Here is a 72,089-nt window from a genome sequence, read left to right on the forward strand (position 1 = left end):
CTATCTACAGGATAAACAGGAAATACTCAGCAGGAAAGCATTAGAATTAAGAGGAGTTGGTAAAGGCTTTCTGTAGAAGACTGGATTTTGTCTGGGACTTGAAGGAAGCCAAGGAAGCCAAGAAGTGGAGATAAGGAAGGACAACATTCTAGGCATGGTGGACAGCCAGAGAAAATGCTCAGAGCAAAGAGATGAGTGTTGTGTTCATGTAACCACAAGGAAGCAAGTGTTACTGGATCAAAAAGTGGGAATACTACATTCCATTGACTCCTCTCTTGTTTGTTATTCCTATAACCACAGTATTCTATTTAACCAATCCAATTCATGACATGGGTTCTCCATCTGAATATAGTTTCTGCTTGTTTGACTTAATCTAATGTTTTCATAGGGCAAATCTTTTGCAGCAATACCTTTCAGGAAATAATTATTTTTCAAATATGAAATAAATCAGATCCAAGAAAGGTGGAAACAAAACTTATTACCCAATAATCAGCCTTATTATCTCCATTCTAGAAGAGTAAATTATATAAAATAGTCATTTTGTTAGGGTGCCTTCGTGTGTGCATGTATATATGCATGTGTGTATGTATATATGTATATGTATATATATAAATGTATCTATATTTTTCACTCGTAGTGAATACTATTAAGACATTTATACACAATATATGTAAAACATATATATAGTATGTATATATATGTACACATGTGTATACAGTCACACATACTTATAAATGTTTTCATAGCATTCACTGTGAGGAAAAGAATGGATTGAAGGGAGAGTGATTGAAAAGTTTAATGAGTGATTAACAGTCTTTTTCTTTTTAAGTATGTTTTATTGGTACCTTTTGTAATGACATCAGTTACTTCAACTCTTCCTCCCAGCTGCTGATTTATCCAGTCCTAGTCATTTCCCATCTCTCTACTATAGGGAAGAAGGCATAATATGTCATTTACAGTAAGACATGTTATGGCTACTCATTATAAAACTCCAAATAAGCCTCAAGTGTAGAGTTAGCCTATTTGACTAAAATGTGAAGTAATACATGAGAAAATTATTTCCAACAGAGGTTCTTGTTCATCCAAAGGTACCAGTCTTATTCTTTCCCCAAGTGTGTTGTGATCCATTAGAATGACAAGACTCAGAGGCCCGTGCTGATCTGGAACACTGAGAATTGGGTGATGCCCTGAGCATCAGGTTCCAGGAGATGGATCTTTGAAGATTCTTCATGGAAGATGTTATGGCCATGGTCATTACCCAAGGGTGATTCAGAGCCTGCCCAGCTGTCATGCGATGATTAGAATCCAATGTCAGTAGTCTATCTATAAAGTCCTTTGCCAAGTTGGAAACATTTGGCCAAGGCTGAAATGGAAAAAGAAAAAGAAAATTGGAATTTGAATATTAGGAACATTTAGAATATTGGACTTGGAGTTAGAAAAGCCTGGTTTTAAAACCCACCTCTTATACTTAAAATAGCTATTTGACTGCGGGCAAGTCCCTTATGACTTACAAAATTGGAATAGTGATACCATGGAGTACCTCTACCTCACAGAGCTCCTTTGAGTCTCAGAAGAGATAATCTATGTTTAAAAAGTGCTAATAAACATATCCTTATATCAAAGTCAGGTATCATTATTATTAAGATCAGAGAATATCCAATTCAAAAGCTTTTTTTTTTTGCCATAAGAATACATGACTATTAACATGGAATGAACCCAAGGCCCCCCTCCACTTTTAAGAGAGCCAAGCAGTACATCCTATTTACTAACTCTCCATTTAACAAGAGAGAATTCATAGGTTTATAGATCTAAAGCTGGAAGGAATTTTAGAAGTCATATAGTCCAACTTCCTCATTTTACAGGTGAGGAAACTGAGGCCCAAAGAGGGTAAGTGGTGTGATTCTAAAGTCAGTGTTCTTTCCATAATACTACACTGTCTCAGGGCAGGTAGGTGGTGCAGTGGATAGAGCACTGGCCCTGAAGTCAGGAGGACCTGAGTTCAAATCCGGCCTCAGACCAAACACTTGACACGTACTAGCTGTGTGACCCTGGGCAAGTCACTTAACCCCAGTTGCCTAAAAAATAAAAATTAAAAAAATAGAAAAAAAATACTATACTGTCTCTTTATGGGGAAGTTAGCAGATTTAAAAGTTACTATATTAAAGGTTTAGAAGGGGCAAAAGCATTAGTTATATGGAACCCAGGTTTCTAGTAAACCGTGGGACGTCTGTTGCATTATACAGGAAACTTCTTAATTGATGGCGAGAATGATAGTGTGATGTTTTATGGCTATGTAGGGAGCAGAGTTAATGTAAGAGCTTTGGAGGAAAAAAATATTCATTGAAAGAATATTTCTTCATCACACATGGAACCAGACTCTTTGGGACTAACTTTAGACATGTAAAAAAAGAAGAAAGACTTGGGAAGCTGTAGACATGTAAAGGAAGTTGGCTTCCCAATATGTCTCTGGTTTCAAGCTTTCTTCCCTGGGAATCCTTGGCTGAGATTGGGGTCACTCTCTCGGTATGAGCTAAGAGATCATCTCACTTCCAGAAAATAAATCATTTTTTTCTGTTATATTTTCTGTTTTTGTATTTTTGTATACTTTTTTATATTTTCTGTTATATTCTAATTTGTATAAATTCTTCCATTTTTGATTCCCATTTGCTTAGGTTAATGGGTTTACTTGCTATTCACTATTAGTGAAGGTCTTTTGCGTAATCAGTGTTTGGTAGGAAGGTGTTGAAGTTTCAAATAATGTGCTGAGGAGGTATAAGCCTCCCCCAACCCCTTAAGATCAACCAGGAAAGATCCTTTTTTGTTTTAAAGCAAACTTATGGCTTTAAACCAGCAATACTTAGGGGAGCAAGTAGATATAATTCTACTCCTATACACTTCTCAGAAACTGGAAGAAGGAGCACCTAGCCTTGTGGCCTTTCTCCTAAAAGGCAGGAATGGCAGTGTCCCTTAGACTGGGTAAGCAAGTTCCCAGAGATATTTATCCATGCCTTTCATGAGCTACATTTAGTTAACTCATGTGGATATATACACATATAGGAATACACAGTTACATCTTGGGTTGTTGTGAAGATCAAATGAGATAATATTTATAAAATACTTACCACTGTGCTTAGCATATAGTAGTTGCTTAATTAATATTTGTTCCTTTCCCTTATATATCTAATTGGGAAAATACCTGATTCTGTGATTACTATGCCTAATTACTTTTGGATTCACTGAGGACACTGCTCCATGGATTTATTACAGTTCCATCTCCACAACTATGCAGGAGAAATGGGAGGGAAAGGGGAATAATTGTTGCATTTCAATGAAGGGATTCTCCAGAATACAGAGTTCTCATTGTCTTCAATCAGTAGACCGGCACAGGAATTCAGTGTGCAGAGGAGATAGGACATGGCTCAGTAACAGCTACTAGCTCTATCTCACATTTGAATAGTTTAATCTGGCTATGTTTACAGTGTTTAAAATACATTATAAATACAACAGTAGCAATTCACATGGGAGATGGAAGGAAGCAGTGTTCCCTATAGTCAAACAGTCCATATTATCCAAATGAGCATCTAAGAAAAATGGATAGCCTGCCTCCTTCTCCCTCTTCACATGAGAAATCCTATGAAAGACTCAATGATTCCTTTGGTTTGTCTCAGACTCTGTCTGTTTCTGTTTTTTGAAATTTTGCTCAATTCTAAATGTAGGGTAGGAATACCCTGGAGGAAACAATGAAGGACCTCCCTCTAAAGTTAATCACTAATGTTCCATCAGGATGAGGGAAGTGGGAATGGGATCTGGCTCCATACATAGATATTCTACAGTGTTTAAAAATGTAACCCTTTATAATAACATTCAGAATGTAAATTGAGAAAAAAAAAACCAATTTCTCTGTTGGGCATATAAATGGGACCTTTCTTTCAGTCTATTTACCTCCTTGGCCTACAACAAAAGATTAATAGCAGCTCTTTATGTGGTGGCCTAAACAAATAAATAAATAACCCCCACCCCTCAAAAAACCTGGAATCCAAGTAGATACTCATTCATCAATTAGTGAATGACTGAACAAATTGAGGACTATAAGGAGTGAAATATTATTGCCTCATAAGAAATAACCAATATGAGGAACTCCAGAGAACCATTTGAATGCTTGAAGTGTGAAGCGAGGCAGGGGGAAGTAAATAGAACCAGGAAATAAAGATACACGATGGTCTATGATAATGTAAATGAAAAGAACACTAAAATGAAGCCAAATACTGCGTGCATGATTGTGAGGACCAATCTTGGCACCAGAGAAGAAGTGAGGAAATGCATCTCTCTTCTTTGGAAAGGTAAAGAGCTATACAGAATGCTGCATAAGCCATCCTATGTAGAAGCTGTGTCTGTTGGTTTTAACTATTTTTTTTTACCAGGGTAAGTTCAACATATGTATAGACAGTAATGTTGGGGATATCTGGAAATGACCCTGATATAAAAACAAGTTATCAAAAATTAATTTTTAAAAAGCTATTAAAACTCTATGTGTCTTTTTAAAAGAGAATATGAACAAATCAGGAAGCCACTCCTCTATTTCTGTAGAGATGAGATAATTAGCAATATCTATCTTAAAGCGACATACAGAAGGTTCCAACTGCTGTCTATTATGAAATAACTACCCTGAAGTCTAGACAAAGCATTTCAATGGATATCAAATATAGTGGCATGCACTTTAATTTTGCCCAGACTTGGCTCTGAATTCATATAGTTTTATCTGGACTCCATTCTATTTAAATGAAGGTTAAATGGCATATATCCTAAGCTTGAGAGGCAGTGTGAGGTAGCTGATGATAAAAGGAGAAACTTGGAATAGCAGATATGGATTCAATGTGCCTGATACCAAGGTGCGGGTGGGGGGTCCTCGAGTCTTTTAACCATTTGATGCCCCAGACAACTCTCTCAGATTATAAATTGTATAATAGTTTTGAATCTTCACTGATGTAAGGAATTTCCATTCCAGGCATTCCTCACGTATGAAATCATAGATCTGATCCAAAATAGCAACAACAGTAACACAAATGCTAGGATTGGTAATGAGAAAATAAGCCAAGCCTTTCTCTCAAGAGTATAAAATATGTGCAATGCAGCTTCTAAGATGCTCATTAAGTTCCAGTAGTACATAATAAACTATTTCTTTTTTTTTTTTTTTTGCTATCTTTGTATCCCTAGTGCTAAATATAGTATCTGGCATTTAATTGGCACTTAATCAAAGCTTATACCAAATGCAAATATATTTAACATTCAACTAAAGAAAACGAGAAGTTGTGTCCTGAAAAAAAAAACAAAACAACTTTTCCTTATGGTGGGGGGACGGTTCTGAGCATGGTGACATCCAGGTTATATGCCCAACAAGATGGAGGAGTAGACATTTTCTCCAGTCCCCATGAATCCTCAAAACGAAACAAAACAAAAAACCTCCAAAAGAGGGATCTCTTGAAATTTTGAGACTCAAAGAGGTTAAATATCTTGCCCATGGTCACATAACTAATTAAGTGTGAGAGCCTTATTGTGCTGCCTCTCCTGTTGTTTATTTAATGCTTATTGTTTGTGGATTATTCAGTTCTTTTGTTTTTCCTTCTATTTTTTTTCCTCCAAGCCTCTGTCTAGTTTTTTCTTTCTCTTAGATCATTAGCAGAATTTCTAAAATTTAATTTTTTTAAATGGAAGCCAAAACTCAAGCCAATTAATTCTATTACTCTTAAGTACCTCTGCAAAAAATAATTCGGTTCTATCATAAAGGCAGTCCTTTATAAGATTAAAGACCATTCCAAAGCATAATGATTTTTAAATCCAACTTAACAGAAAACAAGACTAAATGTAGGAGATACCCAGAAAGAAAATCCCTCATGGTTCTTGTTTTCAGAAGCTCAAAAGATTGGTTCCATTGAATATTTTGTGTAATCTATGGACATCCCACCTTGTTCTCATCCACACTGTTTCCACTCCATTTCCTTAGATAATTCAGAGTGTTCTGCCTCCTAATTTCATGGCTACCTGTTAGTAGTTGTATCATTTTTCATTTTCTAAGCCACATAAATGCATTGATTCAGTGATTTGTTTGTAAAGTTTTCTATGACCACACTTTTCTTTCTGGATATTTGTAGGTGGTTGTATCTTTATTGTAATGTTAGTAGCTTTAAGTGAACTCATAGAGATAATTCTTGGTTTAAGTTATTCAAATTTTAAATTCCACATTCATTCTAGAGCTTAAAAATAGATGGATTGTATCTGTTATGTGCTCATCCTCTTCAGATTTCTAAGTACCAGGGGTAATCATGATCAAAAGGCACTTTTTTTTTCTTTTTTTTGATGTAAGGCAGTTTCATTGTTATCATTGTTGTTGTTGTTTTACTTTTTTTGTGGTTGTTGTTTGTTTTTTTGACTAGGCAATGGGATTAAGTGACTTGCCCAGAGTCATACAGCTAGTAAGTACTGCGTCAAAAGGCACTTCTTACAAAGTGGTTAGTATAGTTGTTATATATTCTGCTAAATAATCAGCCAAGAGATTGTGCAGTCTTTCAGCTTGATCTTAAATTTTTTAAACTGTGATCAACTTGCGGAATATGCTACTTGCTGAAGTCTAAGTAATTAACGGTAGATTTAATTACAGAGTTTTCAAAGTGTTGGAAAAACTAAGAACATCCTAAAATTTAAGTAGATGACTAGGCTGTAATTCAATGCATTAGGCTTAGAGCCAAATAAAAAATTAACATTTTCCTTGAAAAATAGTGGCAACTTTAAACAAAACTGCTACTGGTGATGTCCTCTTAAATTAACACTATCTTAATGCATCTCACAATGCCTGGTTATTGCTGAATTTAGCTTCAAGTTGTACAACTAAATTATACCTCTGTGTATCACAACTCTGGGACTTATTTTCTCTGGTTGTATTGGAAGTAAATTAATAGCACACTTGAGCTTATAAAGAGTATGTTATCCCTGGTCTTCTAAAAGTGGGCTGGATAAAACCCATTTACCTTTGTTGGGTGATAAGTAACTCTAGAAATGTTTATGTAGCAAATTTGTGGTCATAGATTTTTTTCCCCATTCTTTTACTACAAGCTCCTTGCTTTGGTTAACTTTGAATTAAAACTTTAACAAAGAATAGCTATAAATTTTATTGTGATAGTTCATCCAGTTGGGCATATAGCAAATTTCCTGAAGGTAATATTATAAAGATATTTATGATATTTAAAGATATTATAAAGATATTTATACCTATGATATTTCATAGGTGATGTGTATTGTCTGAATGAACACTGAAATAACCAAAATTCATATATGTAATATATCTAAATATGCATATACACATATACAATATATGTAAGTATAGTATGTGCATCTGTATCAATAGAGAGAAGTCCTAGTGAGGAAACTTCCTTGGTTAAATGGATATCAAGAACTGTTTTTCAGCTCTAGATCTTAAAAAATTTCCTGAGGCACCAAGAAGTGAAGTGATTTACCCGGGGCCACAAAGTCAGTATATATCGGATGCACAAGAGTTGAGCCCAGTTTGTCCAGAATCTATGCATATACAGGAAACACAGAGAAAACCAATAATAAACAGGTATGAGGAGAACTAGGAGAGGGCAGTGTTACAGAAGTCAGAGAAGAAAGTGTGCAGGAGAAGAGGATGGTCATTAGTACACTGTCATGACTTCCACATCTCGGTGGTTAGGGGTATGGTTCTGCTGAGAGCTGGAAAATCCACATAAAATTTTTTGGCCTCCCTTTTGTACCAGAGAAGAAGTCTGAATTTTTTCTTTTTCTTTTATGAGGTGTTTACAGTACCTTATTGCAAAATTTGGATTAAGTATTTGGTCGTAGGCTGTCTGTCATCTGCTGAACTTCATGTCTCATCTGCTGCTTCCACAAGACTCCAAAAAAATTCCCATTTAATTTCTTAAGCCAACCCGCAATATATCAAAACCTCAATGGGGAAAGTTGCAATGTGGAAGGGATAATTGTAAAAAGCTGCACAAAGGTCAATGAGAAGAGACACCAAGACAGAGAGATCTTGTCCCTCTATTTATCAACTAGCGAGCATTCATGAAGCATCCATCAAGTATGAGGCACTGTGCTAAGTGGTGGAGATATGAAGACAGAGTTCCTCCTGTCCTCAAGGAACTTATATTCTAATGAGAGATATAACATGTACACATATGAGTAATACAGAATAGATACAAAATGAATTCTAGGTAGTTTGGGGGAGAGGTTCTCTAGCAGCTGGAGGCATGGGGAAAGGGGGAGCAGATCCAGGAAGGCTTAATGATGAGGGTAGCACTTGAGCTGAATTTTGAAGGAAACCAGGGACTCTAAGAGACAGAGGTAAGAAGGGAGTGCATCCCAAGCATGGAGGACACGGTCCAAAGGCATGGAGGTAGAAGATGACGATCCCATTTGTAAGACAGTGAATAGGTAGCAGTGTGGCTGTAACACAACATGCAAAGAGAGGATTAGTAAATTGTAAAATAGCAAACTGAAAGGGGAAAAAATGGGAAAGGGAGGAAGGGGCCAAGTTGTAAAGAATTTACAATGTTTCACAGATAGATAGATAGATATGTATATACAAATAGATACATAGATATGTCAAGAGGTCTACATTTGATCCTTGAGGCAATAGGGAACCACTGGACTTTGTTGAACAGTAGAGTTTACAGAATCAGACCTGGGCTTTAGGAATTATCCCTTTGGCAGCAACACGCAGGATGAAAAGGATTGGAACCTGAATAAAGGGAGACCTAATAAAAGGCTGCTGCACCAGGAGGCTAGAGGTGATGAGGTCCTGTACCAGGGCAGTAGCTATGTGAGTGGTGAGTAGTGAGAGAAATGATTATTTTACTATTATATTAATAATCAATTGTTGGGGCAGCTAGGTGATGCAGTGGGTAGAGCAACAGCCCTGGAGTCAGGAGGACCTGAGTTCAAATACGGCCATACTAGCTATGTGACCCTGGGCAAGTCACTTAACACTTTTTTGGGGGGAAGTAATCAGGGTTAACTAGGATTAAGGCTTTTCTTCTCTGCTTTTTCATTGACACCCAGCTCCTGTAGAAGGTCAGCCTCTGAACGACATGACCAATTGAGATTACCCCTTATCCTGGAAGAACATAGGATCAGACCCCACCCAACTAGGAGACCTTACTTAAAATGTTTAGAGAGTACACAGAATATGATCTAGGCGAGTTCTTGCCCCCCACCCCCACTCTGGAAAAAAGCCCCTGTTCTTGTATTCCTCCATTAGAGTTTACAGTGACCAGGTCATGAAGGAGCAAACCAACCACAGTAGTCTTGATGGAGATGGATTCCCCTGTCCAGATTGCTGGAGGCAGCTGAGTCTCATGATCAAGAAACCTTAGTTGGAGTTGCTAAAGACTTCTAGCCCACCTCCTCATTAAATGTCCACTCATCAGAGTTGATTTTCACTTGTCAGGGGTATTCCCTTGTTTAAAAAATAAGGCTTTCAGGTTCTCCATGTTTTCGTCTTTGGTAAGAGAAACCATTGCCCATCAATGTATTGATTGCCAGCTAGCCTAATTAATAAATTGATTATTAATTATCCAGAAACTCTGTCTCTTAAAGTTTTGTCACAGAGGATACATATGAGAGAGGTAGAGTAGAAGCAAGAAATTTGGCAACTGCTTGGATACACACACATATATTTATACACACACACATATGTATGTATATATGTATATTATATATGTATATGTATGTATATGTGTATATATATGTGTGTGTATATGTATATATATATATAATAAGAATGAGGAATCAAGAATGACACTGAGATTGTAAATCTGCGTGGCTATAAAGATGATGGTACCCTGGACAACAATAAGGGCATGTGGAAGAGGAAGGTTTGGAGAAGAAAGATAATGAGTTTTGTTTTGCAATTTGATATGCCTCTAGGATATTTAGTTAGAGATGTTCATAAGGTAATGTGAGACGAGCTCAGGAGAGATACTAAGACTGCTTATAGAGATCTGAGAGCTATTTATGCAGAGATGAAAATTGAGGGAATTTCACCAAAAGAGAGGTTAAATGGCTTGTCCAAGGTCACATAGGGAGCAAGCAAATAGTCAACTAACATTTAATAGGTGCCTACCATATGCCAGGCATTGTGCTAAGTGTCAGGAATACCAAGAAAGACAAAAACAAACAAGCAAAAAAAAATCCTATTCTCAAGGAGCTCATAGTCAAATGGAAGAGACAAGATGGAAATGACTGTAGACAAGATATACATGATAAATTGGAGATAATGAACAGGGGAAAGAAACTTTCATTAAGAAAGGTTGAAAAAGGTCTCTTGCAGTGAGACTTTAACTGAAACTTGAAGGAAACTTGAAAGAGGTAGAATATTTACTACAAAGAAGTATTTACTTCAAAGATAGAGCAAAATAATAAACTGTGTATACCTTTTGGCCCAGTGATAACACTACTAGGTTTATCTCCAAAGGGATCAAAGAGGAAAAGGACTGACTTATGCAGAAATATTTATAACAGCTCTTTCTGTAGTGTGGGAAAAATTGGAAACTGAGGGGATACCCCTCATTCAGAGAATGGCTGTATATGACACAGCATATAAATGTGATGGAATACTGTTGTGCTGTAAGAAATGATGGAGATGGTTTCAGAAAAACTCAGGAAGATTTGTATGAACTAATGCAAAGTAAAGTGAGCAGAGGGGTAGCTAGATGGCACAGTGGATAAAGCACCTGGCCTGGAATCAGAACAATTTGAGTTCAAATCTGGCCTAAAACACTAGCTGTGTGATCCTGGGCAAGTCACTTAACCCTGTTAAGTAAAAGGAAAAGACAGACCACTCCAGTATCTTAACTAAGAAAATCACAAATAGAGTCACAAAGAGTCAGACTCAACTGAACAACAACAAAGTGAGCAGAAACAGGAGAACAATTTATATGACGACATTTTGTAAAGAAAAGCAATTTTGAAAGATTTAGGAACTCTGATCAACACAATAACTAACCACAATTCCAGAAGACTCACAATGAAATGTGTTACCCCCTTCCAGATAGACAGGTGATAGACTCAGAATGCAACTTGAGACATTTTTTTAAATGACCAATGTAGGAATTTGTTTTGGTTGAGTATATATGTTTATAATAGAGTTTTCTTTTCTTCTCAATGGAGGTGGAAGACTGGAAGGTAGAGAATACAGACCTGGAAGTAAGATAAAATTGAATTTTTTTTTTTAAAGAGGCTTTTGCAATCATGCATATAAGAGATAATGGTGTGTGCTAAGGTGGTAGCTATGTGAAAGGAGAAGGCATTTGATATGCAAGATGCAATCAATAAGACTTTGACAACTGATTGGACCTTGGGGGTGGAGGTGAAAGGATTTGAAGATGTGTCAAATATGGGAATTGTAGTGGCAAGAGGAGTGGATTTAGAACCTGAGGCCCTGGATTCAAATTCTGGCTGACACTTCTTGTACAAACCACTTTATCTGTGCCTCAGTTTCCTCCTACATAAGATGGGTGGAAGGACTAGACCAGTGCTCTCTACACCATTTTGATGAAACATTTAATCAGTTAAAAAAAATTGAGCTCCCTTAATAGTTGTATATTTCTATGCTTATAAAGCATATAGATGTATTTCTTAATATATTATATATACTTTAAAACATATTCCAAAAAAAGAAATGGAAAAGGATGAGACAAAAATGAAATAAACATTTTTTTAAAATTTTAAGTCCAAAAGTAAAGCAAAAATTAATATCCAAACATCCCCCACCCCCACTCCAACACCTCGAGGGCACATTCTTCCCTACCCCAATTTCTGGTGGAACAGACTCAAAACTTAGTTCATTTCCTACATACTATTGTTGTATTTTAATCCTTCAGTCATGTCCACTTCTTTGTGAGTCCATGTGGGGTTTTCTTGGCAAAGATACTGGAGTGGTTTGCCATTTCCTTCCCCTGTAGATAGGCAAACCGAGGTTAAGTGACTTGCCCAGGGTCAGTGAGTGTCTGAGGCCAGATTTAAACTCGGCTTTTCCTGACTTCAGAGCCAATGTTCTATCCACTGAGCCATCTAGCTGCCTCTAGCTGACTACATGGTGTGGGTCTCACCAAGTTCACTTTTAGATGCAGCGTAACTAACACGTGAACCTGTGTCTCTGCTACCACTGGGTTGGGGTCCCAAAGGTTACTCCTAAAGGTCAGTCCTTGATACTCAGTTCATTAATGCTGCACTGCCTGTGAAACTATGACTCTGGAATGCCAGGATACCAAGGGAGGCTTTACTCTTTTTATAGCACACCATAAGTGAAGAAATTACCAAGATCTTCCAGAAGCAAATGAAGCAAAAAGAGAGACCGTAACTGAAAGTGATAGCACTTTTTAAATGTTTCCTCGGCCAATCAAAAAGCTTCCTTTTCAACACACAGTTAACTGACCAGAAGTAGTTACAGAATATCTACCCATGCTCCCCAGGATGTGCCTCCAAAGCACTTTCCTCACATGTTATCCCTACTGTCTAAGAAGCAGCATCCCATCATCTGCCACACAGAGGTACCATCTTAGCAAACAGATGGGCTCTGCATATGCCCTGGACCCCTATTATTCAAGATTTCCTAAAAATAATTAAGCATATCCAATCACATTGCTCTTACTAAAATTTTTATTAATAATGTTTTAATGAGAGTAAGATTATTTTTGTACCATTAATGAAATAATATTTTATCTTTATCTTATCATTTTGTAATGTATGCAATTATTAATATAGTAGCATAAGTATAAAATTTATCAATAAGTAAATATGTACATATCATAGGTACATGCTCAATATTCTTTTCTGAAGGTATATGTGAACAAAAAAGTTTGGAGACCATGCTCTATGCCATTTCAAAACTTTCCTCAAACCCATAATAATGCTTTCCTTATCCTTTCAGATAAGATATCCTTGTCTCCTTTTTTACTGAGAAAATGGGAGCCATCTCCTTCAAGCTTCTATTTTCCCTGACTCCCCACCTAAAAATCCCTCAACATCTCTACTCATCCTGATGAGGCCTTTCTTACCAAAACCAACCCCTCTATCCCCTTTACCTTTGTTCTTGATCTGTTTCTTTCTTAATCTCCTCCAAGAGCTCTGTGCCCCTCTGTCCCCTGTCGCTCTCTCTATATCTCTGTCCCTTTTCCCCTTAACTTTCATAACCATGGCCCTCTTCCAATTCTCCTCCTAGCTATCTGTTGTTTCTTTGTCTTCTTTGCTGGCTCATCATCACCTCCTACTATCCCTGGGTATTCTCCAAGGCACTGTCTTAGACTGGCTTTTCTTCCCTCCTTATACAAACACTTAAAATTCTCATCAGCTCCCAGAGGTTCCAGCATTATTTTTATGCAAAAGACTTTAAATATCAAGCTAATTAACAGCAAATGTTATTGGAGAGATTCAGGTTCCAGTGAGCAGTGAACATAAACAAGAACATTGCAAGTAACCCTTAACCAGAGGAATAACTTGAGAGGTGGGAAAGGACAGAAGCACTTTGGCTTCAGCCTTAGTCTCATACCTCCCCCTTTGGCCAGAAGGGAGGGCATTTTGAGCTTCAAAGGATCTAGAGGAATCTTGATATCTTTTTGTTTTATTTTGTTTTGTTTTATTTTATTTTATTTTATTTTCCAAATTCTCTCCCTCCCCCAACCATTGAGAAGGCAAGAAATACAAATATGAAATCGAGCAAACAAATTTCTGTATTAGCTCATGCCTCCCCTACCCTCCACATACACACACACAAAAAAAAGAAAAACAAAAAAAGAAAGAGAAAAAAATGCTTCAATTGACACTCAGAGTCCATCAGTTCTTTCTCTGGAAGTAGATGGCATTTTTCATCATGAGTATCTTATAATTGTGGTAGTCATTGTGTTAATCAATTACTAAATCTTTCACAGTTGATTATCTTTACAATATTGCTATTACCCTGTAAACTGTTTTCCTGGTTCTGCTCCTATCACTTTGTATCAGTTCATACAGATTCTGAAATCATCCCCTTCATCATTTCATAAAGCACAATAGTATTCCATCACAATCTCACAAACCTCAGCTTGTTCAGCCATTCCCCAATTGATGTCCATACTTTCAGTTTCTAATTCTTTGTCACCACAAAAAAAGAGCTGCTATAAATATTTTTTGTACATATGGTTCCTTTTCCATTTTTATTTTAATCTCTTTGGAGTATAGACCTAGTAGCAGTATTGTTAGGTCAAAAGGTATGCACAGTTTAATAGCGTTTTTTAAACATGGTTCCAAATTACTTTCCAGAATGAACTAGTTCACAGTGCCAACAGTGCATTAATGTGCCTATTTTCCCATATCCCCTCCAGCATTTATCATATTCCTTTTCCTTTATCTTAACCAATCTTTTGGCATGAAGTACCTCAGAGTTGTTTTAATTTGCATTTCCCTAATTATTAATGATTTACAGCATTTTTTTTATGACTATTGGTAGCTTTGATCTCTTCTTCTGAAAACTGCCTGTTCATATTCTTTTTCTATTTGTCATTTGGGGAATTGCTGCTATGATTTTTAATTTCTCCTCTTATCATTGGTGAACTAATATCATCATCCAAGACAGTAGTATCTGGTGGCAGGGTCTTCTCTGGGAGCCAAGAACAAAATGCATGCATAGTCAAAACTCTACTAAGAAGAGCAAAAAACCTATACCATGCCTAAGGGGATCTTTTTGAGCATCTCCTCAAGGGGAGAAAAGGACTTCCAGAAACCAGGATCTGTGAGTCACCTCTATACCACGTTTGTTCTCTAAAATTGAGCCCACTCTCCTCTAGTGGAAAGTGTGTCACAGTGTATGTGTTGTACCAACTATTCATATTGTACTTCCTTAGCAAATAACCCTTTCTAAAAGCTACTTAAGTCTGGGTAACTGAATGATTTTTAACTAAAATTCTTGGGGGGAGAGAGAGAAGAATAGGGAAGCATACTAGCAGAGATACTCCCCAAATCCTCTGGGGCACTGCTAGAGCTCTGAAGGGATAGAATATACACATTCTAGGGGTCCACCTCATGAGTGTGAGTAGGAATTGGGAGAATCCCCTCCCCCAAGCATGTGTTACACTTGAAATATTTTTGTTTGTGTTAATGCTCTCTCTCCTCTCCCCTTTTCATCCCAATTGAATATGAACTCCTTGAGGACAAGATCTGTTTTGTTTATGTTTTTGTATTGCCAGTACCTGTTACAATTCCCTGAACCCAGCAGGTAATTAATAAATTTTGAATTTAATTGAATCAATGCAATCAGTACAATGTCATTTGGGAACAGAAAAACTTTACCATCAGTAAAATGCATAATTCATAGGGAGAAGAAAGCAAGTATGACTCTCACTTTCCATTTCCAGTCAGTTTCTTTCAGTGCTCTTCCAACTCTATTTAAACCCTCCCCCTGACTGTAATAAAAACAATATACCTCCTGCCTTCCATCATTCTTGCCTTTTTTGCCCTCAGTTCTAACAGGGTGAGGTCTATACAGTCAAAATTAAATGCATTCTTGCCATTTCAATCCTTGGAAAATTGATCATTGTTAATGACTCGTATGTGACAGATAGGGAACACAGCCTCTCAAATTAATTGAAGTAAGGCAAGGAATGAGGAAAGAAAGAGGTTAATATCAGAAAATGGAATTAAGTCCATCTTGCCAAATAACAACAACAAAAGACTTTCTAAATAGCTTCCATCAAAGCAATATGTTTTTACTAATTATAAATTCTTGAGCATCACAATTTTAATGAGCATAATTACATGGAAAATAAGCCATAGGAACTGAAAACTGAAGCAAATTATAAAAATTATGACTTGGCAGGTAACCTGAAATATGTAATAATTATTACTGGAATTCCAGCCCTGATGGAAAGAGAATGGGAAAAGATTGAAGTATATAATCTTTCTCTAGGTCCAACCTCTACTCTTGTACCTATTTAATAATCTGAAAGAGGAAAGATGCAAGAAAGAAGTGTGATACAGATTATGGGAGATGGGAGAAGATGGGAAGACAGTGGATCTGTGAAAGGAGAAAATGAGTATCATCAATCAGACCTTTCATTGCAGGTATGTATTCTAGTGTGTAAATGCAACACTGTGAGCAGTTTTTTCTTTAGTGAGAGAATCTTTGGCAAATATGCATTTCTTTCAAATTGGTCAGTGCTAGTTCCTAAGATTATAAGAGTTTCTACTTACCAAATTCTGCTTGACCAGTTAGCTTGGTGGTTATGTCCATTCCATCAGCAACTTCTGCATTCAAGTAACTTATAGAGGTGGCATGAAGTATAATTAGGCAAGAATGCATGAGGTCCCTTCTTCCCTTCATGTGCAACAATAGTGACAATTAATCTTTCAGGTTCCTTGAGCTAATATTAAACTAGTCTTCCTAAACAACTTCATTTTGAAGATGAAAAAGATGATGCTATTAGTTGATTAAGACTATGAACTATTAAAAATATTTGTATTATAAAATACTATACAGAAACCTAGCTATAGGACAGACATTTAAATTGATAATCTTAGAGGTTTTCATGCATTTCAGTTAACATCAGACTCAACATTTATTAAGTGCCTACTATGTGCCAGGCACTGTACTAAGGATTAGAAATACTAAAACAAAGACCAAAAAAAAATCCCAAAACCACAAAAAATCCTGCCTTCAAGGATCTCCCACAATCTGCTACAGTAAATAAATTCAGAAACTTTAAGCTATTTTTTTTCACATTCCTTAATCATGAAATCTTAATAAAGGCATTAGCAAAGGACTTAAAGGAAGAGTTATCACTAGACAGCATTACAATACTCTGTTTCATATCTATGCTTCATTCACAAGGTAGACGTGATAACCAGAGATATAACTAATAACTTTTTGTGCTTTGGACCAAAATGCACCTCCCGGTGTTTCTCTTCCAAGTGATTGAGAAGTAGAACCTTGGTGGTTTCAGAGACAATCAAGGCTTCTGTTGGAAGTGTTCAAGAGAATGGTTCTCCAACCTTGACGTGAACTCTTTACCACAATGTGGAAAATAGAAGCCATTACAATGGCCATTTAATGTGACCAAAGAGAAATCATCCCTTGGCTTGGCCCAGGGTCCTTTCCTCTATATTTCTTTTCCACAGAGTTGACTGTGCCTGTTTGATACTTTTGTCTCTACTGGGCAAGTTTCTCCTTTCAGCGAGTAGATATATCTTTTCCCACCTTTCTTAATTTTCTATAGATAATAAGATTAATTTCAACAAGTAGAAGTGTTAGCATGTAGTATTATGTATGGAAAGTAGGAGGTTGGGAGTGTGGAATGGGTGAAATATTTTAAATGGCCTTAATCTGACTTTGAGTCCAATAGAAGTTTAATAACTTGCCCAAGGTAACCTAGGTAGTAAAGTAAATTTTACTTAATTTCTTCATCTGTAAAATAAGGAGATTGGATTAAATGATCTCTAAGATCTTTTCCAGCTTTGAGATTTTATTATCTGTGAAACTGATTAAATTCAGAAAATTAAATTCAGGATAGCTCTCATAAATCAAAAGCTTGTACCTTACTGAAATTACTGAAAGCAAATGCTCAGAACAGTGGAATACATGAGATGCAAAGATAAGTTTTTGTCATGTATTTTAATTAAGGATTCCTGACAACTTCATAAGTATTTATTAAATGCCTTCTATGTGAATTAGCACTGAGGCATATCATGATGATACATGTGAGAGATTATAAAATACAATTCCTGCTCTCAAGGAGTTTATAGTCTCATTGGAAAAATAAAGTGTAATCCTACTCCTGCCCAAGCTTGGGTCAGTTTTGTCGAGAAATTGGCTTGTGTTGTGTAAACAAGAGAGACAACTCTTAATTGGCTGAAAGAATTTGGAGTGTGATGCTATTTAAGGGATTTATTTCAACTTGTTGCAGGGACTTTGGAAAGATTTTGGGGACACACATGGAAAGGGGAACATCTAGGGAGGTTATTGAGAGAGACAGACTTTTGAATAGTGGACTAGACCAATGCCATCATGTTCCTTGATCTCCAGGATTTGCAGTTGTAGAGACTGCTAAGAGTGGCCTTTCTCTAAGATTGTTCTTTCTCCTGGTTTGAACTCAGATCTTATCTCATTCCCAGCTGATGAACTCATTCACTCCTGTGTATTTGTTAGTATATTTTAATCTGTAGAACTCCAATTTCAGTTTGCTATTTTGCTTGGGAAAATGGGTTTATTCAATTCATGACTTACTACGTTTCATTCATTTGACAAGCATTTGGTAGAAGGGTTTAAGTAGGCAAATGAAGGTAAGGATTATCCTTAAAAGCGATCAAGGGAGTGTTTTTCCTCCTTAATTCCTAACACTGTACCTCTAGACTACAGATGTTTAGTAGGTGAGAGAGAGATGTAAGTCTAACTTGTAACCATTCTTAGAAACTGTAGTGTGTATGTGCTGTATGCTGGTGGCATCAACGTGGTTTTTCTCCTACTTTCTAAAAAGATAGGCCAGACCTCATCTATACACCAGAAGGGACATGTCTAAATATTTAGAAAATCTTACACCCACACACACACACACACCCACACACACACACACACACACACACACACACACACACACACGCTTTACAGAGACATATAGACATGAAGCAATTAGGTAATTCTACATCACCTTTTTTATTATAGTTAAATGATAAAATAAGCAGTGCAAATAGTAAGTGCCATAGGACTTCAAAGGCTGTCAAGAATGAACTTGAACTTGTAGGATTTAGGGGTGGGAGGAGGAACAGGGGGAAGATGTTTTAGGCAACAGAGTGACATTTAAGTGCCTCATACAGGTCATCAACACCCCAAAATGAAATAGTTAATCTTATAGGTAATCTTCAATGAATAACTGATTTAGTATTGGTGTGGAATGAGGAAATGGAATTATATCACACACAAAAGGAACTTATCAAAATATTTGATATTCATAACAATTATTTCTCTTCATTTTGTTATAGGAAACAATACACATATGATTCTCATTCCTTTTCCTGTTTAATAATCGTAGTCTCAACTAACAATAGGAAATTAAAATATTTTCCCCATATATGGATACCTTATATACTCATATATTCCATAGAAAACAGCAAACAAAAGCATACACCAACAATGTCCTTGAACTAGGGATTCATATATGGTCAAAAGGACATTTTAATCTCATACTCATACACCATGGGTCTGTACCTACCCTCTATTTTTTTTTTTTGTTCTGAACATAACAAAAATTTCGTGGATTTAAAAATGAAAGAGATTATGGAATTACAAATCCAACCTTCTCATTTTTAATAATAATAATAATAAGTATGATTTATATAGCACTTTGAGATTTACAAAGCACTTTACAAATATTTTAAATTATCTTCCTAACAACCCTGGGAGGTAGGTGCTATTACTGTCCCCATTTGACAGATAAGGAAACTGAAGACAAACAGGGTAAGTGACTTGCCTAGGGTCATACAGCTAGCAAGTATCTGAAGCTGCATTTGAACTCAGGTCTTCTAATTCCAAGTTCAACCCTCTACCCACTTTACCACCTAGCTGTCCCCTTTCCTTTTACATTAGGAGGAAACTCAAGCAGTTTAAGAGACTTGTCCACTATCAGACAGGCAGTAAGTTGTTGTTGTTCTTGATCTTTCATTCTCAAAGAGGACTAGTGACATCATGAAGGTGATGTCTCGACTTGAGAATGAATTGGATTTAAGTGAGGCAGAGCGTCAAAAGGTCATCAGCCTCACTCGGTCCTCAGGAGTCATTAAAATCCAGTGGCAAGACAAAAGTCAAGATGACCAGCAATGGCTCAGTGGGTAACTTTGGCCTATTTAAATTAAGGTCTTTCCCAGGTCTCGGTTTGTCTGAGGCCATGACCATTCAATGACTAAGGGCTAGGTAAGTTTTGAGACAAAAAATGGCCCAATTTACCATGACAACACTATCAATCTAGGATGGGAAGATCCTTAGAGATAGTCCAGGTTTCTGGCAAGAACAGAAAAAAACAATTGCTATTTACCTTCATTCTAAGCCATCAAAACCTAAATAATGAGCCACAAAGACTTGGTTTGGGGGCTATTATTGGCCATTCAACGAGAGCCAGAGTGATTTGGGTTTAAAGGCTAGTTAAGTAGCCCCATTTGAAACACAATGGGCTTTTTTAAAGCCTGTTTTTTCAGAGCTATATTTCAAGAAATCATAAATGAAAACTGCACAGGACAAAAAATAAATTGTTCTAGCTGTTTTGAAAAAGAAAATAATAATAAATAGAATTTCTATTAAAATCTAGGCTCTAAACTCTAACATGTCTTACAAAATATAAGCAACCAAGAATTATATTCTTATGTACAGAGCATCCACATGTAAAGAGGGGGACCACATTTGACAAAGAGAAGGAGGAAGAAAAAGAGGAGGAGGAAGAAGAGAAAGAGAAGGAAAAATAGCAGCATTCCCCGACTTCTCCTTGAATTGGTAGGTTGGATCCCCAGAGGACAGCTACTACTACGCTCAAATAACATGGTAAAGACAGTTAATGCAAAACATTCTCCTAAAACCTGGTTCACTTCTTCCCACAAATACACACAGCATCCATGGGAGGAGCAAGCGTAAACTTAGACCATAATAATAGTGAGGCAAATATGTAAGAAATAGTGTGTAGTAAGTAGCAGAGCCACGTCCTCTGATTCTTAATCCGTTGTTCTTCCTTTTATACCACAATGACTGCATTGGACATTACACATATTGGATATTACACACAATGGATATTATGCATCCATTAAAACTAAAAGTCTCCATAAAAGATTAAAAATCTCACATAAACTGAGAGGCCGGGGCACTGAAGCTGCACTGTATAACTAATTGAGAGCCTTTCAGAATACATTGACATTCTCAGCAAACACTTAAAGATCATACTGAGAGTACCATATCATCAGCACACCCAGCTATTCAGGGCTATGACTCTCAGTACCAACAAGGGAAAAAGAATGAAGGTGTTAAACAATCCAACAATAACTCAGTAATCCAATCAAATGCTATCCAATAGGTTAAGTTAATACACATAAAACATTTTACTCACTTCTCCCTTGTAGTTGTACTTGCCCTTTAGGATCTTCCTATAAAGTCTTATGTGGTTTTCATCCTCAAATGGCAGGGAGCCACTCAGTAAAATGTACGTTATTACTCCAAGGGCCCACATATCCACTGCGTTTGTGTATGGTTTTCTGGACAGAATCTCTGGTGCAATGTATTCTGGTGTCCCACAGATAGTATTCATGGACCAGTTACCATTTTTGTTACCAGAGTGTGCCAACCCAAAATCTGTGATTAATATCTTTGACTCTGCCCCTGGGTGATAGTATAAGAGATTTTCAGGCTTCAGGTCCCTGTGAGTTATTTGCAAACTGTGAAGATACCTTAGTCCATCGACAACCATCTTGAGGATTATGATGGCATCCCTCTCTGTGAATGTTCCCTGGGAAATAATTCGATCAAAGAGTTCTCCTCCTGTAGCCAGTTCCATCACTATGTAAACTCGATCCTGGGCTTCAAAGATCTCTATGAGCTGGACAATATTGCAATGACTGACTCTCTGGAGGACACTCAGTTCCGATTCACATGCTTCTCTGCCTTCCTTTACGCTGGTTTCCACCATTTTTATCGCAAAGGGCTTCTTTGTGACTCTTTGCTCCACTCTCACAACCTTGCTGAAACTGCCTCTTCCAATAAGAGCCTGGATATCATATCTATTGAAAAACAGATATACCTGTCATCCATCTAAAATAATTGTTCTCAAACATATCTAGGATCCCTAGAGGGACTTTCTTCCCAATCTTCATCCTGTAATATATACATCTACAAAAGGGAAATTAAATTTTTTAAATTAGTTCATTTTCTATAGCAATTTGAGATTCATAAAATATTCTCCGTTCAACCTTGTGAAGTAGGTATTATTGTTGTTGTAGTAGCCATTTTACATGAGGAAATTGAAATTCAGAGAAGTGAACTGACTTGCACAGGTCATATAACTAGTATGTGATAGCCAGCACATTAACCCAAGGTTTCAAGACCATTGCTAAAACCAAACCTGATATTGACCATACTGTCTCAGCTGATGTGCTGGTTGGCTTTGCTTCCCTCCACCCCTCTTTTTAAGTCATGTCTCTTTAATCTTTTCATTTTAAAAGTACACAGAAAAGAACAGAAGGTCAGAAAGGAACAATCAGAACAGCTTTGAAAATGACATCTCAAATTTATTAGTCAGTTAGTCATTTATTAGACACTTACTATGTGCCAGGCACTGTGCTAAATGCTGAGGCACAAATTGAGGCAAAAACACAGTCCCTACCTTAAGGAAGTCACATTCTAAATAGAAGGGTAGAGGGAGAGAGAGCAATGTACAAACAACTACATACATACAAGATATATACAGTATAAATGAAAGGTTATTTCAGAGGGAAGCACTAGCAATAGGAAGGGCAAGGGAGGGAATCAGGAAAGATCTCCTGCAAAAAGTGGGATTTGGTCTGAACTGGAAAGGAAGTCAGGGAAGGCAGGAATCAGAGGTGAGCAGGGAAAGCATTCTAGGAATGGGGGTGGCAGTAAAAAGGCATGGAGTAGGGAGATGGAATGTCTAGTACTAGGAAAAGCAAGAAGACCGGTGCTGCTGGATCACAGAGTACATGAAGTGAAGTAAAGTGTGAAAAGACTGGAAAGGTAGGAAAGGGACAAGTGGTGAAGGGCTTTAAATGCCAAAAAGAGGATTTTATATTTGCTCCTGGAAGTAATAGGGAGCCACTGGAATTTATAAAGTAGAGGAGAGCCACATTCAGCTCTCTGTGCTTTAGGAAGATCAATTTGGCAGCTGGCTGGAGCAAGGAGACCACCCTACCAGCTATAATAAGAGCCTAGATCAGAAGTGATTAGGGCTTGCACCAGAGTGGATAGAGTTTTTTTGTTTGCTTTTTAGGCAATTGGGGTTAAGTGACTTGCCCAGGGTCACACAGCTAGTGAGTGTCAAGTGTTTGGTCTGAGGCCAGATTTCAACTCAGGTCCTCCTGACTTCAGGGCCAGTGCTCTATTCACTGCACCACCTAGCTGTCCCAAAAGTGACTAGAGTTTTGAGAAGAGAAGGAAGCATATAAAAGATTTTGGATTTGCCAACATATTGGATATGGGAAGATGAGTGCAAGTGAGGAGTCAAGGATGATATTGAAGTTATGAACTGGGCAACTGAGAGGAATGGTGGTGGCCTTGGCAGTAATAGGGAAGTTGGGCTTAAGGGTTTGGAAGGAAAAATAATGAGTTCTGTTTGGAACATGGCAAGTCTGAGATACCCAATAGGCAGTTGGAGATTCAAGACTGGAGGGCAAGAAAAAAGGTTTGGGTTGGAAAAAAATAGAGTCAAAAATTATCTATATCAAGATAATTGAATACATGAAAGCCACAATTGAACCTATTTTATTGTACATGTAAAATCTTCTTTTTCTTTTCTACTTTGTATAAGGAAATTCTCATTTTTATTTTGTTTACGTTCAAAAAAAAATAAATGAAAAAATGTGCCCAGAAGTATGACTATTTACCTTTAGTGGAAGGGAAAGAGGGTATCAGGTCAGAGGGATGGCTAGAAACAACTTCTTGTTATTAAAAATAATTAACTTTGCTTTCAAGATAAGCTCCTTGAGGGCTGGGAATGCTTACTTTTGCCTTTATAGCCCCACCAATTAGCATAGTGCCAGACACATAGTAGGTACTTAATAAATGCTTGTTGCTTAATTGATTGTAAGTCTCTTGAGAGTAAGAATTACATATAATTCATCTTTGTTATATGCTGTATGCTTTAGGAGAGAAACAGTTACTCAATAAATATTTGTTAAATGACTCAAGGAAGGAAGAAAATTGAACTGTGGCAACAAGCCTGGGGTACATTCTTCAGGACTCAGAAGCTGCTTTACTATCAAACAGTTAAGATTGAAAGGAGTAGCTTTTCACAAGCTCCTGACAACTCCCAATCCCCCATTTGAGAGAATTCTCTGAAGAAAAAATGTTGCTGACACTTGCTATTTCTGAGCAGTAAACACAAGTTTTAGGAGAATGTAAAATCATTATCAATAATATATGTGCTACTCTCTCACAGAGAAAGCAACCCACTCAGGTAGAACAACATCAACTGAAAATAGTTCAAGAGCTCCCTTCCTGACCTGGATTTACTGTGTTTGAGAAATTAAACATTTAGAACATGGAGACAGGCAATGCTAAGCTCAGAATCTTAAAACCTACTCCACTGCTCTTTTCCCCCGTGGTAAACTGTTTTCCATTTAAAGGTGTCAGAGAGAGAGAGAGAGAGAGAGAGAGAGAGAAATGGAAAGAAACATGCAAACCAGTAAATAACAAAAACATATAGAATATTTTAAATCATACTGAAGATCCTACTTTAATTTCAATATTGTTGAAATTGAGGAGGGGAGATTCCCTCAATTTTTTTTTCATTTTTATTATCTCTCTCCCAACTTATTTGTTCCATGTTTTGTACTGCTTACTGAGTAAAAAAAAAAATAATAATGAAATTTCTACTGACTTACTGAAAACATCTTTGTTCTAGGAAATGCTTTTTAATTTTCTGGTCAATTAGTTTATCAAAATAGGTAGTAATTTAACCATCTTCAAAAGATTCTTTCTCCTCTTCCCTTTCTTCTGGTTATTTATTCACACAAATATTCATTGTGTTCTCTGAACACAATCACAGGCAGTTTCATTTCTAACACTTTGTAGACTAAGAAAGCATCTCAAATGCATGTTTTACCTTCCCTCCAAAGTAGATGAAAGCACTTTGCAAATACTAATTTATTGCTTTTCCCCTTGAACTGAAAGACAGACCCATTTGCTCACTAAATTAATCATCAGTTATCAGACAATACCATTTCTGAGGGTCCAACCTCGTTTGCTAAAATAAAGAGTGTTTTAGTCAATAAAGATAAACTGCATTTATTCAGCAAGTATTTTAGGGAGGGCCATGTCATTGGCATTCAAGTGAAAAGGTAAGGTTTTAAGTCTAGCTTTAAAGTGATTGAAATGAAATTGGTTCAAGAGGAATGACAAATGTTCAGCAACAATATGCCAGGTCTTACTACATTATAAAACTTGACCACTATTTTCCTGGATTCTGATTCATGCCTTAATAGATAATAGATTTAGGGGTGGGTAGATAGATAGACATGATAGATAGATCTTGGATTTAGGGCTGGAACTTCAGAGGCCAGCTAATAATAATAATTAGCTTTTATATAGAACTTTAAATTTTGCAAAGTACATGTGTTATCTCATTTGATCCTCAAAACAACTTTGTCATGTAGGTGTGATTATTATCTAGCCTCCCCCCCCTTTGTTTTTTAACAGATGAGGAAACTGAGGCTCAGGGAGGTGAAGAGATAGGATTTGAACCAGGCTCCTTTGACTCCAGAAGTCACAGTCACACACACAAATTCACCAGCTGGCCCAGCTTCTGGTGATGAGCTGTTCTGCTCTTTGGATGACAGTCTATCACTGGGCCCAAAGTTTTGAACCTGGTAGAATCTGCTAGAGTTCATACTTGGCTGCCATGACTTTAGAGAACCCATGGTCATTTCCACAAAATGGGGGAGGGGAAGGAAGTAGGGGAGGAATGCACTTTATTAGAAATACAAAGCCGAATAGTTGAAAAATTTTTAAATTGGATTGACCAGTGAGAGGCATTTCTCAGTGGTCTCTGCTCTTTTCCCACCTCTAGCCAGAACAAAAATAAGGTCATGGCTCCTTTACAGCAAAGGCAAGCAACAATGCAATTTTCCATCTTCAGTATGTTGTAGATTTTAGATTCAGTTCAAATTAACCTCATCCTACAAATTTGGGTTTTCTGAACCTAAAGTCAAAGGTGACACAGGAGAAGAAATAGTAACACAACCTGTATAATAAGTAATATTATGATAAAAATACCATAAGGAAATGAAAATAGTTAGGACTTTAGAACATATGGAAAATGTAAGAACCCAAAAGAGACTCATATAAGGTAATACATGTAAAGTGTTTGGGGAAAAGGGAAGGAAAGAAGCATTTCTATTGCACCTACTATATGCCAGGCACTGTGCTAAGCCCTCTTTACAAATCTCATTTGATCCTCACAATAACTCAGTGAGGTAGGTGCTATTATTATCTACATTTTACAGTTGAGGAAACTGAGACAGAGGTTAGGTCAAATTACTTGCCCAGGGTCCCACCAGTAGTGTCTGAGGCAGGATTTGAACTCAGGTCTTTCTGACTCCAAGTCTATCCCTTTAATCCATGCCACCAGCTGCTCCTAAACCTTAAAGTGCTCATTAATGATGATGATGGACTGGGGGTCAGATTGTCTATGGCATAATGGAAAGATGAAAAACAGACTTTCTCCCTTAATCCAGGTGCTGCCACCCAATAGCTGCTTGACTCGAGGCAAATCACTTAATCACACTGCCTGTTTCCTCACCTGTGAACAGAAGAGGCTGGATTAGATGTGGGGCTTGGATTTACTTACTTTCCAACTCTAAATTCCTCTGACCCTTTTCCCTATAGAATCCCTTTAGGTTCAAAGGTTCTACAGCCTATTCTTTGATCTATTCCAGGTAGAAAGGGAGGGCTTCAGTAGTTTAAATACAGGAAACTAGCGATAAGTGGAGAGATGAAGATTACATTGTACCTAATCTCCCAGTCTTTTTAGGACTAGACGTGATTTGCAGCCAATCAAAACCCCAAGACCTCAGGTCCTCTCTGGTCGAGACCTTAGTTTCTTCATTAGTAAAATGAAAGGATTGTGTGAGACAATCTCAAAGACCGTTGTCTGGCTCTAAATTCGTTAGTGTACATTTCTGAAGTACTGTGATGTTCCATACCTTCTTTTTTCAGAAGGGCCTTTAACGCCTGCCAGTCACCCTCTCCATCCCTGCAGAGAAAAGAGTCGACCCTCTGCCCACCACACCGTGCCCCATAATGCTCAGGGGATCTCTAGGGCGTTTTACCTGGCTGTGACCCGGGGGTCGAACTTGGCCCGGTATCTGGCCACCTGCATTTTCTGAGCGGCCTCTACTGCAGCTTCGCGGGTTCCCCGATGGCCCCTGTGCCCAGCCACTCCCTGCCCCGTCTGAAGTGGACCACAGCTTCCTGTCCCCACTCCTTTTCCCCAGCTCGGGTGAAAGGAAGACCCCGGCAGCTCCGGGACCACTTTGCTACTGGTCCCACAGCCCATAGTCCGTCTCCAGGGGCAAAGCCCCTCCAGGAGCAGCAAATGAGTAAGAGGACAGAAGGGGCTTACACTTCTGAGGCTTCCCAGAGGAACCGCCCGTGTATTCATTCAGGGGACCAAATCCCTTTCTCTCCCCTTATATATTTGGGAGAGGGGGAGGGCACAGGAGGAAGATCTCTGTCACTGCCCCAGGTCCTAGAACTGGTGGTTAGCTGCTGCCCCGGCTCCCCTCCTCCCACTCCCACCACGTCCCCCTGAGTTAGGTTTGGAGCAGGGACTGAGACATTAACCCACGTAGTCACACACACACACACACACACACACACACACACACACACACACACACACGGACGCATCTGCCTCAGCAATTTATCATCCCATATAAGCACAAAGACAGTGACAGCTTTGGCACCTTCCAGTCTAAGATTTTGTTTCGAAAAGACAGTCTCCAATATTTCTCATTTGTAAATGCTTACAGAAACGTTACCCCTGTTATTGGGAGTTGGTAGCACGAGTGGATTGGCTAGGAATCAGGAGACCTGAATTGGAATGTATTATTAGAACTGGCTACTATTAGTTAGTTCTTCACCTTTCTTCCAAAAAAAAAAAAAAAAAAGAGGAATGTGGCCTAATGTCTCTTCCAATTCTGGTATTTTATGATCTCAAAGAACAAGGGGTAAGAACATCACCCCTCTGATAACTAATTGAGCCATTATGAGTTCTGTATTGCTCTCAGAGTCTGAGTGTAATAAAAATGATAGTACCATAAGGTTTGCAAAGAGTTTTCTTCACAATACTGAGGCAGGTAGAAATAATATAATTATCCTGTAATCTTTTTACAGATTAAGAAATTGAGGTTCCAGAGAAGTTAAATGTCCATAGGCACATGGCTAATAAAGAGTGGAATTGGGATTTGAACCTAGGTAAAATCAGGAAAAGTAGTCATCAGGCAATTCCCCCTCTCTGGGATTTTGGTCATTTTTTTCATCTGTGTTTATTGCATTCGTAGTGTACTGGATAGAGCATTTTACTTTGAGTCAGGGAGGCCTGGGTTTGAATCCTACCTGACACACTTAATAGTTTTGTGATCTGTAACCTTAGACAAGTCATTTAATCTCTCTAGGCTTTGTTTTCTTCATCCATAAAATGGGGATAGCATTAGGACCTTACATGTCTCAAATGAGATATTGTATATAAAATACTTTGTAAAATTAGGGTGCTTGTCATTAGTGGCATTTGGCTTGAAAAGATATCATTGTGACTAATTATCATGACTATACTTTGTGAAGGAGATGAAAAAATCCAACTGCTCCCCTTCATTAGAGAAGTGGGGGACTCTGGCTGTGGAACATCACATATACTGTCCGACTCAGCTAATGTCTTGATTGGTTTGGCAGAACAGACTATTCTCATTTTTCCCTCTTCCCTTTTTATTCTTTGTTAGAAGTAATGGCTCCCTGGGTAGGAGAAGAGGAAGGAACATATTTGGAAATGAAGGTAACTGAAAAATAAAAGATACCAATAAAAAAAGAAATTATAGCATAAGAAACCAATAAATAACTGAGACACTAAAACTAAGGCTAAGTGAATCCTAAGCAAAGTATGAGACTTTTCAGATGAAGTCTTAAAAATCAAGGAAGCTCAGAATATATTTTATAAGAAATAGAGGTTTGACCCAAATCTGAAATATATCTTTTCTCCTAAGGTTTCTCTTGAATTATAGGGACAACCATTTATGGAACTCAAGATTCATTTAAACTTAAGAAGCCATTTGAGAGACTTTTATGCTATTAGTAAAAGACATTACTTTCTTTCATTGTAATAATAGTTCACATTTATGTGGCTCTTTAAGGTTTTGTAAAGTGCTTTTCTCACAATAGTCCAAACACTGGAAGGGTAATTATTTTCATTTTATAGATAAGGAAACAGGTTAAAAGAGTATTAAATAACTTTCCCGTCTTCATACAGCTAGTAAATGTCAGTCAGGATTTGAATTCATATCTCCAAGTCAAGGGCTCTTAATGACATGGTCTTCATCAGGAGGCAGTTAGATGACACAGAGGATAGAGCACTGGACCTGAAATCAGGATAGGCCAGAGATAAAAATCTGGCCTCCGATATTTACTAGAGTGAGACCCTGGGAAAATCATTAATGTCTGTCTGCCTTAGTTTCCTCATCTGCAAAATAGGGATTATAATAATATCTAACTCTGGATTGTTGTAAAAATCAAATTAGATAATATTTGTAAAGCACTTGGCAAACTTGAAAGCACTATATAAATGCTAGCTATTATTATAAAAAATCATTTATTTAGCAATAGGCACTTCTATGTGCATAAATAACACCATACAAATCGAGAAGTAACGTCTCTTAGGCGTTACTGGTATAAGAGAGAAGTTGGATGGCAGAACCAAAAAGCATTTCTGCAACTGAGTAACTACTGAGCAACCAAGTGAACTCAATATGCAAGTAGAGAAAATATTAATTTCCTGCATAAACAAAGGGTGGGTGGAGTGTGAAGATCTACCAGGAGAGTAAATGTTCATCATGGATTAATCAGCAGAATTCTTCAGACAGAATGATTTAAATCAGATATTTAATCTTTTTAAAAGATTAAATTAATGTCAAAAAGAAAACTAAGGCTACATTCCAGAATCACTGAATCTGGGAAATAGTGATCAGATTCCTGGGGGCCCGGGCACAAACGTCAGCCCAGGAGGATACAGTACTTGCTCTCCCTCAGACTGGTTTACCACCATGACCAACACAGAGGCAAGGAAGGTGCATTCAGCTGAGCCAGTGCTTTGCCCTTGCTTAGTATCTCTCCGTACTATGGCTAGGTAGACCTCTTTGGAGAGGAGGGGGAAAAAGAGAGAGCTGCGGAAGGGGGGAAAGAAAAAGGGGAAGGAGAAAGGAGAAAGTGGAAGGAAGCGTTTTGTTTGTAGAATTCCCTGTCTCTTCTCTTTCTGGCTATCTTGGCAGGATTGAAATATCCAGGTAGCTTCCATCTTGTGGTGAGGAGAAGCACCCTTAGACTTGCCTAGTATTAAAGGTACAGAGATACAATTAAATGTGCTTGACTGCGTACAGGAGAAAGAGCTGAAGATAGGGGGTAAATTGGTGGGGCTGGGGTTGCAAGTGAAAAATCATGGGTGAGGCTTGCCTGCTTCTAGATGAAAATTACAAGGTCTGAACTTCCAGAATTTTGAGCGGTCTAGGGGTGGGAGACAGATGAAAGGAAAGGGAAGGAAAGTTGATGTAGGAACTAAATGGTTTACAGACTGGAAAGGTGCATGCTAGGTGTGTTGATAATAAACTTCTTTGATTTGTTGGTACTGAGGACCCATATTGCCACATGACAACTATACTTCTCAGTAATCCATGCAGCTGAGATGGCTCTATGCTATCATTTTGAATTATGTTTACACTATTATGTCTTCTAAGCAACCTTTAAGAAAGCAATGGATAAAGAATGAGTGGAGAGTTTTTTCTTTTCTTTTTTCTTTTTTTGACATTTAGTTTTTTTCTTAATTACATGTAAACAAAATTTTTAACATTCATTTTTTAAAATTTTGAGTTCCAAATTCTCTCCCTCCCTGAGAAGGGGTGTTTTTTCTAAGCAGAATAATGGGAGTCAAGTTTAGTATAGTTTCTGTCAGATAGTAGATGCTTAATAAATGTTTATTGATTGATTGAAAATCCAAATATCATCCCTAGAGTGAACACATAGACAGCACCCACAAAGAGATGGAACTAAGGGGTGAGTTGCAGTGAGCTGAGAGCCTGAAAGAGGCACAGGGTACTTGGCAGATAGGCCAGACATTTTCAGTACCAGTAACAAGTCCAAGGTCCTAACAGCTAATTTAACCAGGAACTGGTCCCAATATCTACTCCCTCTTATATGTTTTACACATTTGCATCCTAGTACCTAGGAAATAAACAATAAATGTCTGTGGAACTGAATTGAACTGTTAACAAACCATTCCACTTCCTTTTTTCTCCAAAGGAAATTATACAGGACCATCTATATCAATTCCGTTTTTTTCTTCAAAGCTAAGAATGGAATTCATCTGCCCTCCTAATGAATAAAACTACAATTACCTTGAATGTGGCATTCCGGTTATTAAATCTTACTGAAAACACTAAAGAAATGCACTTTCTAAGAGTCCTTCTTATGTACTGAGATAATGAAACTCTCATTTGAATAAATATTATGATACAGTTTCTAGGATTTGGGATTAAAAATAAAGACAATAAATAGTCTGATAATATTATTCGTGTCCTTCTCTGAATTATGCATGCATATCTACAAATCATTCACACATATCCTATTGGTAAAGAGATTTGTCATATTTATTTATGTATGCAATATATTTTATCCTAAATGGTAAATTAACTATAGAATTAAAACCAGTTTTTTAAACTTTTCTTGTCACCCTGAATTTAGCACATATGCAGTAAGTAGATTGCTATAACTGAAATATTTGAGCCAGCTGAATAAATAGGAGCTGTGCCCAGCACCTTGTACGGTGTCATACCCCTCAGTGGTGCTCAGTAAATATTAATTGAATAAATTGAAGTCAACTTGCAACCCCTAAACAGAAAAATCTCCCCCAAGCTCGATGCCTGTTCATTTCCCAAAACTATCAAAGGCTTTGCTTAGAGTTACTTGCTATTAGCACGTTCCCATTTATAACAACATGCAATTTAGCTTTCTATTGAATTATTCAATGCAGATTCTGTGCTTCTCCCTACACAACCTCCTAAATTCACTTTGGCACCAGAGCTGGAAATCAACACAGCTGAGCAAATCCTAGAATAAGTATTCTGGAAACACAGAGACTCTGAGTCCAGAGCCTCTCTAGGCCAAGTCCCTGAATTTCTTTTAAGTAAGAGGCTTCCTTCTTAAAAGGTATCTTCACTGTTTCCCACTCAAGTGTCCTTATTATATGTTTGTTTTTTTTAAACTAGTCTTGTTGGGGACAGCTAGGTGGCGCAGAGGACAGAGCACTGGCCCTGGAGTTGGGGAGACCTGAGTTCAAATGCCACCTCAGATAAGACACTAGCTGTGTTACCCTGGGCAAGTCACTTAACCCCAATTGCTGACCACCCCCCCCCCAAAAAACCCCCAAAAAACTTGTCTTCTTGCTGTTCACACAAGGCACTCTATCTTCTATCGTTCTAGGCTCCCATACCTGTAATACTAACTCTGTTTATTTCCACCTCTTAGAATCCCTAGTTTCCTTCAAAGCACAGTTCCAGGGCCACCTTCTACATGAAGTCTTTCATGATTCCTCTAGCTGATTGTGCTCTTCCCCCCCCCCATTACTTTGGGTCCTTTTCTTTGCTTTTTCCTCTTTTTAAGTTTTTAAATTTATTTGTAACTTAATACAAAATAAAAAAAGAAAAAAAAATTGCCACATACACAGCAGAACATAAGAAAGGATTCAATATAAAGCAATAAATTTCCATTTCAGGAAAACCTATATAATAAATACTACACATTATTTTCAAAGCTGTCAATCTTTTCTTTGCTTCCTAGTCAGTTTTCTTTTGTTCTCTGTTGTGCCCTTTTTACTTTATTCTCCCCCCACAAGAAGGCTACAATTAAGCATGAATACACACACACATACACATATATACATATATATAGATATCATAACATACACATGTATATACACATATACACTCAAATACATGTATGTAAGACAATATCATGCTTATTTCTACTTATCATCTGTTTCTCTGTAGGCAGAGAGCACCTTCCTTCATAAGTCCAAGTCTTTCCATATTGTTCTAAATCTACCAGTTCAGCATTTCCTATACCACAGCAATATTCCAACCCAATCACATCCTTTCTGAGAGACTGTCTATGAAAGTTTTTTTTTAGCAATTTTCTGCATTCTTCCTATTCTTGACTACCTAGTTTTTATTTATACAAGAAAATTTTAATTTAAAATAATCAAAATTATCCACTTTATACTTCAACACTGCTCTCACCTTATAATATGGTTTAAGGCCTGATATTACTGAATCTAGTTCCTTCACCTCTTTTTTCCCCTGGTTTTCTTGAAGTTCCTAAGCCTCTGCTCTTCCAAATGAACCCTGTTATTATTTTTTTCTGACTCAGTAAGGTAATTTTTTAGTAATTTAATTGGGATGGCATTACATAAATAGATTATTTAGGTAAAATTGTTATTTTTTATTATATTGGCTTTAGCTACCCATGGCAATAAATATTACTTCAATTATTTAGATTTAACTTTATTTGTATAAAAGGTGTTTTGTGTTTATATTCATATAGTTCCTGTATCCGTTTTGGCAGATATACTCTCAGATTTTTTTATACTGCCTAGTTATTTTATATGGTCTAAAACAATATTGGTTAATATGGCTGACACAGTGTAGTTTCCCTATTTTTCTCTTTTGATTAAATCTATTTTAGCTTTAACCTTGTCAGAAATTATGACTACTACCCCTGCTTTTTTACTTAATAAATTCTATTCCTGACCTTTATTTTATATTTATATGTATCTCTCATTTTTATAACATTTCCTGAAAGCATCATATTGTTGAATTCAAATTTTTAATCTGCTTTCAGTTTTCATTTTATGAGCAAATTCATCCCATTCACATTCTAATCTATAATTACTTGTGTATTTTCCTCCTTCCTATTTTTTCTTACTATCCTTCTCACTCTATTCCTATCCCTCCTCATTCCTCTGCTTTACTTCTACCTACTACCTTGCCCTCCTATTCTTTAACCTACCCCCCTCCAAGAATCCCTCCCTTTTCCTCTCCCTCTACTTTATCCCTTTGCCTTCTCATTTCTTTCTGAATGTAGATTTTTATATCCTTCTAGATATATATGTTGTTCCCTCTTTATCCCATTCCCGTTAATCTACACACCCTTCTTTACCCCCCTTATCCTTTTCTCTCGCTCTCTTATTTCTCTATAGAGTAAGAAGATTTTTACACCCTTCTAAACTTATGTGCTGTTCTCTCTTTAACAGATCTGATGTAAAGTTCCAGAACTACCAGCCCACCTCCCCCATCTAATTCCTCTATATCAGTTCTTCCTTAAACACCTCATTTGTATGAGATAATTACTCTTTTTACCTTTTCCTATACCATTTTGCTTTTTAGAATCACATCATACTCAGCTCTGCCCCAATCTTTCTTTCAAACTACCCAATTACTAATGACACTCTTAGACATATGATTTATATTTCCATGTATAAAAAGTAAACAATTTGTCTTATTGAGTCCCTTGTAAATGGTCTTTATATTTCCCCTGAATCTTAAGTTCTGGTCTTTCAGCAACAAAATCCTGAAAGTCTGTCAATTCGTTTAATATCCATTTTTTTTCTTCAGGATTATACTTAACTTTGCAGGGTATGATATCTTTGGCCACAACCCCAGTTCTTTTGCTCTTTAATATATAGTGTTCCAAGACCTGTGGTCTTTTAGCGTAGCCACTGCTAGGTCTTGTGTAATTCTAATTGTGGCTCCACCATATTTGATTTTTTTTCTTGTTGCTAATAATATTTTCTCCTTTACCTGTGGATTTCAGAATTTGTTCTATAGGTTTTCATCCTAGGATCTCTTTTAGGTAGTGATTGGTGGTTTTTTCCTATTTCTACTTTGCCCTCTTTTTCTAAAACTTTAGGGCAATTAAAAAAATATTTCTTGTATTGTTGTATCAAGATTCTTTTTTTATCATAGCTTTCAGGTAGTCTGATTATTCTTATGTTTTCTTTTCTTGATCTGTTCTCTAGATCAGTTGTTTTTCTTATGAAATGTTTCACATTCTCTTCTATTTTTTTCATTCTTTTTATTTTGTTTTATTATCTTTTGTTCTCTTATAATGTTGTTGGCTTTTCCTTACCCAAATATAACTTTCAAGGAGTTGTTTTCTCCCTTAAGATTCTGGATCTCCTTTTCCAGTTGGTTGACTTTCTTTTCATAATCTTCTTGGTTTGCTTAGGTTGTTTTTTGTTTTTTAGCTCAATCTCTCTTATTTTATATTTAGTCTTTTATGAGTTGTTCTAAGAATCCTTTTTGGGCAGGTGACCATTTGATGTTACTCTTTGGGGTAGGAGAAGTTTTGGGTTTTTTTTGCTTCACTTTATTTTTTATGCTGTACATACTGATATATGGACTTGTATCCCTAGCTGACTAGTACAGAACCTAACACATAGTAGGCACTTAAATCATGCTTTCAGACTGATTAATCAGCACTCTTCCTGCAATTTATCCTCTTAATGAGTTGCCTGTGGCACTGAGAAATTAATTAATTTCTCCAGTGTCTCACAGATGATCTGTATGGAGGCAGAAATTGGACCCTTCTTAACTCTAAGGCCACCTGACTATCCACTTTTTTACCTTGCCTCTATCATAGTAGATACTTAAAGGGGAAGCTAGATGGTGCAATGGTTAGAGCACTGGCCCTGAAGTCAGGAGGACCTGAGTTCAAATCCAGCCTCAGACCAAACTCTTGACACTTACTAGCTGTGTGACCCTGGTCAAGTCACTTAACACCAATTGCCTAAAAATAAAATTTTTTTTAAAAGTACATGGTCTTGTTTTAAATCTTCAGTCTGCTATAGGGTTTAGTCATGTCTGCTAGTAGGAGTGAAGAAAAAAGACCTGTGGTAATTGTGGAATCTGTGGGGAACTCCATTTCTGACACCTCTCTGATTCTGAATTATGCCTACATTTTCAAAACAAAGAAAGAAGTTCAAAAGGGAGGGTTTGTTGTAGATAAAATGAGGCATTAGCTCCATTTAGGGTGATTCCCCTTGGAGCACCTGGGAGTTTGCTTTTTCCTTCACATCTTCTTCCGTTTGAAAGGCCTCCTGCTGAGGTTAATTTTCTTTAAAGCGATCCTACCACTGAAACATCAGTTTGAAGGTGTTCATTTTATCAGCTTCCCTCTCCCTATGGTGCAGATGGAGGGTTTGCAATGAAAAGTGGCATGGGGCTTCTTCCTTTAAACTCATCCCACAAGCCATAGGACATGTTGACAGAGCAGTCCGGAGAGCTTCCCCGCCCCCAACCCCACAAACAAATAATAATGAACCTTGAAGTAGGACATCGGTGTGAAATGAAAATGCTGAATACTTTGTCACTTTCATCACTACCCCATGGCAAGGACTCTTTCACTTCCTACTGCAATCTCTGATTGAGGCCAAGCAGTTGCAATGACTCAGGAAAAAAATCTTGAATGGTTTTTCAGAGATAACAGCAAATTGTTTTGTTTTGTTTGGGTCTAACATATTTACGAAATAGCTATGCTTACTAGCTGTGTGACCCTGGGCAAATCACTTAACCCTGATTGCCTTAAAAAAAAATAGTGGGGCTAGGTAGTACAGTGGATAGAGTACTGGCCCTAGAATCAGGAGGACCTGAGTTCAAATCCAGCCTCAGATACTAACCACTGAGTGACCCTGGGCAAATTCCTTAACCCTCAACTTGCTTCAAAAAAAAGAAAAAAAAAAAGGAAGGGGGGAAGAAATAGCTATGCTCACCTTCTATAAGGAAAATTAAAGAGCTTTATAGTACATTTTAAGTTTTAAAGGTTTTCTTTAATACACATGCAAAAAAGGGAAATATTCATAACTGACCATCACTTAGTTATATTAGGGCAGTTCATAGGATCATAGATTGAGAGCTGGAAGGTACCTTAGAGAACATTAAATCCAAACCCTTCATTTTATAGATGAATAAACTGAGGCCCTCTTAAGTGAATTGTCCAGTGTCACATAAGTAATACATATCTAAAGCAGAATTTGAACTCAGGTCTTTGTTACTCGAGATCCAGTAGCCTATCCACCACAAGTTCTGATTCTGATCTTGGTTGCCATCAGCTTAAGTGGCAAAATTAGCTCTTCCAATGTGCTCGTGCTCTAATGTTTCATAAAATAGCCCTGAACTCAAAGCAAGATCACCTGGGTTCTAGTGCTGTTTCTGTCACTTGAAAGTTGTGTAATGTCAGACAAGCTACTTCACTTTTCTCTGATTTGTTTCCTTCTCTGCAAAATAAGGAGAATATTATTATTGTACCATAAGAGATTAACCTGAAGAGAAAACAGGGTAAGCTGATGCAAAGTGAAGGAAATAGAGCCAGAACAATCCACAGAATGAAAACGAAGACTGTGCAACTTTGATCAATGAGATGACCATTTGTGACTTCACAGGACCAGATGATGGATCTTACCTCCCACCTATCAGCAAAGAGATGGCTAAGGGGGAGAGCTCCTTTCCCTGACTGAAATATCACCCCAATCACCTCCCTTCCTTTCTCTTTAAATTGAAATGAGAGGGCTGAACTTGGCTGCCTCATGTTGCCATTGTTAAAAATCCACCTGAAACACCAAAAATGGAAATATACTGCTAGTCTATGTGGTTTATAAGATTCCCTTTATTAATATAATGCACTTTAAGGCATCTGTTTGCAGCCATGAACAATTTTGTTTTGCTTGATTGTGTTTATTATCAGAGAGGGTACCATTAGGAATGAAAAGCCTTTGGGAAATGACCTTGAGAGTGGTGTTAAAATCAAGAAAAGAGCACCTGTAAAACATTTATAAAGGGGTTGTGAGTTTTGGACTAGATAATCTCTAATATCCCTTCCAGCTCTAAAATGCTATGATTCTATAAGAGTAAACAAAATTTCCATCATCTATAAATAAATAAAAATTACCTCGTGCTCTCAATACATTAATTTAGAGGCATAAGGCAGGAAAACATCTCTCTCTATTTTTACAGACTTACCCAAAGGATTTTAGTGGTTCACCATTTTCTAACAAATAAATACAAACATCAGAGGCCTCCACAATCTGGCTGCAATCTGCCTTTTCAACCTCATTTCATGATACTTTCCTTCCTTTTGTACTCCAGTCAAACTATACTACTCATCTTGTCTCCACATATTTTTTGCACATATCTTTCCCCAGATCAGAAACAGAGCCAACATTTCCAACTGTTGAAATCCTTCACTTTCCAAAATGCTCAGATCAGAGACCATTTCCTCCACCTTTCCCTGATTATCCAGCTAGAAATGATAGCTTCCTTCTTGAATAGTTCATAACCTTTTTTGAGGCATTGGACCCCTTTGGCTGTCTGGTGCAGGGGGATGGGAGGGGAAAGGTAATAAGAATTTATTAAGCAACTATATGCCAGGCACTGTACTAAGCACATTATAAATATTATCTCATTTTGATCCTTACAACAACCCTTGGGAAGTAGGTGCTATTATTATTCCCATTTTATAATAAGAAACTGAGGCAGAGGCTAAATGACTTGTCCAGTGTCACTCTGCTACTAAGTATCTGAGGCTGGATTTAAACTCAGGTCTTCTTGACTTGAGATACAGTTCTCTATCCTCAGCCTTCACCTACATAGCTAGGTGGTGCAATCAGTATCTTCTCAGAAAAATGTTTTTAAATACATAAAATAAAATACATAAGATTACAAAGGAAAACAAAGGGTAGTAAAGAGTAAAATGTAATTTTTTTCCCATCCAAGTTCACATATTCCTTGAAATACCCATGCACCTCAGCTTAAGAATCCCTATTCTAAGAACTCTATTTCTTTGCCAGTCTCTTCTACATACTTTATCTCATTGTACTTGGGTTACATATGTCTTACCTTCCTGGGCAGCTAGATGGCACACATGCTGTGCCTGGAGTAGGAAGACTCATCTTCCTGAGTTCAAATCCTGGTGACCATGGGCAATTTGCTGAACCCCGGTGGCCTCAGTTTCCTCATTTGTAAAAGGATCTGGAGGAAGAAATGGCAAACCACTCCAGTATCTTTGCCAAGAAAACCCCAAATGAGATCACAGAGAGACTGAAATGATTGAACCTTACCCCTCTTCTACTAGACTGTAAACTCCTTGAAGAGAGGTGCTGTGTAACTTTTCTTCTTTGTACCCCAATTCTTAATACCAAGCCTTAAAATAGGAACTGAAAAATGTTGACAGATTGTGTTAGTGAACATAATGTTAGTGAACCTCACTTCTTCCTTTCTCTGTTTGAAATAACACCCTAATTGCCTCACTTCCTTTCTCTGGGAGAGTTGAACTTGTCTGCCCTATCTTAGGACAAACTATAATCAGTTTAAACCTTGGATTGCCACTGTTAAAAATCTACTTGAAGCACCAAGAATCAAAATATACTGCTAGTCTATGTGATTTATAAGATTCCCTTTATTAATATGGAGTATTTGAAAGGCTGCAAAGGGCTTAGATTATTTATTATCTCCAGAGGTGGACTAGAGCCACTTCAGGACAGCCAATTGTTAAATTTGTTGTGTGTACATTTACACCTGGAAAAGTGGCAAATGCTATAAATCAGGGCTTGATTTATTGTTTGATTATTAGGCTAGACCCACGGTGTCAAGATAGATCCCTGAAAACTACATATTGACTTTTGTTTTTCATTTGTTCAGCCATGTCTGACTTCCCGATTCCAAATCCAGCGTTCTTTCCATGATGCTGTAATGTGTTTACAATAATTAATATCAATTACAGGACAATTTCATACAATACTCTATATAATCCATTGGTGCTGCTCACTGCTGGCTTGTTACTTCTTGATAAGAAGTGACACCGGACAGTCCCACGTTCACTTAGGTGTCTATGAACCCCACCCAACGCCTCTGAGGGGCACTCTTAGGGAATAATAAGCTGTCTACAATTCTCAGAGAGTTGCTATCTCCATCACCCCCATCCACCCTTTTTGTGGGTGGCAGTGCTTATCTTCTTAGTCAATCAGGATGGGTTTGTGTGGATTGATCCAATTTGATTTTCTGCTCGTGTCCCCATCCACTGGGAAGCCCTACCTTTCTCCCTTCTGTATTGCATTTCCATTCAGAGACCCCTCTTGTGGGAATCATAGTATAATAGAAATGACTGCCCAAGCATGATTGTACAGTGCTTTACTCAATGCCATAATATGAAAAAGAATAAAATTAGGATCTCTTAAAAAAAACTGTCATGCAGACTGAGTGCTTGTAGCTTCTTCCAGATCACCTAGATAGCCATTATCTAGTCTATAGTCCTACCCCAAACCCAGGACATCCCAGATAGGAGCTAGGTACTTGGACTGTCATTCTCCATTAGCCATTCCCACAAGGAGTCAGCAAATGACTCCAACCAATATTTTAACAAATATTCCTAATACTGCAACTAACAAATATCCCAAATTCTGGGGTTAACAATGTCAACAATGCTAAAGTGAGCGAGCTGACCCCTCCCCCTATGTACTTTCTCATTTATGACTTCCTGGAGGGTTATGGTGTGATGATGAAAAAGTTCAAGAGATTTAGTTTTTGGGTAATTAATCATTTTATTAATTATGGCTAGCAAATAATTAACAAAGGGATGATCATTTGGCCTTCTCTTGTAAATCAAAGATCCATCCTGGAAGTCTGTTGATGCTTGTATACCCTTGGAAGAGTGAGTGTTCCCACCGGTGGGTAATCAACTTGATTGGTTAACAATTGATAAGAAAATTAATGGTGTAATGAAGGTGGGCCTATTCTAATGAGAAGCTGGGAGGTGTGACTTTGATTATGTCACTCTTACTCCCAAATGACCCTCCCCCACCTTGGGCAATCTAGACAAAAGATCTAGACCCCCCTCCCCCTTCACCCAAGCCAGAGTAGAACACAGTGGGCCAGAATTCACCTAGATAAGATTCAAAAGGGGAAGCTAGGTGGTGCAATGGATCAGGAGGACCTGAGTTCAAATCTGACCTCAAACCAGACACTAGACACTAGCTGTGTGAGCAAGGCACTTAACCCCAATTGCCTCACCAAAAATATATATATATATATATATTAGATTCAAAAGAATCTAAATACTAAATACTCTTTAATCAGAACTAAACTTTCCCAGTTGAGTGAGGTCTGAACAAGATTGAGGAGAATGTTAAATCCAATCTCATCATCAGCCCCATTCTTCACAGAGATTGATTTGATCTAGTAGAGAATGAGGAAATAGGAAGGTTAAAGAAAATAAAAATAGAAACAACAACCCAGATCCCCTGATAGTAATTGGTTGTTAATAAGAGAAATTGTCATTTCTATCAATAGTCTATTTAGATAGAAGAAATTCAGGACTTTAAGTAGAGTATCAGTAGCACTGCTATGTGGCCCAAAGTTCTGTCCCTGGAAGTGATGCAGTTTAGGGATGCAGGGGTGCTGGGACCCCAAAATCACAACACATGAGACCTGCCCGAAAGAATTCGACCCAAGCCTTCTTTCAGCCAAAGAAAAGGTTTATTAGAACATCCATCATATTGAGCAGACTGAACATGAGTCTGAACATGGGTAAGCAGTGGCTACATTATAAGAATCTGACCAGTGGCTAGATTATAAGAATCTGAGCATCTTAATGGAGACAAAATGGACCTTATATACAGAAAGACTGTGGGAAGGATCTAGGAGTGGCCAAGTAGTTTGGAGTGACTGGAGGAAGGGTCTAAAGAGATCTGCATGAGAGTGGCTAGTAAACTGGGGTGAACAGAACTCCTGGGACCTGGACCTCTGGCCAAGGGAGAATGGAACCTAGCTAGGATTAGGGTAGGAAATGGCTAGGGGCCATAGGGAGGTAAAACAGTGGAGGCGAGATTAGGTGTAGCCACAATGAAAGGCCAGTTGATGGGATCATAGCCTCAGGTGAATGCCAGAGACCTGGCCATGTGGGAAAGTACAGAAAGATTGTGGGAGAGTGGCCAAGTAGTCCATGAGGTAATAGAATTCCCAAGGGTGGGAAATGGAGCCTAGGTGGGACCAAGGGTGGGAAGTGGCCTGGGGCCATAGTGAGGCAAAAACTTAGGGAGGGGAGATTGGGTGTAGCCACAATGAAAGACCAGTTAATGGGACCATAGCCTCAGGGGAACACCAGAGACCTAGCCATGTGGGAAAGTCCAGGGCTTTTCCCTTTTGGGGCTCAGATCCCAACCCCATCAGAAGCAACTTCCTGCCATTGTTGGCACAAGGACATCATCAGCTGAGTCACTAACCTCAAATCATGGGATAATAGAATAACTGGGATACACTCATGAGCCTCACCTGATATGTGAGATCGTAGGCCACTTCCTATGAGCCATATATGTTATGGCTCAGCACTAAGGAGTTTGGAGCTTTGTGAAGATGCAGCAAATCCTGGGTGGTCCCTTGGTTGCCCCCTTCCACTCCCAGCATGGACTCTTGAAGGAGAAAGGTAAAGGTGAAATGCCTAGTCTACCATACTGCAAATCCCTCCAAGAAACAGTCTAGTTCCTCTGTCAACAAGGGAAATGAGGTTAGTTTGGGATCATTTAATTTTGTCTGAGTTCTTCAAAAATGTATGCTGGAATTACCTCTGCTGTAAGAGAAAGAGTACTTGTCCTGTGATGCAGTTTAGGGGTTCAGGGGGTCCTGGGACCCCAAAATCACAACACGCGGGTCTTGCCTGAAAGAACTCAACCCAAGTCTTCTTTCAGCCAAAGACAAGGTTTATTAGAACATCCATCATATTGGGCAGACTGAACATGAGTCTGAACATGGGTAAGCAGTGGCTACATTATAAGAATCTGACCAGTGGGCTAGATTATAAGAATCTGAGCATCTTAATGGAGACAAAATGGACCTTATATACAGAAAGACTGTGGGAAGGATCTAGGAGTGGCCAAGTAGTTTGGAGTGATTGGAGGAGGGGTCTAAGGAGATCTGGATGGGAGTGGCCAAGGGAGAATGCAGCAGGGTGGGAAATGGCCAGGGGCCATAGTGAGGCAAAGACTTAGGGGAGATTGGGTGTAGCCACAATGAAAGACCAGTTGATGGGACCAAAGCCTCAGGGGAACGCCAGAGATTTGGCCATGTGGGAAAGTCCAGGGTTTTTCCTTTCTGGGGTCCAGATCCCAACCCCGTCATCCTGGATAGGCAAAATCTTCATTTGAATATTGGTGCCAATACTTATTAACTAGATACTCTCACTTCCTCCTAAGCACTAATTGAGGAGACTTTGCTACAAAGGAATCCCTCTTCCAGGGCTCTGGCCTTATTCCTTACATTTTATCTCTCAAAGGCAGGGAGGTGGTACAATTCATAGATCTTCTTGACTCCAAAGCCCAGAGATCTGAGTTCAAATTCTGCATCAGACATGTTCTAACTGTATGAGCCTAGGCAAATTATTTAACCTGTTTGCCTCAGTTTCATTAACTGTAAAATGGGGGTTATGTACCTACTCACAGGGTTGTTGTGGGGATCAAATAAGAAAATATTTGCACAGTGGAAATAAGGTAAGTGCCATACAAATGCTTATTCCCTTCCATCTCTGGCTGTTCCCCATACCTGTAATCCAGCTCCTTCTCACCTATATCACTTGATTCTTTCAAGACTAGGTTCATGTGCTACTTCCCAAAGGAAGGCTTTTCCCCCCTAATTTGCTAGTTGCCCCCAAATCACTTTCCATGTCTTTTTTGTATCTAATTTATTTGTGTGTAGGTGTGTATGAGTTTGTGTGGGTATCTGTATATTGTCTACACAACAAAATATAAACTCCTTGAGGGCAGGTTCTTTTGCATTCTTGTTTGTGATTCCTTAAGCACAGTACCTGGCACTTTCAGACACTCAAAAGCTTGTTGATTGATTGATTGGTTACATCAGAGAGGGCCTAAACTGAAAAAAGAAGCAGTGAATGACCCAAATAATCATTCCTCAACGTGCTTCTGGACAAAAAAAACCAACCACACACACACAAAATCCACATTTGTTATGTCTAAGGTCCTTTCCAGCTTTATAGTTAGTTTTATGGTCTTATCCTCAGTTCACTTGAACATTTTTCTCATTTGTTATCCTCTTTGCCACCTTCTAAAGTGAAGAGAGTGAGTTTCAAAGAAAAATATGCTGCAGGGACAATATAAAGAATCTTACAAAACCCTGCAGACCACTGAAAAGATCCCAAAGCATTAAATACACTTCCTGCCTTCTTGCCTGCTAGACCATCAGCTCCTGGCTTTCCTCCTCTCCACAGTGAGATTTCTATCCATGCCCCATGCAATCAGGATTTCGATCTTTTGACAACTTAAGTGGACATGCATTTTTTACGAAGGGACACAAATAACACACAGAGGTAAGGTCTTTCTCCAGCATAGTAAAAGCATCTGTGGTTTTTCCTCATTGTAGCCTAGATTCTAGCTCAATTGTTTTAAACTTCTGAGAAGAAATCCACTTGAATTCCTCTGTCTGGCATTTAAAGTCCTTTACAAGTTGGCCCTTTCCTAACTTCCCAGTCTTCTTGACTTTACTCCCCACCACAAACACACACTCTCTAGGATCTATCTACTTAATATTCCTTACATGTTACACTCCATTTCTGGACTCTGTACCTGGAACATAAGTCTTTCCACACCTCTGCCTTCTGGCTTCCCTGGCCTCCTTCAAGGCTACTTGAATCCCACCTTCTGCAAGAAGCTTTCCCTCCCTCTCTTTCCCATACCCCCCCCAATAGGGTCTTCCCTCAAATATTACTTCCTTTTTATATTGTGATGATTACAATGACGTTAATTAGTATTTATATAGCTCTTTAAGACTGGCAAAGTGCTTTATAAATATTATTTCACTATATCCTCACAATAATCCTGGGAAGGAGGTGTTATTTATTATCTTCATTTTACAGTTGAGGAAACTGAGGCAGACAGAGGTTAAATGATTTGCCCAGGGTCACACAGTTAGTAAGTATCTGAGGTCAGATTTGAACTCAGATTTTCCTGACTCCAGTCTCAGTGGTCTATCCACTGAGTCATTTAGCTGCCCATGTATGTGTGTGTTTGCATGTGTGTGTATATACTGAATATAACTAGAATATGCATAGTTGTTTATATATCGTCTCCTCCATTAGACTGTGAGATACTTGAGAGCAGTGACATGATTTTTGCCTTTCTTTATATCTTTAATGATTAGCACAATGCCTGGCATATAAGTGTTTCATAAATGCTTGTTGCTCTAAATCACTATTGATTGGAGAAATACAAATTAAAACAACTCTGAGGTACCACCTCACAGCTATCAGATTGGCTAATATGACAAAAAAGGAAAATGATAAATGTTGGAGAATACTAATACATTGTTGGTGGAGTTGTGAACTGATCCAATCATTCTGGAGAGCAATTTGGAACTATGCCCAAAGGGCTATAAAGCTTTGATCCAGCAATACCACTATTAGGTCTGTATCCCAAACATATCTTAATAAAGGGAAAAGAACCCACATGTACAAAAATATTTATAGCAACTCTTTTTGTGGTGGCAAAGAATTGGAATTGAGAGGATGTCCATCAATTGGAGAATAGCTGAACAAGTTGTGATGTGTGAATGGAATGGAATACTATTGTGCTAAAAGAAATGATGAGCAGGTGGATTTCAGAAAAACCTAGAAAGACTTACAAGAACTGGTGCTGAGTGAACACTTTACACAGTAATAGCAATATTGTGCAATGACCATCTTTGACAGACTTGACTCTTCTCAGGAATACAATCATCTAAGACAATTACAAAAGACTCATGATGGAAAATGCAGTCCACATCCAGAGAAAGAACTGTGGAGCCTAAATACAATTCAAAGCATACTATTTTCTTTTCTTTGTTTTTTTTCTTTCTCACGGTTTTTCCCTTTGGTTCTGATTCTTCTTTCACAACATAAGTAATGTGGAAATATGTTTAATATAATTGTACATGTGTAGCCTTTATCAGATTGCATGCCTTCTCAGGAAGGGGGGAGTAGAGAGAGGGGGAAGAAAAAAATTTGGAACTCAAAAATTTTATAGAAGTGAATATTGAAAACTATCTTTACCAGTAATTGGAAACAAAAATAAAATACTAAAGTAGGGGAAAAATGCTTGTTGACTTGGCTGCCTAAATTCCTATATGTCAAATGTCACCATTGTAGCCAACCACATGCCAAACTATTGCAAAAAGACGAATGTCTAGAGCAAGGGAAATGTTGCATAATTATTGTAAGTGGCAATGTACAATTAAATTGCTTTTATCTTCATCATTTTCTATTGTGGTTATTACTGGAAAAGGAATCATGTTTTTTTTTTCCCCTGCCCATGAATTCAAAGACTTTTTACATAGTTAAAAGTGTTGTATATAATTAAGGCTTTAAGATTTTTCTCTTCATTAAACCCAAACCCCTTAGCTATTTCATGAAATATTTAACTTTAATGTCCTATTTCCCCACTGCAAAATTTCAACCAGAGCAAGTCCTAAAACAAGCATTCTTGTCTAGAAAAAAAGAAAAAAGAACCCAGTTCATTGCCTGGGCCTTTGTGTAGTTCTGAAGTCTGTCCTAGATATATCTCAGACATATGATAATCTCTATCTCCATCAAACGACAAGCCATTCTGTCTTGGGGAGAAACTACTTTTATTCCTAAAAACATCATTAGTCCCATTCCTGCTCATGTTGATTTTCCAGTCTGTTTGTCAAATTGCCTTTCTCTATCATTTTGGAGTTGCCTGCTGTGGACTGAAAATGAGGCAGCAGGTTCCTTCCAAATATTAGAACCAGGGTACTGGGCACAGAAAATTAGGATTTCAGACAAAAATGAAATACTTACTTGTTCCTTACTCTTCTAGTGTTTAAAAATATTAGAATAAGGCGGATTTAGGGAATTTTTTTTGTTGTTCAGTCATTTCAGTCTTATCCAACACTTTACGACTGCCATTAGGGTTTTCTTGGCAGAGATACTGGAGTGGTTTGTCATTTCCTTCTCCAGTTCATTCTTACAGCTGAGGAAACTTAAGACAAACAGGGTTTAGTGACTTGCCCTGGGTCACACAGTTAGTAAGTGTCTGAGGCCAAATTTGAACTCAGGAAGATGAGTCTTCCTGACTCCAGGCCTGGCACTCGATGCCCCACACCACCTGGCTGGTGGGAATATTAGAGAATAATAAAACACAATGTCACTGGTCTATGATTTCATTCCAACAAAGCTATGACTTCTTAAGTCTTAGAGAGTATTTTGAAGAACACAGAAATTAGACGACCTATTTAGAGTCTCATGTAAGTGTCTGGGATGAAATTTGAGCCCAGGTCTTCCTAATTCCAAGCCTAGCGCTGTGTCTAATTCACTGCCTTTCACCTAGTGAATTGTAGTGCTGCTCTATTCTTCCCTGGTTAGACTACATCTGTATTGTTATGGTCAGTTCTGGGTGCTAAATTTTTTGGTAGGCATTGAGGAAATGCTGCACATCCAGAAGAGGGCAACCAGCGTCACCCAGAGAGAACAACAGAAGAAATTGAGGATGTTTAGCCTGGAGAAGACTTAGAGGGGAGTATGATAATTGGCTTAAAGAATTTGAAGGACTCTTGGTGAAAAAGGGATCATTCATGTCTTACATCCTTTTAGGAAGTTGCTGAGAGGCAAATTTCAACTTGATTATACAAACAGCCAAACAAATAGAGTTCCCTAACAAAATGAAATCTGGCTGCCTTTGGAGATTAGGTGTTTCTCCTCAATGGAAGTCTTTATTTAAAGAAAGTGGATGAACATTCCTTGGAGATTTAGAACCCAGGAGTCTTCCAGACTCCAAACCTAGCACTTATCTTTGGAGTGAGCATTGAATTGCACCCATAGCTATCAAACATGCATCAGGGCACACACATTTGTGTAGCATGCACAACACTGCCAGTTAAAACCCAAACCAGATTAAAATTTAGTTGGGAAATATTTAACCAAATAAATAAAAATACGAATATAAAGGTCAAAATATGTAAAACAAAGCATAAATAATATTAACAAGCACTTTTCTAAATCAATATACAGCCCACAGAGATCCTTATGGACAGTTTTTTGGCTGTCTTTTCTATTTGATGTATTCCCATCCTTTTCTTTTATAGATGAGGAAATTGAGGCCTGGAAAATTTCAAGTGACTTGCTCAAAGCAGCCAGTAAGTGGCAAGGTTGGAACTAGAAGCCAGGTCCTCCAGGAGGGATACTTGGCTCAGGTAGATTAGATGAAATATCTTCTAAGAGAGCTTCCAACTCTGAATTCTATTATTCTATGATTTTTGTCTACGGATTGTATTTTTCCTAAATGCTTGTTTTTCATAGTTGACAAATTACTTCTCAGGCTTTTCATTTCAATTTTTGAATACATGCTGGGTCTTTTAATGAAGTAGTTTATTTCTGGGGGAAAAAAATAGGCTATTAAAATTGGATAACTGATCTGCCCCTCCATATGTCTTTGAAGATGATAAGTATCAGTACCTGGAGGAAAAAAAACAATGGCAACAATAGCTCAGAAGGAAGAGGCAATGAAAAGATAAAAAGAATTGTAGGACTTCAGCATTAATATGATCTTTTTAGTTAGGCTTTTGTTTGTTTATGCCACCAAGGGCTAAGATGTAGAATCTACTGGGCCTTCTGTACCAGAGATTTCCTATTAATGTTTCTAGACACAAAAAATGCATACATGTGGCTCAAAGAGCCACCTATACAGAAAAATTTGATATGTATGAATAAATACCGTATGTTTCAGAATAGAAACTTGTAGGTTCCACCAGGTAAAGGAAGAATTTTTTTTTTTAGGCAATTGGGATTAAGTGATTTGCCCAGAATCACACAGCTAGTAAGTGTCAAGTGTTCAGTCTGAGGCTGGATTTGAACTCAGGTCCTCCTGATTTCAGAGCCAGTGCTCTATCCACTGTGCCACCTAGTTCCCCAAGACCTTTTTTTAGTACAATATATGCCCCGGGAGATTTAGAGGCAACAATCTTCACATATGTCACATCTTCAGTCAAGCCACGTTATCTATCCATTGGCTAACAAGAAATATCAGTTCCAGCAGTCTGAATACAGAGTTTTCACTTTCTGCTCACCATAGTAGAGACCCAAAACAAAATTTAAAGATTACACTTCGAAGTCTATAGGCCTGGGGGCAGCTAGGTGGTATAGTGGATAGAACACTGGCCCTGAAGTCAGGAGGATCCCTGGATTCAAATCCAGCCTCAGACACTTACTAGCCGTGTGACTTTGGGCAAGTCACTTAACCCCATTGCCTCAAAAAAAAAAAAAGTCTATAGGCCTGGCCCTAAAAGAATCTATGGTAGTTCGGCAGGAAGACAGAGATATGAAGTATAGCAAGTATAGCATAGGTGGATGATGGAGTGCTGGGCTTTAAATCCCGCATTTGACATTTACTTTCTATGTGCACCTAGGAAAGTTGTTTAACCTCTGTATACCTCAGAATCCATCTCTATAACTTATCTACTAAGTCATATTGTTTTATGATATGATGCATTACAATCTGCCTTGGCTGAGACCCTGCTCAAAGTCAGGGTCATCACATATGAAGTGTCTTGCCACACAAACGTCTTTTCCTCTTTTGTTGTTGTTCTCATTCAGTTGTTTTACAGTCACATCCAACTCTTTGTGACCTCATTAGGTGTTTTCTTGGCAAAGATACAAGAGTATCCAGCTCATTTCTTCCTCCAGCTCATTTTACAAAGGAAACTGAGGCCAACAGGATTAAGTGACTTACTTGCTCAGGATCACACAGCTAGTCAGTGTCTGAGGCCAGAATTGAACTCAGGAAGATGAGTCTTCCTGACTCCAGGCCTAGCACTCTAGCCACTGTGCTACCTAGATGCCCTTTTCCTTCTTTGGATGGAATTACAAAAAATGAGCAAATCAAGATTTCAGAGAAACATTTGACAAAGTCCATCATGCTTTCCCCCTTGAAAAACAACAAGAATCTGGTCAAATAAAACCATCAGTGTTACTACCACACATCAAGATTAAAGGCTACATCTTTCTATTCTGTTAATAATCAACATACTGGAAGAGAGGTGGGAAGTGCACTCTTGTACGAAGGGTGTTTATTGGGAAGTATCCAATTTGTCAAAACAAAATTAGGATGGGAACTGGATCTGTGATTTCTTTGGTTCAGAGAACTCCCAGAAGTTTTACCAATGCAAGTCAGCACATTTTCTACAAGTCTTAGAGAGCTGTCTGGAACAGAGGTGTCAAATACAGGTCAGTGGGCCACATGTAGCCTCCAAGAATCCAGAGTACAGCAGAACCAGATTAAAACATAATTAGAAAATAACTAACAAAATAAATAAATACAATAGAACATAGGTAATGTTAACAGCTTCTCCGAGTCAATATGCATGCCAAGGGGATCCTTATGTATAACTTAGTGGCTCTCATTTCTATTTGAGTTTGACGCCAATGACCCAGAACGTTGGGAGGTTAGTGACTTGCTTAGGGTCACACCGCTGGTAGGTGTCAGGAATGGGAATTGAATCTTCTATCCCCATGCCCAGGCCAGCTCACTATATATTATGCCATATTGCCTCTATCAACACAAAATGTTCCAATAAGTTGGTTTTTTCAATATGTTAAAAAAATAATAAAATGCATATTGACAAGGTAGAGGTTATTCAGAAGAGAGTGACCAGGATCATGAGAGAACTCAAAACCATTACTCATTAGGGAAAGTCAAAGGAACTGGTATGGGTCAGCCTGGAGAAGAAAAGACTCAGGATAATCATTGTCTTTAAATATTATCTCATGTCCAGCTGTCACATGGAAGAAAACATAGTTAGTTGCTCTACAGGATATAACTAGAATGGATAAATGAGTGCTACAAATAGTTCTAATTAAGTTTAGTGTAAGGATATGATTTTTAACATTAGAAATATCCAGCAATGCAGCAGGATCCCTTGCAAAGGAATGGGACCCTGGCCCTGGAAGGATTTGAAAAGGATCTGACTCAACAAAGAAAAAAGAGAAAAGGGGGAGAATGGAGCAAAAGGTACAAAAAGGAGAGTAATTAAGGGAGAGATTTGCCCTAAGCAAAACAAACTCAAAGGATGTACAGGACAAAAACACAGCTTTTTATAGTAGCTAAGAATTGGAAACTGAGGGGTTACCCATCAATTGAGTAATGGGTGAAAAAGTTAACATATGAATATGATAGAATACTATTGGGCTATAAAAAATTTTGAAGAGAATGGCTTCAGAGAAACCTGGAAAGACTTGGATGAGCTAATACAAAGCGAAGTAGGCAGAATAGGAAAACAATTTAGAAAATGACAACAATTTTATAAAGACAAACTACTTTGAAAAGCTTAAGAATTCTGATCACAGTAATGACCAACTACATTTCCAGAGGATTCATGAATAAACTTTCTACTCACTTTTGGATAGAGATAATGGACTCAGAATCTAGATTGAAACCTTTTTTTTGGTCATGGACATGCAGAAATTTGTTTTCCTCAGCGATACACGTTTATAACATGGGTTTTATTTTTCTTTATATCTCAAGTGGGGTAAGGAATGGGAGTCAGATTTTTACTGGTTGAAAAAAATCAAAAATTAAATATTTAAAAGACTAGATAAAAATGTAATTGGGGAATATTTAACAAAATACATAATAATAGAATAAAACATAATGTCTGTATGTGATTTTCTAAGTCAATGCTGAGCACTTCAGGATTTTTTATGTAAGCTTAGTGGTCCTCTTTCTATTTGAGCATGATAGGACTGGTCTGATGACTAATCATTTGTTAGATCTGAAAGAGAATTTAGAAAGCATTGGGAAAGAGTCTGCACAAGGTGACTTCTAAGTTCCTGTCTAAAGTTATATGACTGATGAGATCTAGAGGTTAGGGGTCCTGGAATCCCAAAATCACATGGTCACATGGGTCCTGCCAGCCAAGCCTTCTTTCAGCCAAAAACGAGGTTTATTGAAGATTCACCATATTAGCTAGACTCTTAAGGAACCTGAGCATCTGTGGGCTATTGGCTAGATTGTGAAAATCTGAGCATCTTAATGGAGACAAGATGGACCTTATATACAGAAAGACTGTGAGAGGGATCTAGGAGTGGCCAAGTAGTCTATGAGGTAATAGAATTTCAGGGAAATGGAGGATCTAGGAGTGGCCAAGTAGTCTATGAGGTAATAGAATTTCAGGGAAATGGAGCCTAGATAGAACCAAGGGTGGGAAGTGGCCTGAGGCCATAGGGAGGCAAGACAAAGGAGGGCCAGGTAGGTCAAGGATAACAGAATTAGGGGATTGGGTGTAGCCAAAACAAAAGGCCAGTTGACGGAATCATGGCCTCAGGGGAATGCCAGAGATCTCCAGGATCAAGTGGGAGAATTCAAGGACAATCCAAGTGTTTTCTAGGGCCCATAGACAAATGGGGCCCAAATTGGGACAAAGGTCTCACTTTGGGCCCATACCCCATCAACTCCACCCAATTAAATGCAATGCATATGAAAATAAAATGTTTTCCTTTAAGGTTTTTGTAAAGTTACAACTTTTTCCCCTTGAGTTGCTCTTTTTCTTCTGTTTCTATTTTGTTCTAAATATCATTACTTTATGCAATGATATCATTAATATCCCCTCTTCCCTAGATTTTTCCTCCATCATTTGTAAGAGTAATTAAGTGTAATTACCCTACCAGCTCATTGTCTTAGTGAGAAATGTCCTGGGAATGTTGCCATCTTGATAGAGAAAATAAAATAACAGAAAATAGTTAAAGAAGAAAAGTCCTTTTAAGACTATGATGTTTTTAAGATGTGTGGAATTGAAGGGGAGTAAATGTTTTCTTTAAATAAGTGATATATTGTTTGATGTTTATTTTTTTAGCATTATATTGGCTTCTTTTTAAAAGTGGTATCTAAATTTCATGGGAAATCCTTAAGAACAAAAGGCATTTTTCTAAACGGAGAGAGTAAATGATGAGTTAATATCTTATTATTGGGGCAGTTATTTCTTAGAAAGGGAAGATTACTCTTTGGTATCTATGTTCCCAAGCTGTTTTACAATCTTATCAGTGGCTTGGATCAATGACATAAACAGGGCGTGTTAATCAGATTTACAGATGACTACAGAGCTGGGAGGAGTAGCTGCCCCATGACAATCAGTATTCAAGAAGATCTTGACAGGTTAGAACATAGGGCTTAAATCTACTAAGGTTAAGTTCTAAAGAGATAAATATAAAGTCTCTCTCTGGGGCTCAAAAGTTCAACCTCACAAATATAAGATGGGGATGGCAGTTGGTCCAAAAAAGATTTGACCATTTTAGTTGCTTATAATCTCAATATAGAGGCAGTTAAGTAGCACAGTGGATAGAGTATAAGCCTGGAGTCAGGAAGACTCATCTTCATGAGTTCAAATGTAGCCTAAGACACTTAATAGCTACCAAAATCCTTTCCAATTTTAAAATTCTGTGATTCTGTCCAGTCATTAGTTAAAGACACACCAAATCCCCTAGAATATAGTCAGATATCAAAAGAGGTCCTTACCAAAATCACCTTAAACTTAAAGGTGGCATTTTCTTAATTGTCAGTTATTTGTTTATTGGGCAAGTGGATAAAAGGAGTGAAAAGTGCCCTGCTATAATTTTATGGTGATTTCTTGTGGTTAAGAGCTAAAAATGTTTTTTTGAGGCAAGAATATATCTGGGTGCTTTAATGATCACCTCTGTCACTCTGGGCCACTAGGTGACAAAGCACTGTCCCTGAAATCAGAAAGACCTAAGTTCAAGTCAGCTCTCAGACACTTACTAGCTATGCGAGCCTGGGTAAGTCACTTAATCTCCTTTCAATTTTCTTATTTGTAAAATGGGGATAAATAATAATACCTACCTGCCAGGATTACTGTAAAGATAAAATTAAAGTGCTTTGTAAACTTTAAAGCACTATATAAATGCTAGTTATTGTTATTATACATTATATAATGAGTTCTGTTGTAACTACTTGTATATTTGAACTTTTGAGTTAATTAACTATCACAGGCTTTTGAACTCACCTTTGTCCCATAGAGTTCTGTAAATTCACAAATAAACCTTGAAATGCAAAACTAAAAGAAGGACAATTTGAATTGTTTTTGTTTCAGAAAAATACTTATTCATGGTCCCAACAATTGTTTTAGTGAAGGGAATAAGCATTCATATTATTATTATATTATCATCCCCATTATTATCATCCCCATTTATGAAATTGAGGTAAAGAGAGGTTAAATGATCCTCCCAGGGTCATACAGCTAGGAGGTGTATACAGCTTAATTTGAACTTGGGTCTTCCTGACGTCAGTCCCAGCACTCTAACCACTGCACTACCTAGCTACCTTTAGTAATAGATGCTGTGAGAAGAGACAAGATAACACTTGGACAGCCCCAAGGGAGCTATCTTTTGCAGGGAATCTTACTCTAAGAACAAAGGTGGTGTGGGGGATAAGGTGCATTTTAAAGAAGCAAAGGAGATACCACAGCTCATGCTCATAGGTTCTCAGGACCCTGCTCCTTTTAAGACAGATCAGAAACATGTGATGCTTTATTTCCCAAAGGCCACTGAAATCCAATAAAATATTGTGAGAAAAGGCTTTTATCTGTTTCAGGTATAAATTAATAGCTAAAAAAAAATAAAATACTATTTTGCTAAAGCTATAAAAACAAATGTCACATTATGACTCCGATGGGAAGATTTTAGACATTTGATTAACTTGAAACCTTTTTGGTATCTTTCTGTTTAATAGCCAGAGTGGCTTAAAACACCCACTATAAGCAATAAATTATTCCAGATCATGAAAAAAGAAATGAATCCTTATTGCAAAATGAGTGAGGTTAGAGAATCAAGAACTGAAGAAAGGAGATCTAAATCTGTTCTATTGAGTACCAGGATAGCCAGTTGTGAATCCACGTTAAGAAAGACTCTGCTTTATTTGCCTGGTGTTCATACGTAAGGAACAAAGAGTAACATGCTTCTGATTTGTCTCAAATCAGCATATGGAGCAGGGTCCTGAGAATACATGAGCATGAGCTGTGGTATACAATTCTTGCATCTTTAAAAAGTCTTTGTGTGCTTCCCCCGCCCCCACCAGAGTATTCACTGAAAAAGACAGTTCCTTTGAGGTTGTCTTGGTACTAGTCATTTGGAGGGAGGAGGAGGAAGAGGAAAAGGAGGATTCCCCCTTGATTAAATCCAATCGAAGCTGTGGATAAGCTCACTTACCTTGGTAGTGTGCTTTCCAGGGATGTACATGCACTGATAATGAAATTGACACATGCATTGCCAGAGCTAGCTCAGTGTCCGGGAGGCTCCGAAGGAAAGTGTGAGAGAAGAGGTGTTAGATTGACTACCAAACTGAAGGTTTACAGAGCCATTGTGCTGACCTCATTGTCGTATGCCTGTGACACCTGGACAGTATATCAGCACCATGCCAGGAAACTGAATCGCTTCCATTTGAATTGTCTTAGGAAGATTCTGAAGATCACCTGGCAGGATAAGATACCAGACTCTGAGGTCCTTTCTCGAACTAAACTGCCAAACATTCAAACTCTGCTTCAGAGAGTGCAACTATGATGGGCTGGCCAGGTTGGCAAAACATAAGCTTGCCAAAAAGACTGTTTCATGGAGAATTCACACAGTGCAAGCATTCACATGGTGGTTAGAAGAAGTGATACAATGACACTCTCAAGGTCTCTCTTAAGAACTTTGGAATTGATTGTGTGACATGGCAGACACTGGCACAGGACCACTCAGCATGGCGTGTCCACTTCAAAAGAAGTGTTGTGCTCTATGAGCAAAGCAGAATTGAAATAGCTCAGAAGAAGCACAAGATGCGCAAATTTAGAGGATTCATCTCAAATGTTCACTGTGCCAGTCGCACCGTGCACTCTCCTCCTATGAGGAGCAGGCTGCCAAGGTCATACTTACCAGTCTTCGGAGCCCACCAGGATAAACACAGAGACGAGCCGATCAGGAGGTGCAAACACTCGAACTTTATTCAGAGGCCATCACAGCAAGGCCAAGCAGGAAAGCAAGAGCAAGAGAGCAGGAGCAAGAGAGAGTGAGCTCTGACCCCTACCACCCCTATATACCTTCCTAGCCCCTCCTCCTCAGCCTGCCTACCAGTGAATGATTGTAGGATCAGATACCAGAAGGGGATGTCTGGGGTTAGCGCTGCACCAAGGGAGAGGACGTGACAAAGGGAGCTAGGCCCGGATACCAGAAGGAGACGTCTGGGGTTAGCGCTGCACCTAGGGAGAGGACGTGACACAGGAGGCTAGGCCTGGATACAGGAAGGAGACGTCTGGGGTTAGCACTGCACCTAGGGAGAGGACTAGACAAAGGGAGCTGGTTGTCTGCCGTCCCACTCCCACGTGGCACAGCCCCCTGCCTCAGGAGCACATGCTCCGGCTACTTCCCCGTATCCTGTTCCTACCCCAGTTCACCACAACTCCACATGGCACAGCCCCCTGCCTCAGGAGCGTGAGCTCCGGTTACTTCCTAATATCTTGTCCCTGCCCCATCTTGCCACAACCCCCACGTGGCACGTAGCCAACATCAGACAATCCCTCACAATTCCCCCTTTTTGTTTAATTGAGGGGGCAGAGACAGGGTCTCAATACTAGGGCCTCAGTTTTGAGTGCCTCTATGGAACCTCTAAGAATCCTAAGGAAACATCCTAATATAGTGGGTAGTAACAATAACAGTCTAAATGCAAAAGAGCTATAAATGCCCAATGGGTTATAAGGGAGGGGATGGGGAAAGAGGTATGTTTAATCCAATCGCTAAGGTGATGAACAATATCATCAGTCTCGTGCTGGTGCCAAGTGTCAGATATGTTCCGCGCCAGTCTAATTAACACCCACAAAGCCTGGAGAGTGTCATTTATGCTTTGTGAAAGGGCGTCGCAAGTGGCATTATGGTTTAAGGGTGTTACACAAATGGATCGATATCGGCCATTGCATGGCAACTGCTGTCTCAATTCCAGCCACATAAGTTCATTCCCAATGACCTGGGTAGCCAATGCTATTTTTTGAATCTGCTCCTCCAGCTGCTGATCAATATGAGCCTGCACTTGGAGGGCGTGGGCGAATTTATTGGCCAGCTCCTCTACTTGTGAGGCAAGCAATTGCTGTCTGCTATATAAGTCCTGTATCTGGAACTCCTCAAAGATGGATGCTGCCAACGCAAGTGCCCCCAGCCATTCTCTCTTGTGTCGACGATAACTGACAGGGGTGCCCAGGGCACTGGAGCTGACGCAACCTGTGGCAAAGTCCCAATCGCGCAAAAAAGTGAAAACAGTTTACTCAGTTTAGTCATCCTGACTGTCTTTTCTTTCTGCTCTCTCTGAATTTTCTGTTGACTGTGTTTCTTCTCCCGTCCTTGTTGTCTCTCCCGGGGCTTCTTCAACTCGTTTTGTTCTTCTTTCTGGTACCCAGCGGCTCTGGCCATCAGGATCTGTAAGACACAAATACCCCGGCCCTCTCCACAGCACTACAGATGGGCCTTGTCAGTTTCCCTCATCGTCCTTCCAGAGGACTTTCTGGTTAAGGGATGGTGCATGTAGTGCTATTTTTAAGGAGCCAGTTGAATTGCAAGTGGGTGGTGTTATTAGCTGTAGCATGCTAGGGGATAGGCCCGTGTCTCTATCTAGACAAAGAAAATTGTATGTATATAAAGCTTTATCCACGTCTGCTTGGGTGGGCCACCGCCCGGAGCCCCGACCTCCTACTCCCCCTTTTTGTTTACTGAGGGTAGCTTTCAAGGTACGATGGGCTCCCTCAACAATAGCCTGACCTGTGGCGTTATAGGGGATCCCTGTAACATGCTTAATTCCAAAGGATGTAAAGAAGGCAGTCATTTGTGTAGATAAATAGGCAGGACCTTTGTCAGTTTTAATGACATGAGGGATCCCCACAGAGGCGAAGCAATGGTACAGATGCTTAATAACTGATGGGGTGTTCTCCTTACTGGATACAGTGGCCATCATAAATTTGGAAAAGGTATCAATGAAGACATGGATAGCGACACGGCCAAGGTGAGTAACATCCATTTGCCACAAGTCATTGGGAAAAAGACTTCGTGGGTTAATCCCCTTTCTGGGTGGAGGGGGGAGAAAAGGAACACAGCGCACGCATCGCCTCACAATTTGTCGAGCCTGTTCACGAGTTAAACCATACAGGCGTCTCAGGGAGCTCGCTGGTAGGTGTAAAAAATCATGGGCTTGTTCAGGAGGGGTGAGGACTGGCAGTAGGGAGCACTGTAAAGCATGATCCGCTACATCATTGCCCTCAAAAATGCCTCCTGAGGTGGACTGATGAGAATAAACATGGAGAATATAGAGGGGGTTGTTTCGCTGCAACAAAATTTGCTGTAGTTCACTCAGGAGAAAGGATATGGTGGAATTATGAGGTTGGAGGACAGCGTCCTCTATGCATCTAAGAACCTTTACTGCATATTGACTATCAGAGATTATGTTTATAGGCTCAGGATATTTACGGCAAGCATGGAGGATGGCAAAGAGCTCATTTTTCTGGGTAGAGTCATACGGGGTTTCTAATACTGTTATTTCCTTAGAGGCCTCATGATAAATAGAGGCCTTTCGGTTTTTTGTAGCATCAGTGAAAACATTTGGGCCTTGAACAGGTTCTCCCATAACCTTTCGTTGGGGGGGTACTAAGGTTATTTGCTCTAGCACAGGAAGGAGCAGGCAGGAGGAATGGGGACTCACCTCGGCCCATTGGGAACAATGTGCCCAAGACCAATAGGTTTGCATAATGGCTTCTCGCTGTCCAGGTTCAAAAGGTAAGTAAAGGAAAGGTCGCTGCCCAGACAAGTGGACAGCCCTTTGTACTGCAGCTAAGGCTAGTTCCCCTAACATCTCATAATAATTTGGCAGCACCTTGTGAGCCTTCTTTGCATATACAAATTCTAATAATTTGGGACCTTGGTGTATAACACAAAAAGGGCTCTGTTGATTGACCAAGGAGACCTCTATTATACCTTTGGGGTCCCATCTGGCGGTCTGGGCCTGGGTAGCAAGTGAGAGTATTTGGGACACTGCTGCCTTAGCAGCAGGAGTCCATGCCCGAGGGGAGTTCAAATCTGAATTTCCCTTTAAGATATCATATAAAGGCTGCATTACAGCAGGAGGAATGGGTGTGCGGGCCCGGAGCCATTGGATCCGTCCCACTAACTTTTGGAAGTGATTCAAGGTAGTTATCTTATCAAGCTCTAGTTCAGGAATTTGATTGCTAATAGAAACAGCCTCCATACAAAGGCCTACGTATGTGAGTGGGTAGTTTTGTTGGACTTTGTCAGGGGCCACCACCAGACCATAATGAGTAAGAGCAGAGATGGTTTCTTTTACCAATCTTGCTAGTGTCTCATTAGTGCTAGTGGCTAATAAAATATCGTCCATATAATGAAGTATTGTGGCTTTAGGCCATTTGTCCCTGATAGGGTCCAGCACTCTCCCCACATAAGCCTGGCATAAGGTGGGGCTGCAGCACATTCCTTGGGGCAGGACCTTCCACTGATATCTTAAATCTGGCCTTGCATTATTAGTAGTGGGTATGGTAAAGGCAAATCTCTTTCTATCTTCTGGGGATAATGGGATAGAGAAAAAACAATCCTGGATGTCTATGACTGTCACAAGCCATACAGAAGGCACTAGATTAGGGGAGGGGAGGCCAGGCTGTAGGGTTCCCATGGGCTCTAGGGTGGTGTTAACCACCCTGAGGTCTATTAACATTCGAAATTTCCCTGATTTCTTTTTTATTACAAACACTGGGCTGTTCCAGGGGCTGGACGTGGGCTCAATGTGCCCCGCCTGTAACTGGTGCTGCACTATATCACGTAAAGCCTGGGCTTTCTCTGCAGGGAGGGGCCATTGGGGTACCCAGACTGGGTTATTAGATCTCCATGTTAGAGGAGTGGGTCTGATACAAGAAAATTTTTGTTGTTGCCCAACGGCCCCAATTAAAAATCCTGCGGGGGTGGTATATAAACAGATGCCCCACAAGCCTTCAAAATATCCCTTCCCCATAAATTGTATCTCAAACCAGCAACCACCGGGGTCGATTTGGAAATTTTCTTTGCTGTAAAGGGGAAGTCCAAACCACCAGTAGAAGTCGGAGATATTCCTGATGCAGCCCAAAGGCACATTCTGAGGGGGTTGAGCTTCCATCTGGTAAGCTTGTTGAGGGGCCCTCAAGTGGCCCCTTGCCCCATTTCCGACTGGCTTGCAGCACTCCTTAGCATAATGGCCGGGTTTGTTACAATTGTAACAAATTACCTTGGGGTGGGCTCCACCAGGTTTCTGGCGGCATTGCACCTTGAAATGACCGGCTTTGCCGCATAGATAGCACAATTTACTCTCTTTTGTTTTCAGCACTTCTCCCCTGCCCAGGGATCTCTCAACAGCCGCCTGTAGGCGGGCCACGAAATCCAGGAAGGGTTCATCAGGACCTTGTTTAATCTTGGTCATGGAGGGCCTTTGTTTCCCCAAAGCCTGAATCCTACTAAAAGCCCGTTGGGCACATTGGGAGACAGCTGCATACACTGTCACGTCATATCGCATCTGATCTTCATTTTTCTCATATTTCCCTGCCCCCACTATCTTATGAAAGTCATCTAGGGGAGTGCGACTCTGCATATCTCTAACAAAGCTCTTTGCGATATCTGCAAACAGAATCATCCATTGCAGGGTTTCTCCTGGCTTAAGGCATACCTTGGCAATGGTTTTCCAGTCATTCGGGGTCAGTACCTGACTATCGGCCAGGAGGGCCATCAATTCCCTGACATAGGGGGATTCAACTCCATAAGTACTTACTGCCTCTTTTAACTCCTTAAATTTCTTCCATTCTAAAGGGGCCCAGGTCCTCCCTCCATCGGATTCAAACACCGGGCAGCCATCTAGCCATGCCTTGGCGTCCATATCTCCTTCTGCCACTGCCTTCTGGAGCATTTGTCCTAGCCTGGTTGGGGGGTCCCCCATGGCCCCATAAGAGGGAGCCGGAGGAGCGGACGGGCCGTTCTCCTCAAAAGGGAAGTCTGGGGGAGGGGGCCACCCCTCCGCGTAGCTTTCCTTGCTACGGCTTCCTGCTCTCTTGTTCCTGCTCTCCTGCTCCTGCTCTTGCTTTCTTTTCCCTCGCTTATTCTCCCATTCCCTGTTTCCAGTGTCCTCTGCCTCACTCCCTGATTCTTCCTCACCACTGATTTCCGCTTCTTTCACTCTTTTATATACTTCTTTCCCTAGCACCTCCCGATCTGGGACCTTAACAAACATCTGTCCCATCTTCCTTCCTTCACCCTGTTGGCTACGGGTCTCGTCTCTCTTCCCGCGACCAGACCAGCTGATCTGTGGGGCCCCTGGCCTATTTCCTCCGCCCCACGGTGGGCGCCACTTGTGCTGGTCGTGCCGTGCACTCTCCTCCTATAAGGAGCAGGCTGCCAAGGTCATACTTATCAGTCTTCAGAGCCCACCAGGATAAACACAGAGAGGAGCCGATCAGGAGATGCAAACACTCGAACTTTATTCAGAGGCCATCACAGCAAGGCCAAGCAGGAAAACAAGAGCAAGAGAGCAGGAGCAAGAGAGAGTGAGCTCCGACCCCTACCGCCCCTATATACCTTCCTAGCCCCTCCTCCTCAGCCTGCCTACCAGTGAATGATTGTAGGATCAGATACCAGAAGGGGATGTCTGGGGTTAGCGCTGCACCAAGGGAGAGGACGTGACAAAGGGAGCTAGGCCCGGATACCAGAAGGAGACGTCTGGGGTTAGCACTGCACCTAGGCAGAGGACGTGACACAGGAGGCTAGGCCTGGATACAGGAAGGAGACGTCTGGGGTTAGCACTGCACCTAGGGAGAGGACTAGACAAAGGGAGCTGGTTGTCTGCCGTCCCACTCCCACGTGGCACAGCCCCCTGCCTCAGGAGCACATGCTCTGGCTACTTCCCCGTATCCTGTTCCTACCCCAGTTCACCACAACTCCACATGACACAGCCCCTTGCCTCGGGAGTGTGAGCTCCGGTTACTTCCTAATATCTTGTCCCTGCCCCATCTTGCCACAACCCCCACGTGGCACGTAGCCAACATCAGACAATCCCTCACAGTTCACCAAGATTATTTGTGGCCAACCTGCGGTAGAACATTCCAAGCTCCTATTGGTCTGCTCAACCACAGTCGGACACACTGTAGCTTTACTAGCAGAGTGAGGTCATTTTGGTCTTCTTCAGGAATGAAGAAAAACAACCAACTTCAATCAAATATAATTTAGAACTGAGGGGAAAAAAGAGCTTATGAATGATTGTGCTACATCTCTCCATATTACTTATTGTAAGAGTCCATCTCCTTCAAGATTGCCATACACAGACATGATTTCTAGCTGCCAGTCAAATGCATAGAACGGGGTGCTGGTAAATATTTAACCACCAGCTCTGTAGGAAAAAAGAATATTTATTAAACAAATCTCCGGGGTAAAAATGTTCCCAGGACACATCTTTAAGAATAATCTGAATTATTAATATTACTCCATTACTTTCTTGAGTCCAGAACTCTAGACAATCAACAAAACAATAAATAAAACTGATTTCCTAGGTGTAAATGCTCATACCAAAAATGTAAAGGTAAGTACTTGCCTCCAGAGAGGCCTTTTCCTCAGCTAACACATTGGAAATAGAAAGTCAATGATGTAGAATAGAGCGAGAACTAAATATGTAATATGCTTTTTATAAGCAAACTCTTCTTGGCAACTAGTTGCTAGAGAAGCCCCCTAACATGCAGGCTTACGTACGGGAAGTATGCAATCTATTATGGGGATCATGAAGCAGAATGTTTTTCACAAATCTTTTCCACAATAGTCCAAAGTTAGAAGAAAACTAGATAAAGTTTGGAAACAATAGACTTATAGTTACTAATCATATCATTTTCAGTTCACACATTAGATTCAATAAACATTTATTAAATAAAAAAAATAATGATAGCTAGCATCTATATAGCATTTTAAGGTTTACAAAGTACTTTGCATGTACTATCTCACTTGATCAACCCTGTACAGCAGGTACTATTATTATCTCCATTTTACAGATGTAGAAACTGAGGCTAGAGGTTAGGTGGTTGAGTTAATAGATAGCTAGGCCTGGAGTCAGGAAGACCTGAGTTCAAATTTAGCTTCAGGCACTTACTAATTGTGTTACCTTGAGCTAGTCACTTAAACCTCTGACTGTGCCAACTGTAAACTGGGGATAATAATAGCACCTACCTCTCAGGGTTCTTGTGAGGATCAAATGAAATATTTGTAAAGGTCTTAACACAGTGCCTTGTACATTGTAAGTGCCTAATAAATGCTTGTTTCTTACTTGAGTCTTCTTACATCAAGTACAACAAACGCCCTATCCCTTATACCACCTTGCTTCTCACTGTTTGCCAAACACTGTAAACTGGAAGAGACATTATGTTTAGAGAAAACAAAGGAACCTGCTTTCATGGAATTTGCAGCCTTGTAGGAGGATATATCCAATATTGTATGTATAATGTTGTGCAATAAAATAATCTAATTCATTATAAAGGTACAAAACAATATTTTATATGGTAACAAAAAGCCTTTTAATTGTCTGATGAACCAGAACAGAGTATATATACAAAAGTGGAGGAACTCCACCTATCTAGTAATCCTCAGTGGAGGAACTTTCTCTTCCTTAGTGGCTTTTGAATGAGGAGGAAGAATTACTGTGGGCTTCCAGGTAGGGAACGGGCCTTGAACACAAAGCTGTTTTTCCTTTTGTCTCTGTTATATTTCATTCTTTCTTAATAGTAGATGGAGTACCTGGAATTGGAACAAGCCGGACTGTGACCCAGTAAGCTTCAAATGGTCAAAAGAGCCATGTGAGTCTAGTAATGGGAGTCCATAACAGAGCCTGCCATAACTATGGCAGCCAGCCAAACCCGGTGAACCAGCACAGTCTTGAGGAAAACCTTGCCTTGACATAGCCCATGAGTGGGTAGCCATGACAACTGAGACACCATAACTTACTTAATCCATCAGCTATGCTGCAGCCAGAAGTGAATGTGACAAGGGAGGTGGAGGAGTTGTAATATTTGTAGCTACTACTTTGAATTCGAACATTCTTGACTGGGAGGCAGTAAAGGAGGTTGTGCCTAAGAATGTTTTGCAGTAAGCACTTTAAGAATTCCCCAGGTACCAAGGTATAGAGGGGAAAGAATATGTCCTGATTCAAGATGTTTTTGTACTTTGTTTCTTTCTGTATCTCAGTAAATATCCCTTTGTAAAAGCTAACTAATGCTAATTATTTAAATTAATATCAGGGCTCTAATAATTGCTTAGATGATATTGAGGAGATGGTAATTGGTCAATTGATATTGGGGGGAATGTACTAGATGAGGGATTTGTGAGCAGTGGTACTAGAGAAAGAAACCCTCACAGCCTCTCAAGACTAGCCCTAGGACCTTGAAAGGAGATTTAGCCAAGCTCTAGGCAACTGACCAGGGTTGGGAGTGTGATCCCGGAGTCTACATGTGTTACATGTATATGCATGTGCATGTGTGCATATGTGTATGCACTAATTGTCTTCAAACTTCGAAGTATTGTTGGAAGATAATCACAAGAAGAAAAATAAACATCTAGCTTAATTAGTACAGAAATGTAATAATTTATGGGAAAAAATATAAAATGTAAAAAGGAAAATAAGAAAATATTTCAGTTGAAGTTGAACTCATTAAAATTTACCAAACTCATTACTAAAACTTGCCATTTCAGTTGAACAAACAATTGTTCAATTGCCTACAATGTGCAAGACGCTATATATAAATAGCACTATTATATATAGGTAGGTAGGTGGCATAGTGATTAGAATGCTGGGTCTAGAATCAGGAAGACCTGAATTCAAATCCAGTCTCAGATACTTACTAGCTGTGTGATCCTGGGTAACTCACTTAAACTCTGTCTTCCTCAGTTTCCTCAACTATGAGATGGAGACAATCATAGCACCTACCTCCCAGGGTTGTTGTGAAGATCAAATGAGATAATATTTGTAAAACTCTTAGCATAGTGCCTGGCACATAGTAGGTGCTTAATAAATGATTGTTTCCTTCCCTCCATGTGGTGAAGATTCTGGTTCAGTCAGATTCTCATAGTGTATGTATTTCTCAGGAGTAAATAAAACATTGTTAGAAGGCTAAACATGAATAAAGATGTATTTAGTCTTTTAGGTCACTAGAGTATTACAGATCATGGATTTAAATATTCTGTGGATCAAATCATTTCAATTACATCCTCAAAACAGATCCTACATCTCCCCTTGTCTCTACTCTAGATCAGCACTCATTAACGCCATCTAGACTATTACAATAGCCTTTTTATATTTCTTCTGCCCCTTTTCTGGTGTCTTCTGCTGAATCCTTCATCTGTTTTCAGAATAATCTTCCTTGTGTGAAACAACTCACTGTCTTCCCCTCATGACCACTCCCTCTTTCAGGATGCCCCTATTTTTGTGAAGAGCACCATCATTCCAGCCACCCAGTTTCACAACCTCAGGCATCCCTGATTTCTCATCCTTCCTCACCACACACATCCTATTGCTTCTGTCTTACTGATTCTACCTTCACAAGCTCCCCAGTATCCATGCTCTTCTTGCCGCTCAAATAGCCATATACAATTATACACAAAATGTATCAACATAAAGAGTACAATTTTGGGAGAGCTGGGGATAGGGTGAATCAAGAAAGATTTCATGTAGAAAGTGACATTTGAGTTGAGTTTTTAAAGAAACAAAGGATTCTAAGAGACTGAGGTAATGACAGAGCATTCCAGGAATGGGGTCAGTCAGTGCAAAGGCTCCATCATTGTTCTCCTTTTATGGCTCCTCTGTCCCTTCCTACTTGCTAAATTTGAGGATTCCTTAAGATTTATTCCTTGTCCTTCTGCTCATTTCTCTTTACACATTCCCTCTGAGACTTCATTCAATTTGTTGACTTCAAGTATTAATGTTGATGGATGACTTCAGAATCTCTCTAAACTCCCTCCAAAGTTCTAAAATGCATCTCCAAATGCCCATTAGATGTTTTCATCTTCCTTTCATATGTTCCACTGCCACCTCCAAATCAACATGTCTAAACCCATATTACCTTAATTATTATCATATTAAATATATTATGCTATAATAGAATAAATAACATTATATCATTATATTAAATAACCCATAATTATCTTCCCCCTTGAAATGTTTTCACCTCTGACCTGCATACTTCAGTAAATGGTACCACCATTCTCTCAATCACACTGGGCCAAGAAGTTCATCTCTTCCTTTGAGATGTTTCATGTATCTATTCCTTTTTCTCCCATTCTCACTGCAATATATGATAGAGGATCAGCAAAAGATGAATAAAAATAAAAAGATAACTTAGTATTAGTGAGGACAAAGTTGAAGATAAATAGCACTTTTCTGAGGTTAAGCCACAGCTAGACAGTAGCCCTCTGTAAGCCACAGAGATAGGGCCCAGCCAGTGGAGTTTATAACTTCTTCTAGCATTGATCAGCAGTGTAGGAACTGGAGAAGATAAAATGAACTATGAGAGTGACGCAAAGTTGTATAATGGTATTACTTACAGGGTAGAAGGTCAGATAGTGGCATTGTGAAGATAACACTGGTCTAGGGATAAAGGAGGCCCATGAGTTGCAATTCTGCCTCAGACACTTACTAGCCATGTGAACCTAGGCAAATCACATTTATATAGTGGTTACTGAATACCAGGCACTGTGTTAAGTGCTTTACAATTAGTAACTCATTTGATCCTCACTATAATCCTGGGAGGTAGCTCCTGTTATTATCCACACTTTACAGATAAAGAAACTGAGGTAAATAGAAGTTAAAATAGAAGTTAGTCACACAGCTACTCAATGTCTGAAGCTGAATTTAAATTCAGGTCTTCCTGACTCTAAGCTCAGTACCCTATCCACTGCACCACCTAGATGCTCCTCATCTATAAAAGGGGGATAACAGTAATATCTACCTCGTAGGGTTATTGCCAAGATCAAACGAGATAATACATATTAAACACTTTGTAAACCTTAGGGTGCTATATAAATGTTAGCCATTATTAAGGAGACGAAAACATTTAGGATGTTAGAAAGGGTAGCTTTGAAATGCCTGAATGAGGCCTACAGTGGGCAATGAGGCAAGTGAAGTGAGCCTGGAGTAGCTACCAATTAGATCAGTCAAAAAGTGGGGTGGGTTTGCCCTTGTTAGATGATGAGCTCCTGATCACTGGAATTGTTCAGGAAGAGTAGTTCTATGGGGAAAGCACAAGATTTGCAATTAGAAGACTTGGATTTGAATCCTTGATCTGCTAACCTCTCTTCTAACCTCCAGTTTCATATCTCTAGTTGTCTTTTAGATATTTTGAATTGGATGTTCCATAGACATTTTAAATTTAACATTTCCAAAAAGAACTCATTATCTTTTCCCCAAACCCTCCTCCCTTCCCCCTAACTTCCCTATTACTGTCTAGGGTACCACCACCCTCTTGGTCACTAATGCTCACAACTTAGGTGTGATCTTCAGTTCCTCATTCTTTTTATCACCCTCTACATCCAACGATTAAGTCTTGCCCCTTCTACCTTCATAATTTCTCTGATATAGATCCTCTTCTCCACCTGATACTGCCGACCCATTTTGCAGGCCCTTATCACCTCATGCCTGAACTATGTGAAATCAACTTTCTCTTCCTGCCTCAAGTCTCCCCTCCAATCCATCCTTCACTCAGCTGTCAAAGTGATCTTCCTCAAATGCAGGTCTGACCATGACACCCCCTCTATCCAATAAACTCCAGTGTTTTCCTATCATCTCCAGGATCAAGTTTAAATCCATGTTTGATTTTCAATTCCAGTGGTTCCCTGTCACCTCCAAAATCAAATAGAAAATCTTATGTTTGGCATTCAAAGCCCTTCATAACCTCCACCCACCCCTACTTTTCCAGTCTTTTTACACCTTACTCTTACCTATGTACTCTGTGGTCCAGTGACATTGGCATTTGCTGTTCCATGAGCAGGACATTCTATCTCCCAACTCTGGGCATTTTTCCTGGCTGTCCCCTTGCCTGGAAATCTCTCCTTCAGCATCTCTACGTCTGATTCTTTCAATTTTCAGCTTAAGTCCCACCTTCTCCAAGAAGCCTTTCCCAGTCTTCCTTGATCTTAGGGTCTTTCCTCTGAGATTTTCTCTAATTAAGCTTAAAATATAATTTGTTTGCACATACTTATTTGCAAATGGTCTGCCCCATTAGACTGTGTGACCCATGAGAGCAGGGAATGGTTTTTGCCTTTTTATATATCCTCAGAGCTTAGTGCAATGACTGGCACATAGTAGGTGCTTAATAAATGTTTATGACTTCGGCCTTCCATAATCTGTTCTTTCTCAATATTATATCTTAAAACCTCTAATTTCCTTCAGACCTTGACCACTTTATGTATGACGCCTTTCCTGATGCCCCCAGGAGATAGATATGATACTCAGCCAAAATGAACTTGTATTTATTTCATATATATTTAAATGTGTACATGTTGTCTGGCAGCTATGTGACATGGTAGATAATGCCTGGCTTGGACTCAGGATGACTCCTTTTTCTCAGTTCAAATCTGGCCTTAGACATTTACTATCTGTGTGACCCTAGGCAAGTCACTTAACCATATTTCCTCATCTGTAAAATCAGCTGGAGAAGGAAATGGCAAACCACTCCACCATCTTTGTCAAGAAAACCCCAAATGGGACCACAAAAAGTAGGACAGGATTGAAAAACAACTGAACAATAACGAAACATGTTGTCTTCCCCCAATAGAATGTAAGCTCCTTAGGGATAAGGACTTTCTTCTTTTAACCTAAATACTTAGCACAATTCTTGATGCATAGAATCATTTGTTCATAAATTTAGTCAGAAAAGGCCTCAAAGGCTGTCTATTCTACCTCCTTTTACTGATGAGGAAACAGACTCATAGGAGAGGAAGTGACTTATCCAAGGTCACATGGATAGTAAATGGTCTAGTAGAAACTTAATATAATGTTTAATTGATTGATCCTAAGTTTCCAGTGCAAATACTTGTTCAACTGTTCGTCCTGGGAATGCACCAATAAAGTCAAACAGACAATGCAAAGGAGTCCCAGAATATATACGGAGCTATGGTATCAGGTTACATTTAGCATTGTGATTTCCTACTTTTTCAAACTAATAATCTATCTGGGGAGAATGACAGGTTCTGTTAGGTTAGTAACCAGCAAACCAGCCTTCTGGCTACTCTGCTAAGACCAAACACAGTTCTAATTCTGAAGTTTAAGCACAGAATTGTGAACACACTTCCAAAAATAGTGAAGAACTCTTTGAAAAGATATGCTATTTTGAACTGTTGTAAAGACATGAAGAAGCCTTTCAAAATATTTTTATGCTTTTGGCTTTATCCATAGAGTGACCTTATCTTGCCCAGAACCACGCCTCCAGGCACTCCCTGGCTATCTCCACATTAGACTACTTGCTCTCCAGTCATTCTCCCCATGCCCCTCCCACTGGAACCTTGGACTCTGGCCCTGGGACGATGGATTCTGATATGAGAGCTTTTGCCTAATCTTACTTGGAAGTAGGCCTCCATGTCAACTGCTCTTTCCTCTCCTGCTTTCTAATTCCACTTTAACATGCTGTCCTTCCCCATTAGAATGTCATCTTCTTGAGGGCAGAGACTATCATGCCAGATGATCAATGATGAAACATACTATCTCCCTCCTGACAGAGAGGCAATGTAATTGATTTATAGTACAGAATGAGACAAAAATATTTTTGAATACAGGTAATAAGAGAATTTATTTTGCTTGACTATGCATATTATTTACAAGGAATTTTCTTTTCTTTTTTCAATGAAGTAGGAGGTGGTAGGGAAAGAAAATAGATTTCTATTAACTTTTTAAAAGTACAGCTGTAGGGCAGCTAGGTAGCGCAGTGGATAGAGCACTGGTTCTGGAGTCAGGAGGACCTGAGTCCAAATCCGGCCTCAGACATATAACACTCACTAGCTGTGTGACCCTGGGCAAGTCACTTAACCCCAATTGCCTCACCAAAAAAAAAAAAAAATAGAGATGTAGAGAGTGCTGTAGATATGAAATACTTCACGCTCTTTCATATGAGGTCACTGCTTAAGTGTTTTACTTTGCTCCGAGAGACCTCTTATGGTGGAGGATGATCTGTAAATGTTCGCAACATAAAAACAAAACATCTCAATAAAGCTCTTTAAAATGTCAAAACAAAACAAAATCCTTGTAACAAAAATACAAATCATAATAAAGCAAAACAAGTTCTCACATTAGCTATCCCCCAAAATAAATGCTTCATTCTGCACCTGGACTGCTCTTTGTCAGGAGGTGTTGCTCTGTCATCAGTCATCTGAAATCATAGTTGGTCATTGCACTGATCAGAGTTCTTATATCTTTCAAAAATCATGTTTTTACAACACGGTTGTTATTTTATAAATTGTCCTCTTGGTTTTACTCTCTCATTTCATATTAGTTCATACAAATCTTTCCAGGTTTCTCTGAAACTTTCCCTTTCATCATTTGTTACATAATAACAGTATATTCCATTAAAATCAGACACCATAATAAATTCAGACATTCCCCAATTGATGTCCACTGTCTTAGTTTCCAATTCTTTGCCACTACAAAAGGAGCTGCTATCCATATTTTCACACACATAGGTGTTTTTCCTCTTTCTTTGATCTCTTTGGGTCTAGTAGTGGTATTATTTCTGGGTCAAAGAGTTTACCCAGTTTAGTTCCTTTGAGAGCATAGTTCCAAATTGCTTTCCAGAATGGATAGACCCACTCACTGAGCCACCAACAGAACACTAACATACCTATGTCACTTATTGTTCAGTCTTTTTCAACTCTTCATGACCCCATTTGGGGTTTTCTTGGCAAAGATACTGGAGTGGTTGGCCATAGGAAACTGAGGCAAACAGTGTTCGGTGACTTGCCCAGGGTCACACAACTAGTAACTGAGACCAGATTTGAACTCAGGAAGAGGTGTCTTCCTAACTCCAGGTGGCACTGAGCCACCTAGCTGCCTCATCCCTATGTCAGCCAGTGAAAAACAGCTTGACTATTACAGCTACAGCCCCACCCCTTCCCACCCCCCATTTTTAACCTCTTCCTGGAATGGTACTGTTAGGGTTAACTTTCCTACTTCTCTATTCCTCATTCCTAGTTTCATGTTCCTTATTCCTCTTCCTTATTAGGTAATCTAGAAAATATCTTCATTTTACTGGTCCTATAGATAACAGGACAGTGTCCTATTGTGATCATACTGTCTCTTTGTCTCAAATGACATATAAAGTCTAGCCCTGAGGCTGTCTAAGCCTTTGATGGGAGTCTGAATCTCCCCCTCCTCTGCTAATAGAAATTGTTTTCTACTTTCCCTTGTAAGTAGCAATAAAGATTGTTAAAGCTATCTCTGTACGGTAATGACACTTCTCATCTGGATTCTCTGCATTATAACCTATATTCCTACAGCACCTTCAACATCTGTCATTTTCTTTTTTTTTGCCAACTTTGCCAGTCTGATCTGAGTCAGGTAGAACCTCAGTTGTTTTAATTTCCTTTTTTATTAGTGATTTAGAATATTTTTATGACTGTTGATGGCTTCAATTTTGTCCCTTGAAAACTGTCCATATCCTTTGACGATTTGTTAGTTGGGGAATGGCTCTTGTTCTTATAAATTTGAATTAGTTATTTATATAGCATGGATACAAGAACTTTATTAGAGAAATTTGCTTCAAATATTTTTCCCCCTGTAACTATTTCTCTTCTAATATTACCATGTAGTTCTAGGCTTAGGTGGCTTCCTACATTTGATTTGAGGTGCTGATAAAAGGTCTGACTACCCCAAGTCTACCCCACCACTATAGAGTTTATTTAGCCCATAGAA

At 39.0% G+C, this 72,089-nt stretch overlaps 1 protein-coding gene across 1 annotated transcript; it reads right to left on the reverse strand.

Annotated features, from left to right (window-relative positions):
- Window positions 1-823: 823 nt before the first annotated feature.
- PSKH2 (protein serine kinase H2) lies at window positions 824-39,017 on the reverse strand. The gene is made up of 3 exons (XM_027870390.1): window positions 38,965-39,017; window positions 21,141-21,807; window positions 824-1,363 (listed from the first exon to the last, which is right to left on the reverse strand). The coding sequence occupies exons 1-3, from the start codon at window positions 39,015-39,017 to the stop codon at window positions 1,079-1,081; spliced, it is 1,005 nt and encodes a 334-aa protein (XP_027726191.1). The 3' UTR covers window positions 824-1,078.
- Between the last annotated feature and the right edge of the window lie 33,072 nt (window positions 39,018-72,089).

This window comes from Vombatus ursinus, unplaced genomic scaffold (assembly GCF_900497805.2).
Source record: "Vombatus ursinus unplaced genomic scaffold, bare-nosed wombat genome assembly UNPS02000577.1, whole genome shotgun sequence".
NCBI lineage: Eukaryota > Metazoa > Chordata > Mammalia > Diprotodontia > Vombatidae > Vombatus > Vombatus ursinus.

What these genes read in the sequence shown, in the direction of transcription:
- PSKH2 (XM_027870390.1), bottom strand. Translation starts at nt 39,017, where the DNA reads ATGAGTCTTCCTACTCCAGGCACAGCATGTGTGCCATCTAGCTGCCCA. An exon ending in CCATCTAGCTGCCCAGGAAG is followed by an intron (nt 21,808 to 38,964) that starts GTAAGACATATG and finishes GTTTTTCAATAG; the next exon opens with ATATGATATCCAGGCTCTTA. An exon ending in AGTACAACTACAAGGGAGAA is followed by an intron (nt 1,364 to 21,140) that starts GTGAGTAAAATG and finishes TTTCCATTTCAG; the next exon opens with CCTTGGCCAAATGTTTCCAA.